Source organism: Anopheles arabiensis, chromosome X (genome assembly GCF_016920715.1).
Source record: "Anopheles arabiensis isolate DONGOLA chromosome X, AaraD3, whole genome shotgun sequence".
Taxonomy (NCBI): Eukaryota; Metazoa; Arthropoda; class Insecta; order Diptera; family Culicidae; genus Anopheles; species Anopheles arabiensis.
Window position 1 is genome coordinate 12,227,272 of NC_053519.1, and position 70,722 is coordinate 12,297,993.

The 70,722-nt window shown below is 46.1% G+C and overlaps 5 protein-coding genes across 22 annotated transcripts in view; 1 reads left to right on the forward strand and 4 right to left on the reverse strand.

Annotated features, from left to right (window-relative positions):
* Positions 1 to 425: 425 nt before the first annotated feature.
* LOC120906371 lies at positions 426 to 3,887 on the reverse strand. The gene is made up of 8 exons (XM_040317983.1): positions 3,591 to 3,887; positions 3,333 to 3,520; positions 2,340 to 2,433; positions 2,144 to 2,247; positions 1,653 to 1,751; positions 1,338 to 1,572; positions 1,134 to 1,254; positions 426 to 1,030 (listed from the first exon to the last, which is right to left on the reverse strand). The coding sequence occupies exons 2-8, from the start codon at positions 3,417 to 3,419 to the stop codon at positions 619 to 621; spliced, it is 1,152 nt and encodes a 383-aa protein (XP_040173917.1). The 5' UTR covers positions 3,420 to 3,520; positions 3,591 to 3,887; the 3' UTR covers positions 426 to 618.
* A 5,472-nt stretch (positions 3,888 to 9,359) lies between these two features.
* LOC120905960 (nuclear pore complex protein Nup153-like) lies at positions 9,360 to 18,594 on the reverse strand. Of its 2 annotated transcripts, XM_040317321.1 has the most exons (7): positions 17,503 to 18,594; positions 17,206 to 17,394; positions 15,204 to 17,087; positions 13,734 to 15,020; positions 13,284 to 13,388; positions 11,999 to 12,054; positions 9,360 to 10,796 (listed from the first exon to the last, which is right to left on the reverse strand). In XM_040317321.1, exons 1-7 carry the CDS (start codon positions 17,713 to 17,715, stop codon positions 10,718 to 10,720), a joined length of 3,813 nt encoding a protein of 1,270 aa, XP_040173255.1. In that variant the 5' UTR covers positions 17,716 to 18,594; the 3' UTR covers positions 9,360 to 10,717. The 2 variants fall into 2 exon arrangements, with proteins under 2 accessions (XP_040173255.1, XP_040173254.1); XM_040317320.1 differs by having other exon boundaries at positions 13,734 to 17,087; positions 17,503 to 18,593.
* Positions 18,595 to 22,011: 3,417 nt separating this feature from the next.
* LOC120906742 (calcium/calmodulin-dependent protein kinase type II alpha chain) lies at positions 22,012 to 57,367 on the forward strand. Of its 11 annotated transcripts, none has more exons than XM_040318641.1 (2): positions 22,012 to 22,584; positions 46,901 to 57,367. In XM_040318641.1, the coding sequence occupies exon 2, from the start codon at positions 47,796 to 47,798 to the stop codon at positions 49,266 to 49,268; it is 1,473 nt and encodes a 490-aa protein (XP_040174575.1). In that variant the 5' UTR covers positions 22,012 to 22,584; positions 46,901 to 47,795; the 3' UTR covers positions 49,269 to 57,367. The 11 variants fall into 11 exon arrangements, with proteins under 11 accessions (XP_040174575.1, XP_040174576.1, XP_040174580.1 ...); XM_040318642.1 differs by having other exon boundaries at positions 46,904 to 57,367; XM_040318646.1 differs by lacking the exon at positions 22,012 to 22,584 and adding an exon at positions 34,755 to 34,984.
* On the reverse strand, positions 23,482 to 26,158 carry LOC120906741 (tigger transposable element-derived protein 1-like). The gene has a single exon (XM_040318640.1). It carries the CDS (start codon positions 25,978 to 25,980, stop codon positions 24,319 to 24,321), a length of 1,662 nt encoding a protein of 553 aa, XP_040174574.1. The 5' UTR covers positions 25,981 to 26,158; the 3' UTR covers positions 23,482 to 24,318.
* Positions 57,368 to 66,480: 9,113 nt separating the features above from the next.
* Positions 66,481 to 70,722, reverse strand: part of LOC120905861 (histone lysine acetyltransferase CREBBP) — a 26,965-nt gene continuing 22,723 nt past the window's right edge. For all 7 annotated transcript variants that reach the window (XM_040317113.1, XM_040317115.1, XM_040317116.1 and 4 more), the window contains exon 17: positions 66,481 to 70,722. This exon is cut by the window's right edge and continues 1,170 nt beyond it. The gene's annotated coding sequence lies outside the window, so the exon portion shown is untranslated.

The following is a 70,722-nucleotide window of genomic DNA, read 5'->3' on the forward strand; positions in this document are numbered from 1 at the left end:
AGAGGACCTCATGAAATGCGTGTGTTGAGTGTGGACGTATTGTTTAACCAACTGCACAAACATCGTTATACTCTTTGGCTCATTATCATTTCTATGTTTATTCATATATGTACAATCGTTGAAGAAAACATGCAGTAAACGTTGAAATCAAACTTGATCGGCTGTATCCATACACGTACTAAATAAAACATTACAACATAGTTTCATATGGAACCCGTTGCGTTGCCGTCCACTGGGTTAGATCCCCTAGGCAATACGACACGCGGACGTGTCTGCCTGTTTGTTTTTATTTTGCAACAGTAATTAGAACGACACCATAAACGTGCGCTATCTAGAGCATCCGACTCGGGATTTAGATAAAACCGATAAAGTGTGGGGTGGCCGCAAATGGTCATCATTAATTAAAATGCTATAAAACTCTCGTGTACACAGGGTATCAAGCACGTAACAGGAAAATTAAGCTCTCAAAAGACATTTATTGGTTTAGTCTTACCCTGACACGTTGGGGGAGGGGCCATAAATAATGCCATCAAATCAATTAAAGGCGCGCGCGTATGTGTGTGTGTGTGTAAGTGTTTGAAGCTTGTGGAGTGACAATGCTCCTGGGTACGAATCCATCTAATCCTTCAGCACCAGCGGCAGCACGACCAGCGGCGGCACGTACGCGGGATTCTCCGCGTACAGCGTCCACGTGCGCTTGATGCAATCAATAATGCCGACGCAGATCGTTTTCACCTTCTGGTTCTTGCCGTGGTCCCGGAACACCTTGTGCTCGGACGCGGTCACGTCGCTCAGCATCCGCACCACGTCCGCGACCGTCTTCGGCGGCGCGTACTTGGCGAACGTTTTCATCCGCTCGATGCTCGACTCGATGATCAGGCCGGACACCTCCTGTACCGGCAACCGCTGGTAGCTGTTCACGTGGATGATGTGCTCGCCCGGGCTGGCGGTCAAGATGTTCAGCTGCGACTCGTCCCCGTTGGTGGCGGGACCCATCTCCGCGTTGTGGAACAACCGGTCGCCCTCCTGTCTGTTTGGGGGGAGGGGGAGGCGGATGGGAGTAAATTAGTGTGGGAGGGTAATGTACCGAAATGTAGGCTTCAATAGTAACGCATTTGCAATAAACTACTTACCTAAGGAACGTCATGTTGATGGAGCACCCATCAGCCGCGCCGACGCCGTGGTCTCGCAGTATCTCTTGCGCCTGCACGAAGTTTTCCGCCGCCAGCAGGGCTCGCGTAATAAAGTGGCGCGCTTTTAAACCAAAAAAAAAAAAACAGGAAAAGGCGATAATGGAATTGCGTAGGACGAATGCGCCACCGGATACCGGAACTTACGTGTTTTGCCGCCGACCAGCGTTTTAGCGCTGAGCGTGTTGATCGAGAAGACCAGCCCGTGATGGTTGGCGTTCATCGTGTAGCCAGGCAGGTGGCCGGCATAGCAGAGCGAGGTGAACCGTTCCTCCACCACCTTGTGCTTGCCTTCCGGCGACTCCGAGATGATGTGGGCCGACACGAAATAGAAGTGGTTCAGCACCTCGGACAGTGCGTCCTCCGTGTGGCCCAGCACAACCTGCAGAGGAAGACGCAGTACGGGGAAGATGAAACTCGCTGTAGATTGAAGAGTTTGCAGTTAGGGGAGAAGGTACGTACGCAGTCGGGTTCGTTGACACAGATGGTCGAGCAACCGATCGGTTGGTTGTTACCATCCTGGCCACCGGTTATGACATCGTCTATATGCAGCAAGAACAGCTGTAACGTGTAACGGGTAACGGGAAGCGGATTATTACTCGTATGGTTTAACGGAAGGAGAGAGGGACAGGGAGAGATAAGCTAATAAGAACATGCGGCAAGGTTTGACGCTGTACGACTCGCAGTCTTGTATGTAACTCCTGGAACTCCTGCAAATAGGCTTACGCCCGGGCTAACAGGATTAGTTGCACCATTTATGGCGACTAAGCGACTAATGTGATTAGCCGTTGCCGTATGGGGCTTGTTTCTGATCTTTTGGCGGTCTTGCAGTCGTCGTTGTTTTACATAACCCAAGCGAATTGCGCTTCTAGTAACCATTACTGGGCCCAAAATAGCACGATGTTCTCATATCGCTCCTCCGGTGCGGTCGCAACTTCCTGCCCGATGATTACCTTATGGAACTCCACCTTGGCCCCGTCCGCAATACCCTGCAGCTCGCGGATGTACTGCGGGAATGATTTATTGACGCTTTCGTACGTGTCAACGTAGATTTTACCTGATAAGAGAGATAGGTTTTACTTTTCAGCATAATGAGTGCGCCACCTGAATTGTCTTATCTTCCAACCTCTCAGCACTCAGATTACTTACGACCATTTTCGGTGTTGAACAGCGGAAGATAGGTTTCGTTCAGCGTTACCGACTTCTCCAGAAAGCTGTGAATGATGGATGCAAAGGTGCGGCCCTGTTTTGGAGAAAGAAGAACCATCAGATCCTTACTGCCTGCGGAACAGTCTCTTCAGAAGTTTAGCAATTCGGCTCAAAGTGTCTAGAAACTCAACAAACGCGGGCTTTAAATGTAATTCACCCAGAAAGATCGATCATATAGGTAGAGCTTCTTCACATCAGGATTTGCAACAGATAATCAGGTGGAATCTATTTCATTTCAGTTATTTCAGTTCATTTTTTCTATTCGAATCGTATAGTGATCAGAAAAAAGGCCAAGAATAACTGAAGTCTTCGAAGGTACTCCTTACAATACCTCGTGATCTCTTGAAGTACTCAAGCAGTTGGGAGCGTTCTATTTTGCCATTCGCCAAAACAGAAGGACCTATCAGAGATGTAGGGCTTCTTAATAAATGTATACGTATATGATAACTGAGGTTATTACACTTTATTATTTGCAATATCTCATGAAGTCTTTATGCTTCCAAGGAGTGGGTCCTATTTGGTAATTCAACCAGACAATTATCTTTTTATATATAAAAAAAATCAACTTAGGTTGGCAAAGGTACAGATCACTTGCAATATCTTGCAATATCTTGACGACTTAAGGCTTGGAATGTATCCTACATTGCAATTCAACCACACAGATGAAACTGCCTTGTTACAAAAAAAAACTGTTGATAGCTGAAGTTTGCACGCATCACTTGCAACATCTTGTACTGTCTAGATGCCGATAAAGCTTGTGTGCATCCTATTTTGCATACTAAAAGCTCTCTGTGCAGACAACCCCTCCGAGGCATTCCTTACTAACCACTAGTTGCAACATCATTTGGCCGCAAAAATCATATCGCAAGTGTCTCCAAATGGTCACCATTGGGTACCAGATACCAGTTCAAGCTAAACCCAACATCAACTTACCACATCAAACCCGACCGAGTAGTGGGTGCCACGCGTGTATAGCACCGGGATGGCATCCCGGCGTTCTAGATCGGCTGGCGCTACCATCGCAAGTGCAGGCTGATTGCTTGATGCACCACTTCGGTGTGTATTGATTGGGGCTGCGAAGAATAACCGTCCGTCCGTTGGCGTTGCTTGTTGGGCTCACACTGTTCAGTATGGGTTTTTGGAAATTAAAAACGCACTTCACCACGGTACGCGATAAGACGCACAACTCACACACACACGCTGACTGTCCCGTGACAGCCCAACCGACAAGACGTACTGGCGCCGCGTGGCCGTGTTTTCAAGCAACGATCTGGGGGGGGGAGATGACTGGAGCAAGGCAACTGATTATGCTTCCAGCGCGATGTCGTTAGAGCAGGCAACGTTAGAATGTTTCGGATTTCGATGAACCCGCTTGCGACTCTCACCGAACGGTAACTGGTGGTCTAGTTATGCTTCCGTCCTGTTTATAAATAATTCTACACCAACCGACTGCACGGGGTGCCGTACCCGTTGCGATTGCCCACCTGCGCGTGTCGCGGGCCGCTGGTGCTTTGACTAGTGCCACCCGCAAAACCCTCCAACGAAACACCGCTCCCTCTCGCTCCCGCTCGTCTGCGGGCTCCGTGTGCTCCACCATCGACAGCCCTATCGCTAAACACACACACACACACACACACACACAAACCGGCACACACCGACACACATTCACACACCGTTTTAGTACGTCTCGACCGTCGTCCCATCCCCATCATCCATCATTTTAACACCAACCACGACCAACCGCGTGGTGATGGTGGTGGTCTAACAGGGCACGACGACGACCACGACGACGACGACGACGACGGTACACGATTAGCTCTGCGAAAGAAGCGCCCGTCGTCTCCGTTGCCTTCCCTCCCTTCTGCTTTATTTTTGTTTTTGTTCTTAAAGCCACAGTTCCTTGAGCAAAAGAAACAGAAACACAAGAACTCTGCGTTCTTCTCGCCGGGCTCCATCTCCCAATGACTGGAGCGCAACGGTGTAGTATTCGCGGTGGTTGCGGGGAGAGGGGAGGAAGGGATGTTTTGTGGCAAAATTAGTCACCTGTCGCAAAACACTTTAGACCGTGGGGGAGGGAGGGTTGCGATTGAGGGTGATGTGGGAGGATTGGGGGGGGGGCTGACGTGTTCTCTTCTTGCTATAAGTAGTGTTCTCTCGGAGAGAACGAGAGCGAGAGAGTGTGTGAGAGAGAGAGAGAGAGAGAGAGAGAGACTAAGGGCAATAGCGGAAGCGGGGCAGCCCCATTTGATGCTGGTCTTCCTCTCACCTCACCACGTCCCTCCGAGGGGTGGAAATTACCCGAGGGGTAGGATGGGGTTAGGGGTGGGGGGGACGGTTCGATCGAAACCGAACGTGTCGGTGGCGAGCCTCGCAGAGCAGCAGGTCACTTGCAGGCATTGCGTGCGGCACAATCCGTTCGCTTCCCTGACCTTACATAATGAGGCACGATCGGGTCCGGGTCTCCGCCGTTCGAAAGCAGATTAAGAATGCCGCTTGAAATGTATGCTCCATGTGACGTCACGTACACTGCTCCGCACTGCACAGACATTTAAACATAGCTGTTGGTTGCATTGTGGAGCGACTCCATTCCGCCCGAAAATCCGGCTCGAAGGACCAGAAGCTTATCGATCTGGTTCGTCCACTCGGCAAACAAATGGATGCAGAGCGAGCGGAGCGTCATTCGCAGGCTTGAACCTTGGCCCCATCGACACTAAGCCGACACCTTTACGTGTCGCCGCCACCATCCGAGACCAACGCCACAAACTGGGTCACACCGGGCACTGATTGCGCATATCTTGAGGCGTAGATGCGGTGGACTTGTCGAGCCAGCATTCTAGCTCAAATCAGCGCGTCGCACTACACGCGGAAATTATCGGAAAAACCACAGCATGTGTACCGTACAGGCAACCTCTCTTTCCTTCCTGGTGTCTGTTTGTTTTGGTCTCCAAAATTCGCCTCGGGTCTTTGTTTTTTTTTTTTGTTGCGCCCCCTGGGTCCCAAAACAACAGAAACAAAACCGTTGATAAAGCTAGTACTGCTGCGGTTAGCCACCGAAACTTCCGGCGTGTGGAGAGATTTGTCCTCTATTAGAACAAATTATGCAGCCCACCCAGTTCTTTGCATGCCATTTTTTGATCGATACACGCCGGAAGTGTAGGTTTGCGTGCTTTAGCGTTCCAGGAAAGTGTGTATAGCATTAGCACACTTCTTTCTCCATTCGGGATGGAGGTGTTGCCTGAGCTCATTCCTAAAAGGGTGCACATTTTAATGGGTTCGTGTAGGGCGACATTAGCCACACGGTAACAGCAGAAAGGGACCTCCAGCGCACGCGAGAGACTTGGTGGCGGCGTCCCAGGCAATCCCTGGTGCGCTCGTTGCGCTAGGCCGTTAAAGTACGCAGGACGCTCGTGCAATATTTTCGCAATCGCGGTCACGCTGGACACGGTTTTTGGCGGGATAAGCCTTTACCTACGCCACCAGGCACCGGACGGGCGCAGGTCATGGTTTTCCAGTTCCGGGGCGTCCATTCTTTCTTTACGATTATTGCCGTGCCTTTGGTCACGGCATTGCCTTCACGTCCGAGTCTCACGACAACGTCAGCACCGCCACCACACACGTCAATGTCAAGACGAATCGGATCTCTTTCGGTTCGGGCCCCCGCACGCACCGGATTTGGCGTTTTAAAACGTTGAACGTTTCCTTCTTTTTTTTGTTGCTTTTTTGCTTTTGCTTTCGGCATAACCCCCCCCCCGAATCGCTTTCCTGTTCAACACGATCTACCCCCGCCGATTGGCTTCTAGGTTACGGCTGTGTCCGTGTATAAAATTTGACGAAATTTGATTATTCCGTGATCGCTCAGAGACGGGGGAAACGGGCGAAGAACAAAAAAAAACAAATGGCACGACCCATAAAATGCAGAGTATGATGATCTCATTAATTTAACTCGTAGTTTTTGGTTTTCGTCTGTTTTGAGCCCAGAGAAGTTAGTGCCATACGGGGCGCAAGCGGGCGGGCGATTGGGAGGTGGTGGACATGTTTGGATTTGGAGTCATAAGCTACGGATACGGGAAGTAAACTTGTTTTGGTCGTTTTAAAACACGTTAATGCGCGCGTTAGTTCGGTTGTTGGGCACACCAAGAGAGAGAGAGAGAGAGAGAGAGAGAGAGAGAGAGAGAGAGAGAGAGAGAGAGAGGGGTGGAGGCCGCGTGATGTATCTTTGTGTCAGTGTGGCGTGACACACAAACGGGCAATCGTTTAAGATGCCTCCAAAGACTTGTGGCGTAAGTCTGTGTCCAAGCTACCACCACGGCCTGCTAGGATCGCAGCAGATGGCGGTAGCGTCTAATCGCGGGAGGGTGATGAAGCAGAAGTGTTAATGAAACTGGCATCAAGGTCGCACGATAGCTTCACAGCTTCCAACTTTTGGGTAGGAAATGGGTCATATTAGCCCTCCCCAGTTTGAATTTTGACCACAAATTTATCATTCTTCTTTTGTCCTCCTTTTCTTTTTTTTTTACCATCCCACCAGGGGGATGTTGATGATGATACTGCTGAAAGGCACCGCACAACAGATGGGAAGAGCATATAACAACCACGAACAAAGCAAAAAACATATAACACAACACAAGCAAACATCTAAACAACAACAAGCAAACAGGAACAGCATGATAAGGGGTTGTGTGGTTGAGTGTGTCTTCGGTGTCGGGATGCAAACGGTTCACCTTGTTGGGGCGTTGTAGACGACGTACACGACGGCGTTCCTTTAGGGGACGCACTAGGGTCAGGGGGGTGAGAAATGGGAACAACGGTATTTTTTTAAATTAGTTTTTTTTTGCATTTCATTGCTTCCCGTGTGAATGGAGGTCGAGGGAAAGTTGGAAGGATTGTTTTTTTTTTTGTTGACATAATTTATAGGTAGACACAGTAGAATGGGGCGTCCTTGAACATATCTTTGAGATTCTTTTTCTCAATTTTGAAAGATTGAAAGTGTTAGAAATCCATTTCGATTGCATTTGTGTGTTTGAAATAACATTGAAAAGAACGGTAATACTGGAATGCTTGATCCTCGCAGTGGCATGTTTAAAATCGTATGGAGGAAAATTGCAACGATGTGCGTTGTGAGGGAGGTTGGCAAACATTTAGGGACATTTTGCGAATGGTTGCATAACCTCGTAGGTCCGTCACACTAAATAGAATAAGAAGAAATTTAAATTTCCACAGCGCTGCATGTAACCGTTCCATAGCTGTTTGGAGCAATTCTTCCGAGTGTTTGAACGATTCCTTTATACTCAGTGATTCCCAAACTGATCCCTACCGCTCATTAGTGGGCGATACGAATGAAACAGTCCACAGATGAGTGTTGCTGGTGGTGGCTGCTCAATTGTTGCAACTTGTACGACTTTTGTCCCAACGCCTATTGCTAGATTGTCACGTTTTATGAGTACTGAATTGATTACCGGATTACATTACTTGATGTCAGAATAACACCATCCGATTATCTACATCCGCATTCATTTAAAAATGGTTGATTTCAATAAATCGGTATGAAGATGAAGGACGAGAAGGACGAAGAACCAAGTGTTACAATGCTTTCTTTTGTCAGTTTGCCAGTTAGAATGGCCCAGATCTCAACCTAATTAGGTAAAGATAAGATATTTGGGATGGTAGGCTCTATGTGACGCCTACCATCCCAAATATGGAACTCTTGGAAATTAGTGATGGGAAATCCCGGACTGATTTCGCTTCTAAAACTTTTTTTTTAATTAAAGAACTAATTCACATTTTGGAGCAAATTATAATTCTGGAGTCAACTATGTTTCCGTTATCGGGGCAAATTGCGATTCCCAGGTCAATTCCGATTCCGATTTCGGAGCCGATTCTGATCGCAGAATCGATTCCAGAGCTGACTCGGGAATCGACTCCGGAGTGAACTCCGGAATTGGCTCCGGAATCAGAATCGGCTCCGGAATTGATTTCGAACATGGAATCGGGTAGGTCCGATTCCGAGCTCCCACCACTATTGGAAATCCCTTCAAGGGATTTAAATAGAACGTTTAGAGCTCCCGATATCCGATTATTGAGCACTATCATGATAATTCTATAAAGGTGTGGGAGCTGGCTGGACAAAAGTTTTGGAAGACAAACGAGTACCCCGCTTAACGAGTGTCTCGCATAACGAGCACAACCATATTAAAATGATCAAAACAATAGTTAATAACACACCATATGACAGATGGCCTTCACCTGTAACAGTTTGCACGTACGAAGTTCGTAGATTTCCTTTAATTTGTCCTTGACGAACTAGTTAGGGGACAATAGCTTGCAATTTGAATATCGATGACACACAAAAAATGCAACTCTCTACACAAGTCTGACGAAAGCCATGGTACCGTGACGAGATAATTGAACATCTTTTGCTACCCTTGCTACCTCGCCTTAGTTTGAACGTTGATTTTCTACGCGCAAAAAAGATGAAATATCTAATGCTACAACCTTAAAATCGTTGCTTCGATGACACGAAGGTGATTGTTATTTATGGTCCTCAATGCTGCGCACCGGAACATGCCACATGGTCGTGTTTAGCAGACCTCCAATTTGCTTGCTGCTGTCTTCAACTGTTTCTGTGTAAGAATCGGTGGAAATTTCTGGGCAAAAAGTTTGCCCGAGGCTGAAGTTTGTTCTTCGTCGTGAGTCCTAGCATTTGATGCCTAGGTGCAGTCTTTGATAGGCTGCAGTGATGCACATCCAGCAGCATTGACGCTCTTGGTTGGTTTGGTAAAGTGCTTTAGAGAAATGTATTGTAAAACCACAGATATACTAATCCTGAAATAACGTCGAGCGACCCGCTATTGTGAAAAGGAATTATTTCTTCTTCATTTCAACTTAGTTTAACATTCCTGCTACAGTTTGAAATAGTTGAAAATAATTGTTACAATAACAACAATCCTTGCATGCAATGTGTCGGTTCCTTTTTTCTTTTTTTTATTAACATGCGCAAATATAACAATACCGAAGCCTAGGGATAATAATTTGTAATTTCATTCCATTTAATTCATGGTTCAAATTATATTTCACTTTTTGTTGAACGAATCTCTTTTTTTTTAAACAAAAAATGTTTTGAAAATTACAAAAAAAAACCCAAACAATGAGCTAAAAGGAAAAATCTTTTATGAACATTTCAGACCTCAAATTCCGTTGCATGAAATGCAATATATACTATAAAATATAATTGAAAATGTTTCGGTAAGCTGTCCTGTTTCTATTTGTTGTGGCTCGCTCCTGCCGTTCTGCCCCTATCTACCTCCTCCTTACCTTTTTCTTCGCATCTTTTGCGCACTCTTCTCCTCTGTCTGTCTTTCTATACTTTAACCGGGTCCTTACATTTCTTACTAGTCTACATATTTTGATACAGCAACTTTACTAGCCCGTACTCGTTTTGTTAACAAACTCTCTTTCGCATTCAGTGTCCTGCACCACAGAACATTCACCATAGCACAGCTTCGCTTCCCTTCACTTGGCTCCTTTCAGCTTCCTTTCGTTTCGCTGCTTACCTATTGTTTCCCTTTTCGCTTGTTGGTTTCAGCCCTGATAATATAAAAGCGTCTTCCCATTCACCGGCTAACGTAAGCGCCAAATAATGACGTCTTGCTGATATTTGTATATATCGCTGGCTCACTTCAAAACTGCGCCAAACAAAAAGAGTTTGATATCTTTCGACAGATGCACCTGCTGTGGCCATAACATCGGACGCCAGAGCGTAACAGCTGATCCTTCCAGCACCCACGGTACTGTGATGACGACCAGTCGGCTATTGTAATCTATGCATCGTCCATACATTGGAACTTTTTTCCTTACCATGTTTGTTACCATCGCCCTACCCCATGTTCTACGTATTTCGTAGCCTTTCTGCGGAATGCGTTCACCTCACCGCGGTAGCTCGATCGCGCGAGAGAGGACCGACACACCTAGCCGCCGATATATGGGTGACTGGTACTAGTATTCCGTTACTGGCGGCCCTTCTTAAAAGATCTTAAATCAGCCGTTTCGCGCGATTGAGGCTGCCGGTGTCGGTGTCCTAGCAAATCGAACTAGCTGCAAAATCTATTCCGCCCGTTTGCTCTACGCCTCCCTGTCTGTCTGGTTTGCTTCTGATTTCTCTACGTACTTCCAAATTTCCTTATAATTATGTCCTAATCACTCAGATTCCCACCTATCCATCCAGCTCCATACCGCACGCCCACACACTCTCATCGTCGGTTGTCTCTTTCACTCGTAGATGCAGCCATCGAGTGCCGGTGTGTCTAGTGTCGCTTGCTGGCTTACCGTGGCTGCAAACGCCGCGAGGCCCGAATCATCTTCCGCCTGGCGATTTGATGCGATTGGCCCGCCGATATTTGCCTGAAAACGGTACAACATATATTTTAATTTACTATCAGGCTTAAATTGAAATAGGAAAAAAAAAGTTTTTCGTGGAAAAGGGGGGGGGGAGGGGATTTCAAAAGAAATCCCGTAAATGAAAGTAAATAGGAATATCAAATAGAGCCACAAAAATACAGCAAATACAACAGCAAACAACAGTTTTGTCACTATTTAATACAAAAAGACAAACAAGAAGTTAATGCGTGCGTGATTAATAATGCGTGAACATAAAACCACAATCGGCAGTACAATGGAAGCTACAAGCTAAGTTAGCGTTAATTTTAATAAAACCGATGAATTTCTTCGCTATGTTATAGAATAGAACGTACACGACGAAATCCAGAACTACAGCCGGTATTAGGATGCCCAATCGTATTCTACTTTTACCTGAATTTGATGATAATTTGGTAAGCCCTGTTGAACTATGTTTATGACAACATAATTACACGAATATTAGATTCGACAACAACGACTGCCTGCGATGTTTGATTCGAATTGTTTTTTCCTCTTATCTATCTGCTGCTTTATAGTGGCTTTCAAATTGCAGAAACTGTGATCTTAAATCTATCCATCTTCCCCAGGTGTGCAAATTATTATATAAATGTGTAAAATCGACTGAAAAGTAAAAAGTAGTAATAAGAATGTATTGTCCTTAAATGAGAAAATGTGACGCACAGGATGCAGCCGTGTTGAGCAGACAACATAGTGTAATGTGTTCGTGATTCGAATTTAATTTGCTCCATTTTTTTATTAGGGTAAATACAATCTTAACGATTCTTTCTCCCTTTCAAGTCCCATTGAACAAAGTAAGAACATTACGTAGCTCACAAACGAGTTATACGACATACAGCAAATATGGAAATGTAGTAGCTAGATACGTCAATGATTACAGTCATTTGAACAAGATTCAGCCTTGGCATAGTAGCTTCTTCGTACCCCAATAACTACGAATGCACAACATGCAAAGCAATATTAGCTAAAAAAATTAAAAAGCTAAACACGCGATTATTAGTTGATAATTGTGATGAAAAATCTAACCTCAACACTACTGGATACTGGATGCAGGGAACGAAGGATAGAATCATAAAATATATACACTGTGGCACAGAGATAGTGAACGGCTAGGATGTGTAATTGCGTAGAGAACGTCTCTAATTTCTTATCAAGAGCCAGCTACTTACGCGCTTGGGTTGGGTTGTGGTTTTCCGCCGAATTGGAATACTGGATTAGACTCAGCCTGCATATTTTTGAAGAAAAAAAAAAACAAAAAGAGAGTATTAAAACCATCATTAACGTTGTTACACGTGTCTACTTCTGATGAGCCTCTTGGTTATGTGTGGCTCTTGATGTGGGAAGAATTTTGAGGTGTAATGTAGATTTGTGTCTTCTAAATCTATTACGCAGCGCCTGATATTTCAATAGATTTAGGAGACTTATAACATAGCTTGGTCAGACATAATTGAAGCAAAACAAAATCAAGAAGAACTGAAAAAAGCAACGAAAGGGAGTATTATATACCCAATTTTTCCATGTATAGCCATCAACATTTCATCAAAAACTTAACCAGACAGTGTTTTTTACTATTTCTAAACAATAGAGCCCATGGACTTCTGGCATAGACTAGAAAGGTTGCTGAATCGTTAACGGAGCAACCACACCCAAAACTGAATTTTAGAATTCATTGCGAACTTATCACCCCTCCCACCGTCAGTGAAGTAGAAAAAATAAATCGACAATGACAAATGGATTGGATTGTGCAATAATGTCAAAATCTTGAATGATAATATCTATTCGGCTCTGTAAGATGTAGTGGTGGGAGCTCGGAATCGGACCTACCCGATTCCGAATTCGTGTTCGGAACCAATTCATGAGCCGATTCCGATGCTGGAATCGATTCCGGAGTTAAATCAGGAGCCGATTCCAGAGTTGGTTCCGGAGCCGATTCCGGAGTTGGTTCCGGAGTCGATTCCGGAATTGGTTCCGGAGATGAATCCGGAATCGATTCTGGGATCGGCCCCGGAATCGATTCCAAGATCGGAATCGGCTCCGGCATCAGAATCGCCTCCAGAATTGGAATCGACATGAGAATCGCAATTTGCTCCGGTAACGGAATCAGGCAGAAATGGAGTTAGCTCCAGAATGACTATTAGTTTTTGAATTGAAATAAGAAGTGTGAGACGCGAAATAAATCGGGGAATCTCCATGCGAATAGATCATTTGCAAGTAAATTTCGATTCTTTGTCTATATCAACACGTATCATTGGACCCAAACGCCTATTCCTATGAAGATGCCGGAACCGAATCCGTTTCGAAGCCAATTCTGACATTCGAAACTGATTCCGGACCTACTATCTGGAATCGATTCCAGAAAACTTTGAAGCTAGCCGGAATCGATTCCGACGAAATCTTCATTTTTCCCATCACTAGTAAAATGGACTTCTATTGCTCAGGAGTGGCACGCCATACCCAATTACTGGTTGTGGTGAAATTAAAGTTGACCGGTGTCGATGACGGCAATCCGAACAGGCTGGTAGGAGCGGCATTACTGTCTCCGGTAACGCTGGCCGCGAACTACAATTAGAAAAAAAGAAACATTGGCGTTGGCAAGAAGGTAACGCTATATAGTTAATTTTAAAATAATGTTCACATTCCAGTCAACTGTTAACAGTAGATCGACCAAGGATTGTAATAATCCTGGTTTTTGCCATCCAAACTAGGCACAAATACGGCCCGCGATGACCTTACATAATGAATCATTTATTTCGAGTATTTTAATCATCATGTTTTTTTTTCTTTTTAAGCAAAAAATCAAGCTTCTAAATAAAAATAATGTGATACATTAGTATGTTTTGTTATCACAATGAAATTAGCTAAAAATAACGTCAAATAGCCCTCAGCAATAAAAACGAAAATTACCTGTTGCTGTGGCGCCATTGAGCTGCCACTGTTCACCGACGGTTGGAAGCTGACGGCGGAAGGAACTTTAGGGCTAGCACCGAAAACGAACGGCTGGGCGGCACTGGTCACGGTGGTGCTAGTGTTCGTGAAGGAAAAGCTCGGCTTGCTGCTGCTCGCTTCCGGCACTACTGCCGCGGCCGGTGGGCAAGGGTGGGCGCTGTTCGCCGGCGCACCGAACGAAAACAGGCCCGCTGGGACTGGTGCTGTAGCGGGTGCCGGTGCTGGCGCTGGCGCTGGCGCCACACTGTTGGAAGTGCCACGATCCACCCCGTTGAAGGCACCGAACAGGAAGCCGCCCGTCCGCGAAGGGGTGGAGGTGATCGGGTCCGCTGCTTTCATCTCCTTCTGGGTGTCGATTGTCGTGGAGTTGGCGGCAGTGTTTGGTGTAAACGATGGCATGCCGAAAGTGAATTTAGGAACGAGCACGGCGGCTTCGCTTGCCTTGCCGGGGGCACTGCCGGCCCCACCACCGCCCGGTCGGTCCTGTTCGCAGCAGAGACATCGGCCGTGCTCTATCGGGTTCTGCGCAGTGCACGTGTCACACACCCACGTGCTTGCCTTCATCTTTTCGACGATCGACTGGAAGCCATCCTTCAGCTCCGGCACCTTGCTGAACGGTGAATCCGCCGCCAGCATTCTTTTCCATTCGATCGACGTGTGTGGCTCACTGTCTTGCGAGGATTTTTTCGCGGGAGGTTGCTGCTGTTGCTCTTCAGGTTTCTTCGCTGGTTTCGCACTTTCGCACGCCATGCACTTTTGCTGCTCGGGCTCATTCCGGATCATGCACATGTCACACACCCATTTGCCGGCGGATTCGGCCATCAGTTCCTGGAACGAGCGAACAGGCTGCGCGCTTATTGAAGGTTGCGGCTGCTGCTGTACTGGCTTCTTCATCGCAAGCCACTGCTTCAAATCGCTCGGCGTTTGCGGTTCGCTGTTGTGAGTCGAATTTTTCGCGGGAGGTTGCTGCTGCTGTTCTGGCTTCTTCGCTGGCTTCGCACTTTCGCACGCCATGCACTTTTGCTGCTCGGGCTCGTTCCGGATCATGCACATGTCACACACCCATTTGCCGGCGGATTCGGCCATCAGTTCCTGGAACGAGCGAACAGGCTGCGTGGTGCTTGTTGAAGGTTGCTGCTGCTGCTGCTGCTGCTGCTGTGCTGGCTTCTTCGCTGGCTTCGCACTTTCGCACGCCATGCACTTTTGCTGGTCGGGCTCATTCCGGATCATGCACATGTCACACACCCATTTGCCGGCGGATTCGGCCATCAGTTCCTGGAACGAGCGAACAGGCTGCGTGGTGCTTGTTGAAGGTTGCTGCTGCTGCTGCTGCTGCTGCTGTGCTGGCTTCTTCGCTGGCTTCGCACTTTCGCACGCCATGCACTTTTGCTGGTCGGGCTCATTCCGGATCATGCACATGTCACATACCCATTTGCCGGCGGATTCGGCCATCAGTTCCTGGAACGAGCGAGCCTTCGTTTCGAGATGTTGCTCTAAACAGCGTGCCGGCGATGCAAACGTGAACGTAATCGTAGGCGACGGGCTAAACTCCAGCTCCATCGGTTCACCCAGCGCAATGGGCGAAGCGAAGGTAAACTGCTGCACACCTTCAATCGGCGTGCTGGACCTGCACAGCTCCTTCCCTTCGTTTTCCTGCTCCATCAAATCCGTCTCGTCCCCATCCTCCTCCTCCTCCTCGCTCTCCCCGTGCTTTTCCTCTGCTTCTTTACACTGCTCTTGCTGCTCTGTCTCGCGCTCGTCCTCTGCACCCACCAGCTGCTCCTGCTCATTATGCGTTGGCGTGGTTTCATTTCCATTTACCGCCTTCCGCTTCCCCTCCGCTGTGACCGGCTGCGATGACAGCGGATTCCATCTAACCCGCGACAGACCGCGCAGATGCTCGGGGTTAGGTAACGGGGGGGCTAGTTGCTGCTTCGGCTCTTCCGGCGCCTTGGACGCTTCCACGCTCGGGCGGGTCTCGGTGGCCAGGCTTCGCCGCTCACTCGGACTTGCTGGCCGGTCGGCGGGCAGCAGCGGTACGCTGTACTCCATCAGGGGTACGGCCGGCGGCCGTGGCACATACTCCACCGGTTCGTTCAGGATGGACGCCGACTTCTGCTCGCGCATGATCTGCAACATCTCCGGTATGCGCGGGCTGTGCACGTCCGGGTACGGGTAGGCAATACGGTTCGTCTGCTTCGTGCGGCCGATCAGCTCGTCCAGTTCCCGCCTCAGGCTCGAATTGCTCAGGAATTGCTCCGGCACTGGCTGGCCATTTTTCTTGTTCGTCGAAAACGTGTCCAGGATGTGCCTCATGCGCTGCGAGGTCGACGAGATTTCGGGCGCTTTTGGAGGTTCCGGGCCCGCTTCTCGCCGTCTGCCCGAGCCGGAGGCCGCGTCTTGCCGTACGACCAGCGTCGAATTGGACGGCTGCGCCGACCGCTGCACCATCACGTTGGTGGCGAGGGTGCGCGCGGCCGACGCGCCACCGTACCGCGTCAGGCCGTCGTAGAACGGTGACCCACCGTACTCGGGCGGTATGCGGCCGCTGCTGAGGGAGGAGACGGACCCGAACAGGGTCTGGTTGAAGGAGGGCCATCGGGAGGAGACGCTCGATTCGGACCCGCTCGAGTAGAGGCTCTTGGCCGGCTCGTCGTGGGACGAGAAGAACGCCTTCGGGACCGCTCCGCGCTGCAGGCTCTCCATCCGCTGTCGATAGTGCGCGTTGCCCAGAAAGCTCGTCATGCGGCCGGACGCATCGGCCAGCCCCTGGCCAAACTTGTACGCAGCGAACGGTCTGGCTGGCTCGCCCGCCGCGCCGTCCTCCGGTTCCGCTCCCGACGTGACCGTTGCCGTCGGCTGGGTGGAATGGATTGAGTACGGGCGGAACACGCTGTCCGACGATGCCACCGACGCAGGCCGCCCGAACAGGGAGGTGCGCCCACTGGGCCGAGCATCATTGCGCGCACTTCGGTACTGCCCGACCGTGGACGTGGCACGGTCCATCCTGCCCGTTTGCGCGACAAATCGATCGAACCGATCGGTCTGGGTGTGTTTCGAGGAACGGACCGGTGCCCGGCTGGCCCGCATCCCGATCGTGCTGCGAGGCAATGGAGCGGCGGCCACCGACGGTTCGACCTCGTGCAGCCGGCGCCGTTTCGTAACTATCTCGTAAGTACGGGCGTTCCGGTGGGCCGCGGGTGCCTGCTCCTCGTCATTCTCGTCCGCATACTCCTCCTGCTCCATTACTGCCCGATCTGCCCTGTCCTGGTCCTCCTCATCCTCCCGCTCCTCCTCCTCTTCCTCCTTGTCCTGAGAGCAAAGAAACGGGGCAAATACAAACACACACACACACACATGCAGGGTTTATTAAACGTTCACCAAGCGTCAAAAGCGAAGCGCCAGACGGGCGCACGGGGAAATACGTTACCATGATGGAAGAGCGCGGTCGCTTCCGCGGTTCCGCTGCCAGCTGTTCGCGAGCCTGCCGGCCAGATAGGTCCGCCTCGAGGCTTCGCTTGTATCTGCCCTGCTTTGGCGACACTATCTTCTCCTTGGCATTGCGCACCAGCTTCGACAGGTTGGACAGGAAGTTCGAGGCAATTTTGCCGACGAGTGACTGGAACGAGGGTAAGAAAAGTAAGAAGTTTTGTTTTTCGCCAGAACATCCGTTCGTCTGAACTAATGCCACCACCCTTCTCTCCGTTTTTCTGCTCCCCGCACTTACCTGATCCTGTTCGCTCGCTGTGCTGCTGTTGATGGTGTTGGTGTGATTTCGAGAATTACTACGATCGCTGTCCTCTTCCTCCATGGTGGCGGCGAGCACCGGACGATCGCTCCGTCCCGTTGGCGTCACCTCGTCCTCCTCCTCGCAGTCGTCGTCCTCCTGCGAGCGCTGTTCCGTACGGCGGGGCGACGACACTTTGCCCATGTACGACATTTTCTAACCCACCACAGCCGCACCACACGCACGCAGACGCTTCCTTCTCACTCACTCAATCTCGCTCTCGATCTCGCTCTCCGCTTGTCCCTAGCTCTCCCGGTCTCTTTCTCGCCTTCCGGCACGAAGGGAAATGGATGCAGGCAGTTGCTAGTTGTGGCGGCCGTTTTCCAACGAATCCGTGACGCTTGTTGATTGCTGGTTGTGGGGGGGGGAGGGGGTGGGTTGTTGAATTGTGTGATATGACTGTCTCCCGCGTTTCGTTTCTCGCTCCGTCTTTTGTCTATCGTAGGCGAACTATCGCGTTACATCGAACACGGGACAGGGCCGAACATGTCAAGAGACATGTCAAATGGAACGCAACCAACTCACGATCCCGCACATGCACATGTACACCCAGGCACACACACACAAACGTACTCACGCACAAATCCCTACTGACAGTGGTGCTTGCTTCCGCTTTTTTCCGAGGAAGACGCACGCACTCAAATCAACGCTCTCAATGCCGGCAACCACCGTGCACGAGGAACCCGAATTAGAAGGAAAGATGGACAAAAAACGCGGGGCTTTGCTAGAGACACGCACGCACGCATACACACACACACACTGACAAACGCACACAGGCGCGCGCGCTCCCCTGCACGCACGCGTCACCGGCACACACAACTGGCACTGGGAAGTATCGGGAAAAGCGCTCACGCTTGCGAAACTTCGACAATTGTTGCTGCACTGAAACAATTTCAGGCAGTGCGCTCGCTCTTCGGCTCTCCTAGCTGGCTTGAAGCTAAAAATGGCGACAAAATTACTTGGGCTCTACCTGCGAACACGAGCGTTTACGAGGAAATGATGGTATCGGGCCGCTATGACAGGACTGGCCCAGGGAGCGGATCGAGAATGTCACTGACAGCTGTCAGCGGCGTTGAGCGGTGGGTGCTGGGACATTCTAATTAATTCGCTACAAAACTGTAGGTCAAGAAAGTAATACGCAATGGAGGGTAAGTTGTGGCTGTTATTTAAATTATTTATACTTATTTCTACATGATTCCTTCTGGACTAATCTGCCGTTAATGTGGTCCTATAAACGGATACAACCTTGCTGGCAACACTGGAAGTGTTCGAGCAGCACAAACTGCTCGATTTGCAAGGTTTCTACACGACTTGGGTGTTTAAAAATCGCACGTGAAACTGCATGAGCTAAAGAAATTCAATTTCACTGATCGGTTCTGAAACAGAAACTGAACAGGCTGATCGCTGTAGTGCCGCAAATCCACTAAATTACAATTAAAGGGGTCTAAACGGCTCAAGCTTTCAACCTAAAAGGAATCAAACAGAGCAACTAGACAAACAGATACAATTTCACACCGTGAAGAGTGAAAAAATAGCCTTTATCAACATGGCTGAAACATTTCACGTATCCAGCTATCATCTTGTATGGTGCGATGGCATTTGATGAAATGCCAAGCTTTCCACGCACACTCACATGGTGTGAAAGTATTCTCCGTGAATCAGATTGGTTTTGTATCGACCTGCCATTGAATACCCAAGTGCCACAAATCCACTAATCGACCACTAAACGGGCTCTAAACGACTCAAGCTCTCTGCTTAAACAGAATATAGAAAGACTTCGTTTAGCAGACGGTGAACGACTGATGCATTCTAAAAATATAAAAAAGCTGGTAACGCCATCTGTTGGGGGCACCCAACCAGGGGAACGCTTTCTTCGCTTTGAGAGCTTTCTCCTTCCTTCTGTACTGTTGTATGGTTTCGCATTGAAGTTATGCATCGCTAGTACTAGAACGGCAAGGTGAGAACGCTTTCGGTCCCTATCCAAGAAAGTGTGTTCCAAAAATCAAATCCTAATTTTTATGAGTTTTTTTTTTCTTTTTTGTGCTTATTTCTATTCTAATTAATATTTGCTGCCTATAATTTGTATAAAAATAATTTATTGAGTAGCAAAATTAAAATGATACCTTTTAAAAAAACTTTTTTTAATTTCACTATGTTTACCCTTCATTATTAGGATTAAATATGTATGTCATTTCTCCCTTTAAAGAGCTATCGATATATTTTTGTTACATTAACACCTTTCAACGGGTTGGTATTTAGCAACTGAGTTATGCAGACTATTTTCATCAAAGTGAAATAGCTCAGAGTTTAAAGCAAGAGATCATAACACGTAAATCGTGCTATCGAGTCTCACGCTCATATCTGGGAACACTGTAACAGGGCAGCGTTGAATACGCTTGTAAAGTTTTCTTTTGACAGTTGCAATTTCAAAATCAAAGCGAAATTTTTCATTGACATATTTTAAATTAATTACTGCATTTAATTACTGCTAAATGCACTGCTAATCGCCTTCAAATCGCCGGCGATTACAAGGCGATTAGAAGGCATTTAACGGAAATTTGGATTTACAATTTACAGCATTTACAATTTTACATTGGAAATTTTACAATTTACAGCAATAGTACAATTTGCTCAAAGAACTGTCAAATTTAGAAAACCGCGTATCTCCGAATCCGCGTATAAGAAGTACCGTGTATCTCGGGGACCGCCTGTACCCACTTTGATTTTTTCGTTCCGGTGGCCTCGTGCCAAACAGTATGTTTGAAAACAGTCAGTGTTGCCAGGGACAGGTAAGCATATGGCCGCGGGGCCATGGAGATTCTCAACGCTCATTTTCTCAAGCACTCATGAGTGCTTTTGAGAAATCCTCGTTCTCAGCGTTTGTCGAATCGGAACAAAATCGGTTTTGAGAACCTTTGAGAATCTATGAGAAAGTTGACGAGGCAGCGATCGGCTATCTGAAATATGAGCAATTGTGCGATTTGTTTTTCGGTAATCACTTTGGAAAATATATTCAATATTTATAATTGAAATAAAAAAATTAAAAAATATGCGATCAAAAACATATTTCTTATTTAAAGCTCCAACTAAAGCTTGAGTGGCAATATCAGTTTCTCAGAGTGAGAAAAACTGACGACGGCCACGGGCTCGCGTCTGAGAACAGGTTTTGAGTGCTTGAGAAACTTAAATGAGTGCTTGAGAACGTTTTCTCAGCTTGAGAAAGCCCCGTGGCCTCGCGGCCTATGAATTGACTCTTCAGGCCTTATTAGACGGAGGAAAATACTGGCAAATACTGGTCTCGATTGGGGTTTATCTGTCAAACTAAAATTTGGGCACAAAAATGCCTCTCGTATGTGTACAGTCATTATCCGATATACGCTATCGCACGGGACCGAGCGCAATAGCGTATCTCGAGTTTTCGCGTATAGCGGATTCCTATGGAAAAATAGTTTACACTCCCGGTTCGAGGGTTGAAATATAGCGTCACAGAGTTTTGCATTGAAGTTTTTTGTTATAAAACAGGTATCTTTTGCACAAATTTAATGCAAAATGCATTAAGAACACTAAGGAAATTCAAAAAGAGCATAAAATATCTCAAATAATTAAAATATTTGCAAAAAACAAATGGAGCTGTCAAATTTAGAGAAATCGCGTACTGCGAATTCGCGTATATCGAGTATCGAGTACTGCGGATAATTGCTGTAATAAGGCAAGATAATTGTTCTGTCACCCTGCACATTTATTATTTAATTAATTGATTTTCTTGGCTTTATCCGAAAGAATTATTCGTTGTTTCCCATTTTTGTTGTTTTTGTACATCATCATCATGAAATTCAATTCGCTCTATCGACGTTAACAGAAAAAACTACTGGGGAGCAAATCGGAAATTAGCATGCCGAATTCAGATTTTCCGACTGGCATCTAACTGTCAAACCCTGTTTGACGGATATATTCCAAAATCGAATGACAATATTTTCCAGCGTCTAATAAGGTCTTAATTGAGACTGACAGCGCTGCAGTGGCGACCTCTGGAAAAGTTTAGAGTTTGCGTGAAAGTGCTTATAAAAATAACTTTTTTTGCCTATTTTTTCTATATGAAGTTTCACGCACACGAGCTGTCAAACGACGGCGCTGGCATCCCCCATGCTCCGTCTCACATCTGGCACAAACTATGCATTTTGTTGCATTCAAATTACCATATCCTGGCGATACATTCAAAATCGTTCACCAGATGAATTCTCAGCGACCAATCTCGGCCAGTTTGTGAGCGGTCACACAAACGAGAAGCGAGATTATTTTCCCAAGCTATTATTTCAATCGTGTAAGGGCCACTTTACACACACATCGTGGCCCACCTTTTTATGCTAACTTTGGCTGGCAGCTCATAGCGCCACAGCAGCCAAACTGTCAGCGCGGTAGGAAAGGAAAAGTGGTGTGAGTGTGTGTGTGTGTGTGTGAAAGAGAGGGAGCATAAAAAAACATTGAAAAATAAAAAAATAAAAAAAAGGTGTTGGAGAACAAATCTGCCATGAACAATTGGTGCAACAGCTTTGGAAAAGGCGAAGGAACAATTGCAACACTGGACATGCCAATTGCGGGCCTGCCGCTTACTGTTCCGGAAAAATCGGCGCCAATTCTAGATACCCGCTAGAGCGTTCGATAGCCAGCCTCCGCCGCATGCAGTCTGCGAAATTCATTCCGCGAAAACTATTCCCGCACCAGGTAGTTGCTGCAGCTGCTGCAGGAACAGCAAAACGCGACCGTCCAGTGGTGCAGGTTGTTCACGTTCTGCTGACGGGAAGCATCGCGGAATTGATATCTCTAGTCAAGACCATCCCTCCCCCAGTTAGTGATAAGTGATAAGAGTTGTTAAGTTTTCTAATGTTATCTTAAAGGCGCGTAATCGTATGTGTGTGTGTGTTTCGCTGTGTGCGTGCGTGCATGTGTTTGAGAGCTGCTCGAAACGGATGTAAGCTTACAATCAACACGGTGCTTTCGGCTTCGATGGAACGACAATCGATTGTGAGTAATGTTCAATGCTTTAAGTTTATTAACCGATGGACTACAGAGTACTCTCGAGTCAAATTGTGTTGTATAATGTACAATAATTAACCAGCAGAGCATTCATACATCGATATGATTGCACGCATTTCGAACACTGAAATGCGGAGTCAGCTCTGCTGTGGTCATTCCAGAGAGATCGCCAACTGAATTTAGTAAACGGCACTGCGTAGAAGGGAATTGCGAGAAACAAATGTGGTTCGGGTTTCAGCGACCGCCAGCATTGGCCGATGACGGAGTGTTCTGGCAGGAACGTAGAGGTGTATCTACGAAAGCAGTACCGGCCAGTCGATGCTTCCAGTTAGCGCTCTTGTGCTGGCATGCTTTACATGTTCGTGCGAGGTGCGGGATTCCAAGCAGCAAACACCAAGCCTTGTAGTCGAGACCGCTGATAGCAATCACGGCGGGCGAAGCGCGTTGGAGTCTATTGCATGGACTCTAGCCATGCAAGGGCTAGATGGACTCTATTCCAGCAGCGGACTGACAAGTGCGCAGTGCACCGACACAGGATCACGAAGATCGCGCGTCATGTTTATAATCATTCCAGGTAGTTGACTGCATCTGGCAGTTACTTGGTGAAGCTATTCCTCGAAGGAGACTTTCTAGGAAGACGCCCAAATCCGCAACACAGTACATTCTTCACTAGCGCATCTGGCGGCGGCTGACTGAAGTATTTTGCCAAACAATTTGTAGCCGCTTCATAAAATATGTTATTTTCCATGTTTTTTACTTAAACTGGTCTGGAAAAGCTATGCAATTGATAGATAAATATGTTGTGCAAGTATTTTAGCCGTTCTCGCATCAAAAAACGATGAAAAAACAACTTAAATTTGAGATCCGGTATGACCATTCCCTCGACGACCAAAAAAAGCTTCCACCAGCTTCCGCTAGATGCGCTAGTGAATATCAAAATTACACTACGGAGTACGGTTAATGTAGCCCGGCCGTTAGAAAAACGAATTCATCAGCCGGAAAGGATACCTGGTAAAATTCCATTAATTACACTTATGCATTTACGATATTGTACAGTCGTTTAACGCTGCTCGAAGTATTCTCATTCTTTACATCTTCTGGATTATTATCGTTGTCCAAAAAAACTTTCTCTTGATCATGACCAAGAACCGAATTCACTTATTCAATTTTTCGTTGAGCTATTTGACTTGGAGATTAGATTTTTCGCAGTGCGAAAATACTTTTTCTTCATCTTGATTGTAATAGAACTACCATAATTCTCTAAAGATGTTATGGATAGGTTCATTGATAAGAATTTCTAACAATAGAAAGTTAAATAAGTTCCCTGCTGACGATATATTGGTTTATTGTTGGACCTATAAACCTATAGACAACGCATCTAGAGGACATATGTAGCCGTGAGGAGGTCTTTTCTGTGCCTCTCTTGCCTTGTCCTTGCCTTTAGATCCTGATGAGTAAAGCATGCATACCTTGCGGGTACGTTTGTGGTATAAGCCTATCCCTCTTGCGTTAATGGTGAACATATAACCGTGTGCTATCGGCTTTGCATTCGGGAATGGATAGGTCCGTGGGCATCGTGTGGATGCTCGCATTGGTCCAAACCAGATACTGCAAAAGATCGTCTAGAATTGTGTCCGCCATTAAAACAATTAAATGCCGGAAGGGGTTCAAGATTAAACTTATTCGTATTTATTATTTATTAGTGTATGTGCATTATTTTCTTTACTTTGCAGTACCAGTTCTTTTTGATTGCTTTTGTGGTTGTTTTACTATTGCCCGAAAGTGCGCAATAACATCCGACTCGTACGATGCGTTCGCGCGCGCAGCCAACGCCACGTCCGGATGATGTTTGCGTACGTACGGGGCAATACTATCCCATGCGTTTATCACCGCCCAAATGTCTTCGATTGACGGGGGGGCAGTGATCTGTGCCGCTGGTGCAGCAGCCATTTTTTTACTCGCTTCAGCTTTCAGCATTTTCTGCAGCTGCTCGGTTGATGGATCCGCCTCATCGTGTTCCGCGAGCAGCCCATCGATATCGATGCTTCCTATTTCCAGCCCCAGACAGCTTGCGAGCGTAGAGAGCTGATCCATCGTTGGTTCCCTGGTGGAGCCGGTATCGGGGGTGATCGTCTCACATTGCGTACTGGGTAGAAGCCGCTTCCATCCAGTACTTAACGTTCCCGCCGAAATGGCTGCCCAAGCCTTCCCGATCATTTTAGCGCACGTCCGGGTATGGAAGTGCAGGGCCCAGAATTCTTCCATCGATAGATGCGTGCCATGCGTAACGTCAAGGCAATGCACCAGTAGCTGCTTTAGGTAGTGCTTTTGAAACAGACGAATCACGCACTGGTCCATTGGCTGTAGCACTTTTGCCGTTTCGGGAGGAAGCACCTGTACCTTAAGGAGCAGACCATCTCGAGGCAGGATGTCGTCCAGCGTTTCGACGCACCGACCGTATGCACTGTCCACGACGAGTAGCGCCCGGAGGGGAAGTTTCTTTTCCTGGAAATAGTTGGTCACGCTGGGCATGAAGGCACCGCTAATCCATTCGTCAAACATATCGCCCGAAACCAACGCTTGCTTGTCCGCTCGCCACAATACGTCCAGTGGATTCAGCTGGCCGGAATTGGATTGAAATGCGCGCGGCGGTCCATTGCTGCTGGTGTGGGAAACGAGCAACGGTTTGATCTTCAAATCACCACATGCATTGGCACACAGTAGCAGCGTCTGCCGGCCTTGCACCGACGCGGAAGGTGTGCACTTTTGTTCAGCCGCTTGCTGTACCGTACCGCTGGCACCTTGGCGGCAAAACAGCTCCGTTTCGACGCAATGGAAAATCTGCTGCGGCAGGAACCCTTCCGTGCGCACCAGCTTGTTAAACGCAGCGACGAAATCGTTCGCCGCCCGAGAAGCTTCACCCTGCCGGAAAATGCTGTGAATTCCGGTACGCTTCTTGAAACGCTCGAGCCACCCGTTGCTCGCCTTGAACGTTTCGTTTGCTCTGCCGGTCGCTGTGGAAGCCTGCCCTGCTCCGCCCGCCACGATGTCGCCGTAGATACGCATCGCCTTCTCGCAGATGGTGTTCTGCGTTAACTGCTCGCCTTGTCGCTGCTTTCCATCGATCCAAATCAGCAGCAATCGTTCGACTTCGTCGATCAGTTTCGAGCGCGAATGTCGCGATACTCCCCTCGCCACGGTGCTGGCCTTCAGCTGCTCTCTGTTCTTAAGAATGCAGCAAATCGTTGACGTGTTGCGATTGTACTCGCGCGCTAGCTCCACCACGCTTACGCCTCTCTCACGCTTTTCGATAATCTCCTTTTTAACTTCAATCGGTATTTTAATCCGCTTGAACTTGGTGGCTTGGGTAGTTTTGTTCACCATGTTTTTGTTGTTGTTGTTGTCACAATAACACTCGACACGAAAACACACACCGTGCTCACAGCACGAAGGAATGTACTCGAATGCTGGAACGAGTTTTTGGCATCAGGAAAGGCTACAACACAAAAAGAGAGAAAATATATCCCTATTCTCAAATGCTCGCTATGCGATCCTTTGCTCGTTGAAAGAGGAGAGAGGTTGGTTTGAAGTGAAGTTTAGGCGGCGCTCTGGCACCAATCGGTGGTTTTAAAACTATCAGGTGGTGGAATCTCAAGGTGGATTTAAAACTATCAGGTGGTGGAATCTAGAACATTTTGACAATTCGTCACTTGATGTAAGATCCTCAGGGTTCAAACTTTGTTTACATTTATTTAATTGTTTCATATAATTTATCTACCCCATTTTTCGGTTAAATATTCTTTAAAGATATATTTTGGGCGTTGAGAGTTCGTATTTAACATTAAAACATAAATTTAAGTGTGTTATTGTGTGTTATTCCGTGAATTTATTCTATAAGTTATTGTGTTTTCGACATTTTTGAGGATGAAAACTAAGAAATTATTCATTTTTTTTTAATTTTCTCATTAATGCCTCATTATCTACGAGGCGCATGGACAATTTAAATGAGATTAGAACTCTTACTCACATGATTTTAAATTTCGTGCATAAACAAATCATCAAATATTTTGTTAATATACATCATTTTTTCGATAAAATCAAAAGACACACTAAAATGCACGTAGTAACAAATAAATATTTTCTATTTGCTATGCTTTGTGTGCGGAAACCATTAGCTAACGGTTTTAAAATGACGGTATTAAAAGTCCCTCAACTATGGCGACACTCCCAAGGCCGTTATCCAGCACCTGATAGTTTTAATCCACCTTACTGTGATGTTCGATATCCACTTGTGCTGTGAATACCTTGGCTGTCAAACGCTTCGTAGCTACAGTAGATAGAATTCTGTTCGGGACATTTGATAGTTTCTTTATGTATTTTGTCTCTTTTTTCAATAATTATCAATAATCAATAATTATTGTAATGCTTCACAATCAATTAAAACATCAAATATACAACTATTGCGTGTACATAATGCATGTGTATGTACTGTATAGGCCTTATTAGACGGTGGAAAATACTGTCATTCGATTTTGGAATCCACCCTTCAAACAGGGTTTGGCTGTTAGATGCCAGTGGGAAAATCAGAATTCGGCATGCTCATTTCTGATTTGCTCCCGAGTAGATATTTTTCGATAAAAGTCTATACAGCGTTTTGAATTTCTTGTTAATGGAGTATTCTCCAAAACAATAAAAATGGGAAACAACGAATGATTCTTACGGATAAAGCAAAAAAAAATCAATAAATTAAATACTATATGTGAAAAGTGATAGAACAATTCTCTCGTCTTATTACACGTACGAGAGGTATTTTTGTGCCAAAGACTAAGTTTGACAGATAAATGCCAATCGAGAAATGACAGTATTTTCCACCGTCTAATGAGGCCTTATGTGTTTTCGCATGGACGTTTGGTTACATTTTTCAATATTAAATTTGAATAATTTGTGTGTTATTATTGATATGAATAACTAGTAAACTATTTGTTGAATCTTCCCCCTGCAGATGGATATTCATTTAAACCATGAAAATGCTTCATTTTCGAGATGAAAAGATAGGCGTATTGCAGTGCATCATGACAGGACTATAAGACATCGAACAGCTGACAGAGCACCTATCGAACAGAGTCGTGTTTGTTTTTCTCGTTCGATTGGTCCCAGAGCGCCGCCTTAATGTGAGTTGGATCGGTTGGCTGCAGCCAACCCGAACGCTCGTCATACGAAACGAGCACACTTTGCTTCGTGCTGTGTGTGTTTTGCTCGTTTCGTTTCGTCGTTCAGCTCGTTAGGTGGAAAAAATAAGGGCATTAGTTGCACAGGGCCCACCGGGCACCAGCACTCAGAGATCGCTTGAATACGCGCTTGAAAAAGAACTTGAGTTGGCGAAATTATTCAAGTGATCCGTCGGGTCCCGAAGCCGAAGCAAAGCCGAAGCAAAACCCGAACGGGGGTCTGCACGAACCTTCGTTTAATTAGTCCCCTCCCCCTTTTTTGCCAGGATTTCTTTCCGAAATGATACAGTGCACACCATTATACTATCGTAATTCGATTTATTGAATATCGATCCAACATAGAATACAAAAAAACAGAACACTTGCACAACAATCACTGCACTTGATTCTAAATCAACGCACATAATTTAAAAAAAAACAATTTTTACACTCGCACAGTGAAAAAAAAACAAATTCAGCACAGCACTTTCTGCTCCTCATCGCTGTTGCTCCTGGTTTTTCTCGCTGCACTGTACGGGCCACTGCTCCAACACTACGACACAGCCACAGGTTTTTGATGTCTCCGTTCGCCGTGAAACACACATGAAATGGAAGAAAAATGATATTAATTAGAAGAGGGGATGTTGGTTGATGATTTTAATCACTTTTACTTACCTCAAATTAAACAAAACTCAATTTTTTACGGGGTTTATCCGCCAAGCGCTGAAACACCACACGAGCACCAACCTCACTGGACTGAAAGTAAAGCCTACTGCGTGAATGTGTGTATGCGCTTCTGCCAAGCCAACCGCGCCGTACTGCGTGTGTAGCCAAGTACGAGTGTGTGTGTATTTGCACCACTGGACACAGAACACAAATCTCACCGCACAGCAGAGCGTGTGTCGCCAAGTGTGTGCATGTGTGTATTTGCACCACTGAATTCTGAACGTCCACCACACAGCGTGTATCGCCAAGTGCGTGGCTGTGTGTAGTATCACCGTGGACTGCAGAAAACTACCTGCACTAGAACAGAGCGCTGGTATGGTCAAATGTGTGCATGTGTGTACTTGCTCCACTGAAAGCCGGTATCGCACCAGATTTCGGGTGTCGCCTTGTGCGTGCGTGTGTGTTATTCTCACAGCACACTCGTTCATCATTTTTTCGTTCTTTCGCTTGAGCCACTCGATTTCGTTCTTCGCTGATTTTGGCAGCGCACGAGGGGGTTTCGGCTTCAAATTCCAACAACAACAACCATACGAGGAGGCTCGGGGTCACTCATCAGGGGAAAATCGCTCAAATTAGAGCGAGAGACAGATAGAAAAAGTGAAAGGCCAATATAAAATCTTCGGCTTTTGACCGTTGGGGGGTTTCCTACGCATCTTCAATCGCAGCGAATCAATCCCACGACAGCTGCACGATGCTTTGGAAACGCTGGCGATACTCTGGGCACGAGTTACGGAACCTTGTAAACAGATGCTACGCCCGTTTTTGCGTTCTCAACTCACGTCGGCCTCTAAGTTTTTGATTAAGTGCTGTGGCGAGTGCAAGTGATTAATAACGAGAATACTGGTAACATTCTATATTGATAGAGCACTCCATTGATAGAGCTTATGTTGAGCCTTCCCAAGAAACATTTCCCATACCTTTTACACTTAAACATGTCTTAAAGCATTCTTTACTATAAGTGTACTGAGCCACATAGTTTTGACATGTCTTTTGAAGATGATTAACAGTCTTTATAGTTGTTAAACCTTTAAAACGTTCTGAAGTCGCTTATAAGACTGTCTGTTAAAACTAAAATTGGAGTTTTGATGGTTGGTTTTAATCAGCCTGTAGATGTATTCTTAAGCACGTTTCAAAACTTGTTATTTGAGACTAAGGCATCAATTGAACTTGTTAAATGCATATTAAGCCTTGAACGCAGGGAACTTGGAACATGCTACACAAGTTGTACCTGGAATACGCTATTGACGCAAAACGTCGATAAACTGAGTATTTCTAACTTATGTGTAAGTTGTATTTTGCGATTTTCAGCCAAACAATAATTAATTTTATTTTCCTTTTGCTTGCAGTGGGTGGTTTTATCCCCTGCAAAGATTATTCGATATATGTCTAATTCTATTAATAAATAAAAATAGATAAAATGAATAAAATCGCGAATATGTAAATATGCGTGTACCAGGTTCCACGTATCTGTGACACTGCCTGTACGAGAAGAGTCTTAAAACTTATTAGTCTGCACAAGCGCTTCCCAAAGCTATGAGCTTTTTAAAAAGATCTTAGCCACACATATTGCACTACAAATCAATTGAATTTGTGATCAGGAAAGTCCTTCTGCCTTCGGCCAATGGAATCTATTTTTTAATATGATTGTTCATTTGTGTGTGCAATATGCGTCAGCCATGTTGATATTTTGATAAACAAATTCATAGTTTACATGACGCATAGAAAAAATGGCAATTTCCAAAAAGACCTTCCCCTCATGTTTTTTACGACACTGGTACTTTGGGTGCAAATTGAGGACGTTTAAAATTAATATGTATTTTTTAATAATTTATTTTTTAACTGAAAAGGTGCATATTATTGAGGCGCTTTGATATTTTTCAAATTATTATAATGTATTTCAATAGTGATTTTTTCTTGGCATGAATTTCTGCTTATACGCCAGCGATATCATCAGAATAAAAAACATAGACATCGTAATAATTCTCAACTAATTCTCTACCATTAATATGACATCATATTCATTATTTCATTGCCGTCACAAGAACACTTCTATTGCAATAAGCTGTAATTTTGATAGCGCCTCACATCTTAAAGGTCTAGGAATAGTTTTAGCTAGTAGTCTTAACAGAGTTCTGTAGATGGGCCCTTTCAGTCTTAAATGAGTATTATTTTAGTCTTATGAGGGCATACACGACTTTCAAATGAAAAAGGCTAAATGAAATAATCGTAGCAACATCGTTAAAACTATGGTAAGATTAAACATGTTACTTGGGTTACCCTATCATTTTTATGTATTTTATAAATGTATTTTACACATTTATATTTATAACATCCATATTAGGTGCAGGAAAGTTGGTTGTATTTTAAATATCAGGTGGATACAACAGTCCATCTAAAAATTTGTGGTTAAAAATAGATACTAGTATACTTCACCCTGTTGTCTAAAGTTTTGAGAGTTACATTTAAATATACTTACAAAGTTTGCCTCGTGCCAAACGAAAAATCCTAATCACTATCCCTCACCTAAGCTAAGCTAGCAGTGCAATTTGGTATAAGGAGCTTAGGGAGTGGATAGTAGACGAGATCGAAAGGATGCGAAGAAGAGGCTATACTCAAAAAGGTTGAGGATCGACATTTTTGCTGGTAACAAGGGAGTGGAACTGACACCGAAGACTTTACAAGCAGCAATCTAAGCAAAATACCTCTGCACTTTCTCAAGTTCAATACCAAAAGCAGATATATTACATAATACGTGGTATTTGGTTTAACGTTAAGTAGTGCGTTTCATCTTATTTCCATATAGGCCACTTTTTCCGTCACCAAACAACACTTCACTTCAGCACCCTGGAAATTCGAAGTTCATTGAAGCTGGAAAACGGTCGTAGGAGTTCCCGTCCACCGTTTTACGAAATAGAATAGAGTATTTTTTCTGGTTAGGTTTAGCCGTCTGTAATTATTGCTATAATCATTGCTATAAGCTGCGTTCCTATAAGCATCTGATCGTTTCTATAAGCACCTGATCGTTCCTATAAGCTCTATTTCCAGCATGAGAATATTGAACATTATTGAATCATGGGCAATTTATCTGCGTTAATTTTAGCTCTTGAACTTCACTGTTCGTTCACATCAATACCAATTAGTGAATTAGTCCTCCACACAAAACCCAAGAGGAAGTGAAAGGGTAAAAGGCAGGCTCACTGTAACAATCTCATAATAGGATTTAAGTGCCAAAGACCTTTAATGCTCGATTGTAAAGGACGTTACTTCGTCTGAAATCTTCCTTCGTCGGATTGGAGTTAAAATGAACCTAGAAAACCACACGGCTGCCCCCTTTTAAGTTTGAAAGGAAAAATAAGCAGGGCGATTGAACAATTCAGAAGACATAGAAAGGCTACTTTGTCGCCGAAGAAAAGGCGTCGAAAAACTCTGCCACAGCCACAGCAGCGGCCAATTACCCGTTCGCCTTAACCCATGGCTATCTTTGTGGCCGTATACAGAGTTTTTCTGCACACAGTATTTTTAGTTTCAATATCTTAACCAATTACCTTTGTATGAGAATTTCTGTTATATTCATCCATATTCTCAACCGATCTGTGTCTTAATTGTGTTATTACTTAGCCTTCGTTCCCCGTCACCGATGTAGCTGTAACCCTGTAATGCAGCACAGCGCCATCTACTGTAACACGCGCCAACGCTACGAAGCAAGCGTTTTTGTGCAGACACTTGGCTTCTTAAGTAACTTGCGTGTGTACTAAGCGCAAACCCGTCGCCGATCCGATTAGACAAACGGTGTGACAATCCATTCCGAAAGGTAGTTGGATTTAGCTTTCCTGTTGCCGGTGTGCTCATCGGCGGCGATGGAAGTGGCATTTATATGTCGCTGTTGCACGAACCTTCGATTGCATCCCGATGCCTCCGAGGACCTTTGATTGGTATTAAGCGTAACACCAGGAGCAATCTTGCTGAGAAAGTTTCATGCAATCAACATTTTCCCGTATGGCCGGGAATGCTTTTACTTTCCATGTGTGCAACGAGTGGTCTTCTCTCCGCGTTATGCTTCTAACGCACGCGCACGCTCGAAATCCCGTCGGAAATGCACTCGAATTTCGAACCCTGTCCGCCAGCGGGACGTGAAAAGGGGTTGCTTTTTCTCGTGTGGCAAATGGCAGAGCAGAGCATCACCGGGCACAGCACCGCACGTCCCGCCCCGAAGTGTGCCGTTTGAAAAACGCAAATGTTGGTCAATTTCGTGGTATTTCAGTGGCGCTCGAGAAGGGAAGGTGCCCCACGAATGTTATCATTTTAGCTGAGTTTTTTGTTCTTGTTGCGTGGGTAATATTCAACTAAGAGAGGGAACAATCGAATGGAAGAGAGCGATAGGAGAGAGATACGTGAAGAGCGAGAGAAATATAAAGGGATAGTCCGCAAAAAAACCTTCATCCAAATAGTGTATTTTTGTCCGGGTTGGGAGACTACGGATCTCTCAACTGTTTGCTCGTCCACGCGCCATCTTTTTCTGGCGCGCGGTGTCATTATTAGCAGCGGGGGAAAAAAAGGTCAACATTACATGCAAACGCAAATTGCTCAACAAAGCGAGGGTTGAAAAGCGGGTTGCAATATGGAGACAGAGATGGTGGGGGGGCTATTTGGACTTGCGCCTTGTATGCGCCTGGTGTAAGATTGGAGAGGGATTTGAGCAAAACCGAAGACACACAAAAACCTTTCTAATCGAAGCGCCACCGACGGACGGTCACAACAAAAGCGAAAAACAAACAGTCGCCCCCCCACCCCCCCAACAAGGGGGTGGGATTATGAGGAGGGTGTTTAGGAGGGCTAAACTTCGGCTGTTGCCAGCCGCGCACAAAGGTCTGCCCAGAGGTGGCGAAATGTTTCATCGGAAAACTAATGATTGAAATCAATGCCCCGCCGTGTGTACGCATCCTCCCTCTAATCTATCATTCTATACCCTGCTACCCCTGCACACACACACACACACACACACATACACACGCGCACATCATCAAATTGTATTCTCCCTCTTCCCTCGTCGTGCATTTGTTTCACTAATTCACGTTATTAGAGCCAGTTGAGTTTTCCCATTCGTCGGAGCGTGAGCGAGCGAGCGAGAGAGCGCGAGAATAGATTATGCGGTGCGGAAAATGCACTGCAAAGATATGATCGCGAGAGGATGATTTCCCACTACGTTCTGTTCACATCTAGAGAGCGAGAGAGATAGAGAGAGAGAGATAAAGAGTAGTAAAGGAAAATGAAGCGCTGGACGAAGGGAATCCTCAAAAGATTCAGAGATAGAGAGAAAGAGGGACAGAGAGTGAGAGTGAGCTAAAAGGATCATTTGGAAGGGGGGGGGGGGTGTTGGTAACGCGAGGGTTGGCTATGGGGCCCATTATCGGGCCCAACACAGGGTGTACCAGTTTTTCCACACAGATGTCGCTCTTCTAGTTGTTGTCTCTTTCTCTATCTCTCTTTTCCTTTCTATCTCTTTCTTGCTCTCTCTCTCTCGTTCTTTCTCTCTCTTTCTCTCTGTCTTTTACTATCTCGCCCGAGAGTGGAAGTTCACCTGGGGTGTGTTTCGCGCTCAACAGTAAATCTCTCGTGTCACGCTTACTCTCTCTCTCTCTTTCTCTGTCGTGCACAAGGAGAAGTGGGTAAAACTGACGAGTGTTCCTTTCTGGGTCGCGGAAAAACTCGCTCTCCGCTTTTCGCCTCTATCTCTCTCTCTCTTTCTCTCTCTCTCTCTCGCTCGCTCTCTGTGAGAAACGGAATGGCCATTCCCCGTGACAATAGAAAGGAGAACCGGTGGCCGGTGTGGGCCATACGTGCGAGCGGGACAGCTGCCTCCGTGCCTGGGAAAGCGTGGAGAGATATGGAGCGTGGTGGCGCTCGGCTCGGGCTGCCTCATATCAGAGATACTCTCGGTCGGTTGGTCGGGCGATAATTTCCTGCGTGTGTGTGTGTGTGTGTGTGTGTTTGTGTGCGCTTGTCCGTGAACCAGGAGGAATCAATCGCACGGCGGCAACCCGTACCCGTACACGCGAAAAACCCAACTGGCGTTGTTTAGTGTTATCGGTAGCTGGGACGGCAAAACCATCAAGCGAGGGCACCAGTCAGCAAACAGCAAACCGAGCAACAAACGCTCCCAGCAGCAGCAGCAGCAACAGCAGTCAACAGTCAACTTGTGTGTTTGCGCGTGTATGTGATTACCTCTGTTTTTTTTTGTCCTGCCTCTTCTTCCTGCGGTCGGGGGGGCCCCAGCACACGAAGGACACGCGGAAAGCGCCAGGACGCACCCGCAACGGGCTGTGTCAACCCGTCCGCTCACACCTTCCCCTTCCGTGCCCCGCAGGTGTTCTCCAGGATCCTCACGCCCCCGCACAGGCCTGCCTGCAGCGAAAGGGTCCTGCGAAAGAAGTGCTTCGGGTTTCCACCGAGGAAAGGTGCGTTTCGTGTGCGTGTGTGATTTTATACTTCTTCGAAACGGGATTTGGGAGGGAGTGTGGAATGCGAGGGGTGGAAGGTTGAAAGAGGTCACTAGAGGAAAGTGGTTTTTTGTGTGTGTGCCTCATATCTTTATTCTTACTGTGTGTGTGTACGTGTGTGTGTGTGTCGGGGGAGGCGTTGGGGAGGGGGGGTTATGTGGTGCCAACTCCCAGGACTGTTTTGTGGATGTCATCTTCTCAAGGCTTTAGCGAAAAACGTATCCTTCTCTCTCTCTCTCTCTCTCTCTCTCTCTCTCTCTGTCTCTCTCTGTCTCTCTCTCGCACACACACACACGTACGCATGCACGCATGCAAGTAAAAAACGCAGTATTGGCTGGGCAGGAAGGAAGAGGTGCGTGTGCGTGTATCCTTCGTTTTACAGGGTTTTCCAGGAGTTCTCATAGCTGTGAGACACTTTACTGACTCTTTCTACAGTGAAATGAACTGTAATGTGAAATGTAATGGGAATTCGACTGTATTCCAACCTTGTTGGACACATCCAATAGGATGTTCCAAGCAGCCTGTCCAACTAGGATGCCATAGAGTCAAATTTCCTACATATGTAATGCACTTCCAATAAGAAAGAGTTAAGGAAGGGTCCCACAACTACGAGAACCCCTGGAAAACCTTATATTGCATGTGCAATTAGGGCTGAGTGAGAGAGAGAGGGATGGAAGGGGGGGGAGTGTCTCTGTCACGAGCTATGGCTGGCAGACATACAGAGACACACACACACACACACACACACACATCAGCGAGCTTTGTCCTTGTCTCCTTTTGGCCGTGTTCCAGTTACACACACACACACACACACATACAAACACACAGACAGATGAAGTGTAAATTTTCTGCTCCAAAAAGGAAGAGATCCTCACGATTGCTCTTCCACACAGCTCTGAAATCTATAAAGTATGGCCCTCGATAATTACGCTACTCAGACACACTTTAGCACACACACACACACACTCACATACACAAGTTCCACGGAGGGAAACAATGATCGATAGCGGTGGAGCTACCCTGTCCGTTTTCTATCCATTGCCCTGCCCTCTGCTTGTGATGTGTGCGTGTGTGTGCGTGTGTGGACAGTTCCATCCCTTTGTCCAGCTTTTCACTCGCGACAGTGTCGATTGTAACCCCCTGTACCAAGGGGTTTTGTGGCGTTGTCTCCGCTAGTGGCCGATGTGTCGGTGCAAAGGAGGTTAGTTTGGGAGGCAACCCCACAGGGGAGGAGTGGGGGCAAACCCTGCAGGAGCGGGGCGCTTTAACGGCAAAGAGCGTCGGAGAAGGCTCTCTGTGCGGTTGTTACAGTTCGAAGAGTTGCGGGAAAGCATAAGTTCACGCAGCAATCAAGCGAAAGCATATGAGAGGGGGGGAGTGGGGGGCGGGGGGGGTGTAAGGAGAATCTCCCACCGTTCAAGGGACACACACACACACACACACACACACACACACACACACACACACACACACACACACACACACACACACACACACACACACACATCCCTGAAGTGGAAAAACTCATGCAAAGAAAACCTTACCGTCGATGTTAGTGTCCCGAACTGCTGAAGTCATGGGGGAGGTGAAGGGGGGAAGGTTAGATTTTTTCGGAGTTCCCGGAGATTTTTCCGGAGGGCGCGTATTAGGGGCGAGCGCGTGTCTACACACATTTTGCTCTCTTTATGTCATCTCTCTCTCGCTCTCTCTCTCTCACTCTTTTTCTTTTTTTAATACACTTTAATACACTTTTCTCTCTTACTCCCTCTCTTTCGCATTTTCTTTGCACCCAACGAGAGTTTTCCACAAGAGAGAGAGACAGAGAGAGAGAGAGAGAGAGGAGAGAGAGAGAGAGAGAGAGTTAAGAGCTATCGCTGGGTGCGTAAGTGAGTGAGTGTGGCACTGTGCGGGGGAGACCCTCTCGAGAGAACGACGTGCCCGACGGGGGTACTCCGGTGCTCTCAGAACCGTCTTGAAGTCATTGCAGTTTCGCTTGCACAGAACGCAGCACACCGCGCTTGGTGGTTTTCTCGAAAACGGTTTGACACAACCAAACCAACCCGCAACCAAAGTCGCGAGGGTCGCTCAGTAAAAATAGCCCACCCAACGCACCCAACCTGTTCCCCGCCCCGACCTCCCACCCCTGAAATCAACAGCAGTCACAAAATCCCGGGCTAATAGCTGCCGAACTCACCACACGAATTCGCGTTTTCGGCATTTTCACAGCCGTGTGTGTGTGCGCGCGTTTGTGTGAGTGTGCGAGTGTGTGTGTGTGCGCGCGCGCCTGTCTCTGTGTGTGTGTGTGTGTGTGCCCGGATCCTTTTGGCGTGCGTCGTGTGGGTCGATCCACCAGCGGCGCCCCCTGTAGGGTTCGCCGCCTGCTCTCGGATTGCTGCTGTACGTGTGCGCGCGCTCGCGTGGTGTCCAGGGGGGCAGTACCTAGAGCAGAACCCCACCCCACCCCTACACCCGTTCAACCATCAACCTGATGCTGCCGCCGTACCGTGCGTGCGTGCGTGCGCCTGTCATCCGCCTGTCAATGGCCGCAAACAATTCGCGGTCGACGACCACCTGGTGAGCTGCGCGCGTGCAGAAAACAGGGAGTGGTGCAGCTGCGGGCGCCGTTGATTTGTTCGGGAAGCGGCACGGAAAACCACGAACGTGCTAACAAAGCAAAGCGAAACAGGAAGAAAACCCGTAAGTAGCTCTGTGCTCTGTCCCGACCCGCCAGGACCGCCTGACCTACTATTCCTTGCCCTCGTGGTCTCGACTCCATGTTCCGACACTTTTTCCTTTTCTTCACACACACAAACGCGTGCGCGTGCCTTCCTGGGGAGTCCCGCTTTACTGCGTTTGTGTGTGTGTGTGTGTGAGTGTGTGCATAAAATTTGGTCCTTGCAGCAGCAGGCAGCGACACCGGACCGGACCTCTGCTGCACCAGCTTTGACTGTGCGCGTTATAAATATCCAACAATATTCTTCGCCCCACCTACCGTCCCACCCCTTCTACCACGCTATCGTTGAGGAGCTGCCCCTCTCTCCCCCTCCACCAATTGGTCCCCTGCAAACGTTCGAAATATGGCTATTTATACAGTGAAACTGCGTGCATAAATGCGCGACCGACCGCCAACCCCCCCCCCCCCCCCTCAGGTGCACAGGGACGTTCCGAGATGTGTGCGTGTGTGTGTGCCGAATAGAGATAGTAGCACTGCAGCATGCAAAGCAGCAAGGCACGAAAAGCGTGAACAACATCTGTGTTGTGTGAGGAGACACACCAGCAAACGTGCAGGACGGGAGGGATCGCCAGGGGTCGTTCAGAGGGTTCCGGAATGTCCAGCCAGCCCCCATTGGCCCAACGCACGCTTTATCTCTCTCTCTCTCACACACACACATACACACACTCCCAATGGGCAATTTGTACTATCAAATGCGGGTGTGGGGGCTCTCTTTTTTTGCAGCGATTTCAGACTGTGGAAGCGATTTTTGCTGCTCTGGTTGTTGTTGTTGTTGCCTGGGACAGTGGCAATCCCTTTGCTAGCACAAAAACAGAGAGAGAGAGAGAGAGAGAGAAATACGGAGAGAGACGAGTGGCAAGGGCAAGGGGAGACGCAGACCCTAATTACGAACCTAATTTCTGGCCCACAAAAAGAAAAGAAACGACGCCCCGTGTGCTTTATTTTTGTACGTATGGCACAGAACGAACAGAACAACACCCTCCCCAACAACCCCTCTCGATTCGCCGAGTCGCAGCTCGCCTTCCATCATCCCCTCGCGGACGCGTGTGTGTGTGTGTGTGCGGTGTCCCGCGTATTACGGGGCAGTGCGCATCTTCCACGGGCATGCGCAACCGGAACCTTTGCAGCAGGCACGTCCCCGTCGCCTAGGTGAAAATCCACCACCACCCCACAAACGCTCCGCGTATCCGTTCTCCACTGCACTTTCGATGTGTGTGTGTGTGTTTTTTTTTTCACTCTCAACATTACGCCCGTGCGTGTACGCGTATTCCGTTGGACTCCGTCTTTTTTTCCTCTTTTATTTCCAAACCGATCCAAACTCCGGTCGGAGGAGATCCCCCAATGTCGTCGCCCTCGCATGTCTCGTCGCTGGCACTACGTTTCTCTGTTTCGAAAAGGGAGGGGGGGGGGGTAGGCAGCGCCGAGATGTACTAAACAACCCGCCTTGTCATCTTCAACTGGCTGCGCTTTTCTTGCTCTTGTAACAATTGGCCCAAACACACACCTCCCGCTTGTCAAACCGCGGAGTGTGCATTGTATTCCCTTCAGCTTCTCTCCCGGACAAGCGGGCCTACAATCACACATTCGCAATACTTTCGCACACCAATACTAGTGTGTGTTTTTCGAACATCAAGTACGCAGCTCTTTTGCACAGTGCGCGCGCCCCCTGACCCCTCGGATATGATGCATCGCAGGATTTCGGATTTCCACCGCGAGTCCTCCTTCGTCTTCTTGTTGAGCACACACACACACACACAGATAGGGTCCAGGTGGTACGCTCCAAAACCCACCAAAAACTATTGCGGTGGCTGTGGTCGATTGCCTGCGAACAGAGAGGTCAAACTTGGGGTCCTTCGGGGTGTCTTTCAGTGCGGGGCTTCAATCCTTTGAGCAACCAAACAGTTTATTTTATATCGCCAAGTGTTTGAAGAGCTCCCGTAGCCGATGTTCAGTTAGGTTGTATCACGAGCGAACAAATCACCATTGGCAAGCATCATCGCATCTCGCAAGTAAATAACTGCATGGTCCAATAAGTTTGACAGCGCTGTCCCAGGAAGGAAGATCCTCCCGTGGCTGCATTCAACGCTCCCCACCTTTCAGTTTTTGGTTTGTCCTTTGAACAAACACTCCATCCTCTATTTAGTTTCCAGTCATACATTTATTCCTAGCTAGAACTGTAGTCTCACTCTCACGCTGACGCTTTCCACCCGTTGGTCATGGAGGGTGCATGAGTTTGAGCTCCACAACACAAAAGTTGTAGCAAAATGTCCGATATGTACGACTCGCATGACTGTTGTGCATGTGCCTACTGTGCTTGGCTAGCTGGGACTTGTTTGGTGTAATTGGGGTAACGGTTTACACCCGGAAAACTGTCGTATTCCAGCATTCCAGGCCCGGATATCTTGCCGGAATGTCCTGTGCCGGATGTATCAGTAGTCGTGCTAACACAACCATAAAAAGCACCAGATCACATGCCAATGCAGTGCAACGAAATTAAAAACAAAAAACAAAAAAACAAACGAGAGCATCATTTCAAGCATCAATCATCGGTGTGCAGTATAGGAACGTTTGCAGACCCAGTGGTGTAGGAGTCGGTCGTCGGTTGGAAAATGTGCTCAGGAAGACATTACAGCGTTAGTCGCGGTTGAAGGATTCATCTGAAGCAGCTTCGTGCCATTGTTACTATCCCGCTCGCTAAGTGTTTCCTCGACCACATTCACATACCGCTGTATTAGCCCCCCCCCGCCCTCCCCTCCTCCCCACTTCTGTAAGTGTCACTGTCACAAAACGAGAATAGTAATGGTGCTTCTTTCTTTTTTTTTGTTTTTTTTTTGCACAAAAAAGAGCATAAAAGTAGTACATCGTCCGACGGAACCACTTGCCGCGGGTGTGTACATCCTCTAACCCCTTTCGGTGGCTGAGGTGAGCAGGGGAGGCGGGGGAGAATCCATCGTATCGCGGGCACAACCACTAATCGCACCCGTTGTGCAATGGAAGCCCTAGCGTCATAAGAGGGCAGAGGAGGAGGGAGTAATGTGCCGTAACTACTTATATATTATACCCCAGACGCGCGAGGAGCATTCGAATTGCGGGCGCCCGGTGTCCTGGTGTGGCACTACACTGGCCCCGGGTACTTAACGGCAAAGTGTATGTGTGTGTGTGTGTGTGTGTGTGGAGAGGCCCTCGCTCAGGCTTTCAGGTCGTCGTGTCGTCATGTACCTTCTGCTGCTCCTCGGAGGGGGTGGTGGCGTTCTGTATCGCATCCAGTGCCTTACTTTACGCGCAGTTTCGACGGAAGCAACCATCGTTGGTCTGGTGGTTTGTTGCGAGGCACACAAGACCTTCGGGACAAAAAGCCAGTCGACCCGAAGCGTGCTGAGTGTGTGTTTCAATCGATATATGGTGGGGGAAGGCGTTGGAGAACAGCGAGTCCCCCATGTCGAGTCAACGACGAGTACCGGTGGATCCTTTCGAGGGGCTTTTCGGTTTTGATGGCCCATAATGCACTTTAGTATATGTTCGTGTTGTTGTACGTGTGTGTGTGTGTGTGCGCTCGAGAAAAGGCTGTAAAAGCTGCTCTATACGGATAACCTTCGAAGAGCAAACCCCCCGTACACACAGAGACACAGCAGAGGGGTACCGCATAGAGCCGGACATAGCGAAGGTAGAAGGCGCTACCCCGGGAAGCTCCAGAGTGGTTTAATCTAAAATGATGATTGTATAATTAATGATGCATGCGGTTAGAAGAAGGTAAGCCAATCAATGGCAGAGGGGCGAACCGTGTGCGCATACAGAGCTAGTTTCGTTACTACTTGGCTCTGCTTTTCTGCTCTTGTTTTTTTTTTTTTTGCACTTGGTTGGTCCGAAATGTCATGCCAAATTCGTTACTTATGCATGGCGGTCTAGGAGGAGATCGATGAAAAGGGCGAAAAAGGACGAAGCAACTTCGCTTTGAAAGTTTATTTTCTGTGTATATGTGCGCGCGTGTGTGTGTGTGTGTGTGTGTCGACTTTCGGGACACACCTCCAAGAGAGATTGGCGCTTGCTTGGGGAGAAGTCGGTCAGACGAATGTTGGTTCAAAACCCTCCACATTATAAATACTCATCCACTCATCTGGGAGTTTCGCCGAAGGTATTTGATACACAATAGATAGATGAAGCATCACAATAGCTGGAAATGAAGCCAATGCTACACACGTACCAATTGGATCCATTTTCCATGAAGACTGTGTCGGACAGGTCGGACATCTCTGACGAGTGGCGGTGTTCCGTGCCTCCCCCTACATTCCTGACAAGAAATTGGGTGTAATGCTATATTCGCTCTCTTGTGCTTCATGTAAATCTCTCTCGCTCGCTCGCTCTTCTTCTCTCGCTCTCTCTCTCTCTCTCTCTCTCTCTCTTGCTCTCTCTCTCTTATACACACAATTTTTCTCTGCTCTTCCGATGAACAAAGATGCAGGAGAAGATTTACAGAAAAAGACACCTGTGTGATTTGCGTCGCGCGTGTTCCGGGCAAATAGAGCAGCGCCATTCTCGAGCGCACGGTCCCGGGCGGTACGATTTGCGGGGCCCTAGCAGCAGTTGTGCAATCGACGCTCTGCCGGGTGAACTGGGGATTGGCTGCAGGCCGACTCGCTGAGCTAGGCCTATCGTTCCAGCGCCTATTGTTGTAAGTAATCGAAAATCGCCCGGTCACGGAACGGAGGGGGGCCATTTTTCAATTTCCGCCCAAGTGTCCGGTCCGGGGACTTCGTTGTAGCTTTCGCTGACAAAAGGACTCAGGGGGATTGGGGAGGGATATGCAGTGAAGTGGAGATATGTTGTATCCCATGTACTAAAAGTGCCAGAAATACATCTGCCCGGAAAGAAGATGGTGACGGGTGTCCTGGAGCTCTTGTAGCCTCGGTATGGATAACGCCACCAAGGCATGGAGAAGCGAATCGTTATTTCCTTAGTTATAACTTCAGCAGGTTTTCAAGTTGTGTGTTCGATGCTTCTGATTTTTCAAGCTCGCGAGCAGTACTAGTGCCTGGAAGGGAAGGGGGCAGAGTGGCTTTCGGAGACCGAAACAAAGAAGGGATTCTCCCAAAAGTTTGTCGGTCGAGCAAATTTGCATGATACACTATATAGATGTGCGTGCGTGTGTGTGTGTGTGTGTGTGTGTGTGTGTGTGTGTGTGTGTGTGTGTGTGTGTGTGTGTGTGTGTGTGTGTGTGTGTGTGTGTGTGTGTGTGTGTGTGTGTGTGTGTGTGTGTGTGTGTGTGTGTGTGTGTGTATGTGTGTGTATGTGTTTGTATATGTGTGTGTGTGTGTGTGTGGATCTGCAAAGCTGAGACAAAATCATTCGAGAGCGAGAGACAGGTGCAGTCACAGAAAATCGATCCGAATCCGGAAAAAAGGTACTACGACCACACCATATCCGTCGGGCCACAGAGAAGTCGTCGGGGTGCGTGCCGGATATCCATACGAGCCCGAAGTAACATTCGAGCACCGCGACAACACGCTCTAATGGTGGTGGCGCGCCATCGCACAGCAGTACCTCACCATTTCCGCCCTTTTTTTTTGCGATTCTAATCTTCGGAATCGATCATGGACAAATTTCGATCCAATTGCAAATGGTGCCGCGCGCGTGATGGAAAGGGAAGCTTCATATATGTTCATGTACTCTCTGTATCATTTAGTACTCGGTGGCTGATAGTGTTTTGCGCGCTACTCGCTTATGCGACATTCTTTACTTCGCGTGGAAGATCTCTTAATAAAAACCAATGTACCTTGGGAACTATGTAACAAACTACCTTGGGATTTTCGGGGATCTCCGTCACCGGGTATCAGGAGTACTGCTGCTGTTGCTGGTGAATGTACCCGGGGAACACAGAGAGAGTAGGTATCTACGCTCGAAAATATATTAGCCCCAATGTTGATGATGATGATAATGATGAATGATGATTTGACTATCAGTAACTGGTTATCCCTTTGAATCTATTGTTACATCTCAGCAGTTCGATCGTCTCCACCTCTCGCTCTCGCTCTCTCTCTCTCTCTCTCTCTCTCTCTCTCTCTCTCTTTCTATCCCTCTATTCTTCTCTCTCTCTCTCTATCTCTATTTCTCGCGTGCATATTAACAGACATGGCTGAAGAATATGGATATCTGCGATCGAAGAAGGTGTAATCCCCGTGTGTTGCACCACCAACTTCCGATGCAGGGGAGGAGACCCGTGTAGTAGGGACACAGCACGAAGCGTACAATACGCATGAGCAATACAGTTGTACAAGTACGAGGGTTAGTTGCTTGGGTACGTGTAGATAGCTATATACGTGTGTGCAAGTGGTGCCCTTTTTTTGGTGTGTGTGTGTGTGTGTGTGTGTGTGTGTGTGTGTGTGTGTGTTTTGTGTGTGTGTGTGTGTGTGTGTGTGTGTGTGTGTGTGTGTGTGTGTGTGTGTGTGTGTGTTTTGTGTGCATGGTTCCACTCAAAATACCAGCCAACAAAAAGAAAAGTTCTTACGAGCTTGAGTTTTTCAAACGCTCGCGCTCTCGCTCTCTATCCTCCCAGCGGCTCAATACGCGGTTCTCCTTTCGGGCGAACTGGTCGGTTGCTGTGTCGGTGCCTCTGCCTGTCTCGGTGTGTTCGGTCGGGCGGTTTTGATGCTAAAAAGGTTTGTGTGGCGGCCTGAGCAAAAGTATAAAAATACATCCAGAGTGCGCTTCTCCGCTAAATTTACGGTGTCAAAATCGGGTTTTTGCAGAGAAGAACCGTGTTTTGTTGCTTTCCGTGCGCTGCTTCTTCTTTCGCCTTCCCCCCTTTTGCTCCCAAACCACCGATTGCTGTTGTGTGTGGTGTGTTCTGTGGTCGTCCTCGCCGTTGAGAAAATGAAGGGGGCGGGGGGAGGAGGGTTCCTCGCACGCGCTCCCACTCAGATACTTCCCGCCGTTGTAACCACCGTTCGCATATTTATGGCTTGTGCTCACGACTCAACAACACTCTCTCACCCTTCCACGCAGCCGCATCACTGCGCACAGGAAGATTACCCATCAACAAAACCCATCAGATTGCGCTGCTCAGGCCTCGATGGGCCTCGACTCTCGGCTGGTGTGAATGTGTTACTGTGTGTGTGTGTGTAGACTGGCCGTGTTTGTGACACAACTGTCAATGTGCTCCGCGCGTCACCTTCGCTGACACATCCTTTACTCTAGCGCCTGCTATCCATCTCTTAGTGTATGGCTGGGTTTTCCCCGTAGTGTACGAAAATCATCTCATTCTTCTCTCTCTCTCTCTCTCTCTCTCTCTCTCTCTCTCTCTCTCTCTCTCTCTCTGTCTCTCGCTCGCTCCGCTCTTTCGCTTTGTTGCGCCGTGCTTGCGTGTCTGCATCGGATTGGTATTGATTGATTGCCGAACATCGCTGATTGCCCCTCGACGACGTCGGCATTTGTTTTGTACCGAGCAGCTCCCGCTCTGTTGCCGCTACCACCACCACCTGTCGCTCGTGCACGCGAATGTCAGGTAATCGAATTTCGTATCCCGCAAAGCACAGGATCCGGAGGCACACGCGCTCTCCTGCAGGTGTAGAGGTGTGTATTGCTGCTGCTGCTGCTGCCGTGCGAGTGGGTGTATTGGTATTGGGTGAATAATTTAATAAAGCGAAACCACCTACTACTACCCTACCGCAGGTGGTTCGCTATTGGTCGTCCTCTGCTGCGATGGAAGAAACGGATATATAGATGTACTGCTAGGTTTGTGTCTGTGCTAGTGTATGTGTGTGTGTGTGTGTGTGTGCCCTGAGCTTTTCCAGGCGCTTAGAGGCTTACCATATGGTCGCTGTTGGAATCTCTCGTCCTCTACATCCCCGCAGATTATCCTCAACGCACGTACATGTCCCGTTGCTGTGATGCACTTCTGCGGTTGACGTTGACGACTGCCCGAACCATTCCCAACCCAGCAGGTCCTTCCCGAAAAGCATAAAACATGGAACCTCTTCGCTACTTGGGGAATCGAGAGAGTAGAGCGAGAGATGAGGATGAAATGGGGAAGCAATCATTGATTCGTATAACAAAAAAATGTTGAGCGAAAAGTTCAGACTGCCGCCCCTGCTGTGTGTTCACAGACGAATCGAATTCTTTGCGATTAGGATGAGATTTGGTTTACCACTCTGTATTGCTTTTTCCTTGGACCAGGGGGGGGGGGGGGGGGGCGGGAGGGAGAGCGATCTGACGGAGTAAAATTGCGGGGATCAAATTATATGGCCTGTCATTTATACTTTGCTCAAAGTGTGCTGTTACCTTTTGATATCGAATCGATTGGCTCTGGAGTAGTAGAGGGTTTGGCGGACTTGACTGCTGGGCGAATGGGCCATCCACAAATCAATAAACCTAACTATCTCTTCTTGTTCGCTGGCGGACAACGATAACCTCTTTGTTTGTGGGTGTGTAGGATAAAAACATTGAAGAAGTATGCACCCTGGACCATTATTTTGCGTCCGACTGTGTGGTGTTTTACAGCCACCAAGTCCCCCCCTTAGATTTGATGACGATTCACGTCTTCTCGTGTAAAAAAGTGGCTCCAGCACGATCAGCTATTCGCTTTATAAGTAAGTTATATTATATACTTGACGCAAGCAAGCGAATCACAATTGCCTCCATAGTGAACATCTTATCTGTGGCAGATAACCCTTGAGGTAAATGAAAAGTTGCTACAGTCCAGCAACCAGTTTGTCATTAGAATCCTTTTGAGTTGAACGATTAGCTACTAAAACCGCTGGTGAATGGTTTACAACAAAGATAAAGAATCGCAAGTCTGACGGCCCCCGAGGCCCTTTGGATGCGGCTCGCAATTTGTTGAGAAATAAATTAAGCACAGTTTGATTTCTTATATGTTTCTTATATATTTGCAAGCGTGCGTAGCGCCCAACTCGATGGTAAATGTGATTGTATCGGTAAATATTTCATCCCCATTGAATGTAGGTCATTCTAACAACATGAATAACTATTTACTAGTCACTATTTTATGCAGCGTTTTGGCTCTGCGTAGTCAAACAAGCTTGGCATCGCTGGTTTACCAATTATATGTCCGCCAATGCGTCCCATACACTTCTCGTTGCATCATTTCTAATACAACTCGCCATTTTTCGTTTGCTTGTCCATTTCAGCAGCGTTCAGTGTGATTTAGATTCGGCAGTGGAAGTAAAACCGACCCACCGGCAACTAGCAGCCCCCATTCTCGAGGCCAATTGAGGTGCGCGAACGTGGCAATAGGTGTGCTAGCAGAGCGACGCCAGGTTGACAGCTATAACAGTATCATGTTTGGCAAGGTGCTACAGCAGCAGGAACGCTCAGCATCCAAGACCGGACAACTCACGATTCAGCAATCACGCCGCAGCGCGCGACTCATGCGTCAGTGAGGAGTCACCGTCACAACAGCGCCACACGATCCAATCAATCAACAGCTCAGTATCAAACTGCGCGAATTCAAGCGACCACCCCACAAGGCAGGGGAGGAAAGCAATAGAGCAAAAAAGGGGTGGGTAGTTAAGGGAACGAGTGAGGCTAGATTTGTTAAGGTTGCCCGAAGGCAACAATAAGAGGTGCTACGGTGTGCGGGTGAAGCCCTACACGTTCACGCAGGTCAACAGTCTGTGCTCTGGACGGTGTTAGAGATATCCCAGTAAACGGGTGTTACGTACGGTGTGTGTACGGTTAAGCGTATTGTAAAAGGAACTCTGCCTGCTGCGTAGTGTGTCGTCCATTTGCCGGGGAATTACCCACTGGGCTATTTCGCTTCCCACTCGCTACAGTGCGGTGGTACAGTGCGTGTTTGTTTGTATGTGTACGAGATAAAAAGGGAGAAGGAGAGAAAGAGAGAGAGAGAGAGAGATAGAAAGAGAAAAAAAGGAAAGAGAGCGAGAGAGAGAGAGAGAAAGCGAGAAGATAACGAGATAACGAGAGTAAAACAGTGAGTGAGAGCAATCGATCGTACGGTTGATATCGTCCAATCCGCACCACCACTCGTCTCCCCCCACCATCACCTACAACCCAGTGATCAACATGGCGGCCCAGCCAGCGTGCACACGCTTCTCCGACAACTACGAGCTGAAGGAGGAGCTCGGCAAGGGCGCCTTCTCGATCGTGAAGCGGTGCGTGCAGAAGTCGACCGGGTTCGAGTTTGCGGCGAAGATCATCAACACGAAGAAGCTGACGTCGCGCGACTTCCAGAAGCTCGAGCGGGAGGCCCGGATATGCAGGAAGCTACAGCATCCGAACATCGTGCGCTTGCACGACAGCATCCAGGAGGAGAACTTCCACTACCTAGTGTTCGATCTCGTGACCGGGGGCGAGCTGTTCGAGGACATCGTCGCGCGCGAGTTCTACTCGGAGGCGGACGCGTCCCACTGCATACAGCAGATCCTAGAGTCGGTGAACCACTGCCATCAGAACGGTGTCGTCCATCGGGACCTGAAGCCGGAGAACCTGTTGCTGGCGAGCAAGGCGAAGGGTGCGGCAGTGAAGCTGGCCGACTTCGGGCTGGCGATCGAGGTGCAGGGCGACCAGCAGGCGTGGTTCGGGTTCGCCGGCACGCCCGGCTACCTCTCGCCGGAGGTGCTGAAAAAGGAGCCGTACGGGAAGGCGGTCGACATCTGGGCGTGTGGCGTCATCCTGTACATCCTGCTCGTCGGCTACCCGCCGTTCTGGGACGAGGATCAGCACCGGCTATACGTGCAGATTAAGGCGGGCACGTACGACTACCCGTCGCCGGAATGGGACACGGTGACGCCCGAGGCGAAAAGCCTGATCAACCAGATGTTAACAGTGAACCCGTACAAGCGCATCTCGGCCGCCGATGCCCTGAAGCACCCGTGGATCTGCCAGCGCGAGCGCGTCGCCTCGGTCGTCCACCGACAGGAGACGGTCGACTGCTTGAAGAAGTTCAACGCACGCCGCAAGCTGAAGGGTGCGATCCTCACCACCATGCTGGCGACCCGCAACTTCTCCAGCAAGAGCATGATCGCAAAGAAGGGCGACGGCTCGCAGGTGAAGGAGTCGACCGACTCCTCCAGCACCACGGTCGAGGACGATGACTGTAAGGCGCGCCGGCAGGAGATCATCAAGATTACCGAACAGCTGATCGAAGCAATAAACAACGGCGACTACGAGACGTACACGAAGATCTGCGACCCGCACCTGACCTCGTTCGAGCCGGAAGCGCTCGGCAACCTGATCGAGGGCATGGACTTCCACAAGTTCAACTTCGAGAACGTGCTCGGCAAGAGCAACAAGGCGATCAACACCACCATCCTGAATCCGCACGTGCACATCTTCGGCGAGGACACCGCCTGCATCGCGTACGTCCGGCTGACGCAGTACATCGACAAGCAGGGCCACCCGCACACGGTCCAGACGGAGGAGACGAGGGTGTGGCATAAAAAGGACAACAAGTGGCAGAACGTCCACTTTCACGGCAGCCGCAACGGCAGCTTTAGCAACACCGCGACGCAATACGACTTTGTCAACCACAAGTAGAGCGGCCATCGACGGTGGTAGTTCGAGCCGGTGGTACTCTGCGGCAAGGGGGTGTGGTACGGCAGCGGCAGCGTACAGCAGTTACTGCAACCATTACTATTACTACTACTACTGATACTACTGCTACTACTACTGCTACTACTATTACTTACAACTACTACAAACCAAACACTTTTTCGCTTGTAAGATTGAAGCAATCCACGACGTCGACGACGAAGGAGGTGGATAGAGGGGAGGGCGAGGGAGAGGGAGAGAATGGAGAGGAATCACAGCAAATGTCACGGAGCGAGGAAGAAGGGAAGGGAACGCAAACGGAGGGCGAAGGCGAACCAAATCACGAGTTGGCAGTATCGCCACGGTGAAAAATGAAGTAATCAGATGAAATCGCAAAATCGTATATTTATTGAGGAACTTCAAATTTTCTGCCTCATACCTTTTCTCTTTTTGATGCACCACAAAACAACCAACACACGTGAAAACAAAAAAATGATGGCAAGGCAAACACAAAAAAAAAAACAAATAAACAAGTTAAAAATGCTCCAAAAAAAAAAAAAACAAAGAAACAAACACAGAAAACACCATCACACGTACACACTCCTTTTTCCATTTGCACTTTGCTCTTCTTAAATACTTCTTTCCCTCCAACGACCAATGCAACTCCTTTCGCTCCTCCGCCCCATCTCCCCAATCCACCCGCCCACTACTGCTCTCCAGCTCTACTACACTCATCTCGCTTTCTTCCATCGTCCTTTTGCACCATTTGAACATTTTAAAAACATATACAAACACACACACACACACATACACACATGTACGCACATTTACATTCTTCTTAAGGTTAAGAGATGGGCAACCTAATGGAGCCGCGCGCCAAATTTGAAATTGAACTGTATTTCGCGATCGCACGATTATCGCTAAAGAGCTTTGGGGGAGTGCCGAAGGAGAATGCTGGGCTAGCAAGGGGTTGCTAACCTTGATGATGTTCCGATGCAACACGGTTTTTTGGAAAGTATGGCCATTGATTGTTGTTTCTTTGACTGAATGTTTAAATATGATGCTTGCCAAACATAAACATGAAACTATCTTGCCATTCAACTAAAGAAGAGTTTGTTTGTTTTTTTTTTTTAATGTTTAATTTCAACGTTATTTAATATGTTAAATGGAATGAAATGGGCAGTATATCCGACTCTGATGCGCTGGTGCGAGATGGTTCACGCATCCAGTGTGTAGGGCATTGTATTTTTTTTTTTTTTTTTACAAAACCGCCGGTTTTACAGCCCACCTTGTATTTAGCTAGCAGCAAAGAAACCGACAGCTTCGTCATTTTCAAATTTGTTTCCGCGGGCCAGAGGTTGTTTGCGTTCTTCGAAAATGTGTACTAGAAACATACATGCAAGCCATTGAAGAGGCACAGCGGCAAGATAAATCATTATCTTACAATTCTAACAGGCAGCCATAAGCAGATTGTGGTGCAACTTCATTATGCAACGATACAGGGTTTTCCAGTGGTTCTCATAGCTTTGGGACACTTCCAAGACTCTTTCCCATTGGAAGTGAACTTCATACGTTGGAAATTGAACTCTATGGCACCCTTTTGGAAATTCCTATTGGATTTGTCTAACAAGTGTGGAATAGAATCCAATTATCGTTACAATAAGTTCATTTCATGTAAGAAAGAGTCAGTAAAGTGTCTCACAGCTATGAGAACTCCTGGAAAATCATGTAAAAACAAGCTGCAAGCGTGCAACAGCGGAAAACCAGAGCAAACGGGAGTGTGGATGGGGACGGATTCAATGCACAGGCAAAACAACTTTTACTGTAGTGCACACGAACATAACGTCTCTTCAAACTGCCGTTTTTAACGTGAACCAGGCAAACGTTACTTACACGTTTACTCCCGCCTCGAGAACGGCCACACAGTGGACGAGATGAACAAGTGCGATGTTGTTGGTGGTTTTTTTGTTCTCGTCCAGTTTATTATTATTGTTGTTATTCAATGTTGTGCGATTCATGCGTGAGATAGGCACAGGGACAAGCGAGCAAGGGCAGTGGAAGATTGGAAGGATGTAGACGAGAAGCGCGTTCACTCTTGCGTCGGCATGGATCCTCCGTAGCTCTGTCCGTATATTCATAGCTGCTCAATTTTAGTGCACTCCAGCCTAGCAATCAACACCCATACACACATGTCTGCGGGTGAAAAAAAGAACGGAAAACCCAACACAAACTTGAGGAACAGAACAGAACCATAGTGCAAAAAAAAAAAAAAACAGAAATAGTAGTAGTACGAACCGAAAGTAACAACATACACGAACACACACACAGACACATGCTCGCGCGTATCCGTACGAGGAGCAAGCGTAACGAGAACAAACAACACAAACTCTGGTAACGGTTAGGACCATTTCTTGCCGACCATTTAGCATTTTAATCGTGTGTCCCACTTTTACACCGTTAGCATTTTCCGGGACAAAAACAAAAAAAAATGAGGAGGGAAATGTTTGCGTTGTGCATTTACGTGTTTGTGAGTGCATGTGTTGCACGAGTTTTTCGAAAGGGAAAGGGAGTGTTTGGATTTTTCCTACAGGATTGCGTCCCACTCGGACGGGAAGGAATACAAATATAAGCTCATCCAATATGCGACGGTAAAGTAGTATGCAACAAAGCACGCTGATAGTGAAAAACAAAGAACAAAACAAAACAAAATCTCCTACACCCTCATTTCACACACACAGACATACGCTCCATAGACATTTATAATTGATGTCTCTTTTGGTATCGTTTCAATGTGCAGAAACACGAGAAGACCTAGACAAATGGAGAAAAAAAAACCAGATTGACAATGTTTAACGCTCTCTCCGGCCCTTTTATCGAAGGATAGCTTTAAAGTAGGCTATACGTGTGATGAAAGGTGAAATTGCAATTTGGTACTATTCATACCGAGATTCAGTCCACATCCACGAAGCTATACACATGCGCCCCAAATGAAGTGTGAGTGTTTATGGATGTATGTGTGTGTGTGAGTGTGTGTGAGTGTGTGTGTGTGTATGAGCGTGTGTGTATGTGTTGGTGAATGGTTTGTATAGGTGCAAGCATTTAAAACCAATCCGCTCCTTTGCTAATTTGTATCCTTAGAAGAAAAGGAAAAAAAATCACATCCAAGATGGTGAAAGGAAGTGCTCACTTAGAAAAAAAAAAATAAAAGAAGGAAAAAAAACATCAACAAAACCACAATACCTAATTCGCTTCACAACACACTCACCACGATTGAAAGGAACTCATCCCGCTAGTAACGTACGATTAAAATTTCCAGTTCACAACCGCGACGCTGTAAACGAGCTAGTTAGTAGTAACGAAGTGTATGCGCGTATTTCTACACATACGCAAACACACACACACACACATACATACACACAGTTACAGATACACCAAGAAGAAGAACAAAACGAATATTACTGTACTGTACACATCTACAGTATCGCGGATAGGAAAAGTAGCCGCTCCATCACATACCCCATCACACACGCTTGCTAAAAGGTGTAGCAAGCAAGTGAAAGTTGCACAGAGCGAACGGGCAAAGCAAAGGGCAGCGCAGGGTATGGCAGCAAGGAGGAGAAATATAAACACAAAACAACCAACATATTATAAATCGATGCGGGAGACAACTTTGGGGAACACGAAAAGATCGTAGCTATCTAACATAAATATTTAACAGAAAAGCAAAAAAAAAAAAATAGAACCAGCAGCATGAGAGAGAAAAAGAAAGAGAAAGAGAGAGAGGAGAGAGAGAGAAAGAGAGAGAGAATATAAATAAAATAAAAGTGAACCGATGAATCTATGACCAGGGGCGCAGTGAAAACCAAACGAAACGGAATAAAAACAAGAGTAGAAACACACACACACACACACACACACACACACACACACACACACACACACACACACACACACACACACACACACACACACAACCAAACAGAAGAAGTGACGTTTTAAATGATTTTGCAGTCCTTGCACAGGTGTTGCATCGCTTAGCCAGCGCAGCGCAGAGAAAGACAGAAGGGCAAACGAAAAAAAAAAAAACCAAAACAAATAGAACTAAAAAAAAACTATCGAAATAACCAAACAAAAACATAATTTCAACAGAACCACAGAACATTCAGTGCACGACGGCACGATTACCAAACAGGTGACACACTCCATACCCCATAGAAAACCGTGGATGTGGAAAAGTGTGGCGTTTGGGGGGATGGGAGGGGGCGAGAGGTGGAACTGGATGGCGAAACCGGGACCGATTTAGCGTGCCCCCCCCCTCCCCATTTCGGCAAGATATGGTTTTCTATAGTTTCCAGTTTCGAATGACAATCAGCCCGACGAAGCTAGGTTCAGTTTCATGATATGCTTTGCTATTTGTTTTATGTGTATGTGTGTATGTGTGCGTGTATATATATATACAATCTATCTTTTGAATTGCGCGCCTTTTTCGCCTGTTACGATTTTTTTTTTACCCGTCTTATTTGATTCGAAATCTTTCCGCTGGCTTTTTTTTTCTTACAGGATTATTTTGTTTGCTGTTCGCGGTTGTTGGGTATTGTTTGTTTCCTCTTTTTCCCCTGTTTTATTGGCTTACATGCAGGCTGTTTTGTTCGCTCATCGTTACAGGGTGGAGGAGTCTCGTACGTGTTTGTGTGTTTTTGTTTTAATTTTTATAATTGCGTCCAAAACTTAAGTCATCGGTGGCATGGTTGGCATGCATTACTGTGGAGGTTCCGTTTTTTGTTTTGTTTTCCCTTTCCTTGTTTACTGTGATTCTGCGGCGGCTTGTGTTGCACGGATAAGCTGTTCAAATGGATTTGATCCATCCTCGAAACCCAAGTGTTCGATCGTGTGTCTACGTGGGCGAGTGTGTACGAGTATGGATGTGAGAGAAGAAAAAAACAAATGGACGAAACTGTTTTCATTTACTCTAACTTTGTATCAACTTATTTAATGCTAAACGTTACGTCAGGTTCTTTGCGCTGTGGTATTACTAAAACGTTAAAATTATACCCGAAAACAATAGATTAAACGCGGGGGGTGCAAGAAGTGAGAATAACATACCAACTATAAATGGCAGCCGAAATTATAATGTGAAAGACAACTAAATGCATACGCTCAGCAATACGGATTAAGTGTAACAACTAATTAACACCACCTTCTTGTCGTTGTTGTATTCTAATGCAGTAAAAACGTGTGAGAGGATTGAAGAGATTGAGTGACACAACAACAAAAAAAAAACGATTAAATAAGCAAAGGAACAAACGAAAACTAAACAACAAACTCAATAAAAGGTAACAACAAACATCAATACAGCAAGAGTGAACGCTCTCCTGTCATATAAACACACGCGCCCGCACCACAGTGCACCAAGCTATAGGAGTAAACAAATCTGTTAGGTTGCTTGGAAAAGGAAACACAAAAATAGACACTTATGGATATATATATATATAGGCTGTACACAGGTACACACAAAATCAAGAAAATACAAAACCTATCTACTATTCAAACAAACCAAATCCTTGAAAGAGAATCTCAACGCAGTACCGGATGAAACAGAACACTAACGAAAGGTAGGAAGAGATTAGTAGGAAAAAAGATTTAACAAAAAAACAAAAGAAAAGAAAAGAAAACAGATCAAATGACATGTAAATCTTGCAAATTTGTAGTTTAAAACAATGGCAATGCCAAACCAGCAAACCAAAAGGCGGGAAACGAATACTTATTCCCGGTGTTTTCCCCCCCCTGTTTACGTTTCTCATCCTTTCTCCTTACATTTTAGTTCCTTTTCTCTCTTTCTTTTTTAAACAATAACATATTATAATCTCCCCGTTTTTATTCCTTACTCCTGTCAAAACGGACAAACACATATATCAACTTATTGAACGTGTGTTTACAGGAGTGAACGGACGTTCAAGCGAAAAGAGACCGGAATGGGGGAGCCGCATGGGAGTAAGGAACGGTGGATTTTTGTGCAAAAAATTGGTGCATTTTGCAAACCCACAATGTACGTTTTAATTTTCTCCCGAATGGAGGAATATACGTGCGTGTGGGGCAGTATTTGTTAGCAACAAAGGACGTATGAACAACTAACTTAAACTGAATTTAAATAACATATATCTGACCTAAAAAGAGGAATGATAGCAAACAACAACAAAAAAAAGAAAAGAAAAAAAGAAAGAGAGAGAGAACATACATAAAAGAAAGTAGCAACACACAAACAAGGAGAATAACACACAAGCAAATTTAAGAATTGGTAAGGGCACGGAACACAAGAACACGAATGTAGGTACAAACATATGTATGTACGGCCTTGCATGCATGTATATATGTATGTATGTATGTATAATATCGCGTCACTGTGCTGTATTTAAATTAATGTAACTTATTTCACCGGTTTGTTTCCAAACTTTCTCATTTTCTTTTGAGAGCTATTGCAAAGCGAGCAAAAGAAAAGCGGAAGAAGATAACGCAAGGAAACACATTAGAAGCAAACAAACCGAGCAAAAAAAGGATGGGAGAAGGAGGAGAGGAAGTAACATGCTAAACAAAGCAAGCATATTTAGAAACATTAGATAGAAACATAGAATTATTTGTATCTCATCCCCTCTCCCTTTCCCCATTGTGAAATTGTGCAACATTTCTCTCTCTCTCTCTCTCCTTCTTGATGGCACACTAGCAGGGCGCCTCCTTCGGTGCAGGAAATCGATTATAGTGTGTGTGTGTGTGCTCTCACTCCCACATTCAGTAAGTGATGTAACGAGACGAAATAAAAAAAAAACAGAAAACAAAATAAACTGCAGAGCAAACGTAAACGCAAAGCAAACGAACATGTATTCACGAAAAACTTCGTTTTTCATTCGTCTCTTCTTTCTTGTGACGTTGCAAATCCAGATTAAAGAAACACGGAAAAAATAGTAATGGAAAATAAGTAACAAATAGATGGAGCAACATAACGATAGACAAGTCTTGAACGATTGATCAGCAGCAATAGGGACAGTTACACAGCTACACAACAGTAACAGAAAACATAAACCCGGACACGGACGGCTCTGACACACTCAGCTGCATCCTGTGACTCGTAATTACGAACAGAAATGGTCAAAAATAAGGCGTTTCCAAACGGGATGCGATAAAGAGGGGGTACACATAAAGGATAAAGAGGGTACACAAACATACAAATAAATGAGATGTAACGTGCAAGAAGATAAGATTACCAAAAAATAATTTTAAGTATTTAAGGGATAAAGGAGATAACAAAAAAAAGGAAGAAAAAACACATACACGAGTAAAACAAAACAAAAAAAGAAACTAACAAACGAAACAGATAGTTCGCAAGCCATAATTACCGCATAATAAATGCATAATAGCGCAAAAGAAACACAAACACAGAAACAGCTAGAGCGAAAGCGAAAATGCAAAATGAGTAAAACAGATGAAGAAAGAGTGAAAGGGAGGGAGATAGCGAGAGAGAATGAGCAGCATTATGACACACACGTAAAATAACCATCGTTTACGCAGAACAACAAAAGGTATGCGTGTATGCTTAACACGAAGAGTGAACCATTGGAACAGAAAACGAAATAAATAGTGAGGAGGAAGAGAAAGAGAGGGATAAAGAGAGAAAAAGCGAGAGCGAGAGTGAGAGAGGAGAGAGAGAGAGAGACAGTGGTAGAAAGACAGTGCGAAAGAGAGAGAGAGAGAGAGAGGCCGAGATAGAGAGACAAAAGAAGAAGAAGTGTAACGAAGAGCACGAAAGAGAAGCATACATTAAATGACTTCGAATAATTGCAATGATAGTTACGAGAGACAAAAAGAAAGAAGAAAGCAAACAACAAAAAAGGAAAGATAAAACAAAAAAAAACAAAAGTACGCCTATCGTAGATTTGTGCTAACTACAAGTATATAAATCACTAAAACATTAGGCAGCGAAACTAATATTTCCAAGAGGTAAATCTAAAAAATTAATTTAACTAAGGCAACACGTCATAACAGATTATGCCACTAATCGTTTGTTATTATGTTTGTTACTGGGGTAAAATATAATCAATCACATCCTTCGACTAGCCCCGGGCTGTGTGCTTTGCTGCTTTTTTTTTCTCTGCCTTGTCCTGCCGAAACACAAATAATCATCAACTTCCCGCGTTCATCGTGCCGCCGCATACGGCTCAGTCATCGGTCAAAATGATCCACAAACACCAATCACATATTATCATTCCAATATTTATTTTTTTTAATACTCCGAATACATTGCATATTTTAACCATTTCGGTGACGACCGATGCACGTATGTCTAAAATTGTAAAAATCTATGTAAAAATCTCGAAGTTATGCTACTTATACGACAATATTTGCTATCCAATATGACTCATATGTTTTGCACAAAGCAGCAAGTAAGACTGTGGGACTGCACGTTGATCTTGAAACCCTGTTGCCTGTTGATTTATTGTGGATTTTCATGTGAATACTAAACATGCTCACTGGTTTTCTTTCTACGCTATTATGATCTTACCTACATTCACTTGCCTGAGGTGTCCTTTTCATTATAAATTATAAGAAAAATGAGTACGGAAAACGTATGGGTCGTCTTTTGCGGTAAGATTAGCTGATTTCAATACGAAAACACACACACACCAGATGACAGAGTTTTGCATACAAGACGAAAGAAAAAATTAACGAAAGATTTTAACATTTAATCCGCTGGGGGTACAAGCAGAGTAAACATGGAAGATTTACGTATAAAGCAATACATAAAAAAATATTTATTAATTTAAGTGTTTTTCGCTCGCTCAGCCGCCTGATTCCAAGGGAGCACGATCTCCGGCTCGATGAGGTGCTCAGCCAGTGCGAGCCGACTTATCGCCCCAGGTTGGCTCAGCTACGCGGATTTTAGTGCAGTAATAGACAATCGCATAACAACATTTTCATAAATTGTTCAAAAGCGTGCTGGCACTTTGAGATTTATGATTTTGCGAAAGATCTCACTCCTGGACACGGCATTTATAAGACCGAATTTTAAAACTAAGGTCCTGAAATCCTACCAAGACTGCTTGCAATTTCTGAGATTTTTTTTCGTTATCTTTCGCTCCGACCACAATGTTAAAATACGCGTTAAACTCCTACAAGTCCTACCAAATGCTCCTGGTGCATCTTTGATACCTGCAAGTATACTGGTATAGGTCTCAATGTGTGTTCTCCGTCAGCAATTCACACATTTTTTCATGGACCTCTGCTGGCAGGAAAGTGTTGAACAAGTCGTTCTGAACCCGGAACAACCTCTCCCAGGTTAGCAAAAATATCATCAGAAAGAGGGAATGGGTAATTTGTAGCAACCGATATATACTGGTTGAACACCCGAGATGATTCCCGACGTAAGTCTGTGGAAAGGGTGCAAAATCCGAAGGCAAAACAATGTTTGAATCTATTATTACAATTTTGTTGTAAGTATTAAAACTCATTTCAAACAGAAATAAGAAATCAAAGCGATTTTAAATGGAACACAACTGGTGAAATGCAATATGCCGGACCGTAGTTGTCAAACGGATACAACCTGAATGATGAATTTTGTATTTGTGTTTTTTGGCTAAAACTGTAAGCTTTATTTCTTTATTTTTATAGAGAGTTTGAGCCAATTGGCCTCATTCGCCTCTTTCAATCGTTTGATTAATTATATACTTAAAATCTAACATTCTTCTTTGCAAGCCATGTGTAGCTTGCAGTTACCTTATACCGGGTAGTCTCGGTTTACTTACAGCTATCCGTTGATTTTATTGTCTGTTACAATTGTGGTTTTGGTTAAAGTTGTTTATAAAGATTAGTGATACGGAGGAATTTTAAAAGTTTACGCTGGCAATCGCAGTCTGGTGAGAGGATGGTATCGATGCTGTGGTCCAATTTACAGGTGATGCGTTCCCCAGAATATCCATGGCATTCGGTTAAGATGCGACGGACGGTGATGTCGACGCCACAGAAACTGTGATAGTGGGCTTGATTTTTGAAATAAAAAGGTGTGGGTGAGCCGGGTGTGTCCTATCCGAAGTCGTGATAGGATTCTCTGGTCTTGGTGTGATGGATGGTCTTTCCATTGTGGTGTTGTGGCCTTGATGGTTTTCAGGAAAGAGCGCTGCTAACCCAATAACCATTCTAGCTATTGGCGATGATGGTTTTGCTAAGACGATTAAATCACGGCGTGGAGGAGTGTAATGGCAGCAGGCCGGGTTATTACGTCCTGCGTTGGCTACTCGGTCTGCTATTCCGTTTCCCAGGATTCCCTGCGATTTCGATTCCATGTGTGACCAGGAATACAGCAGAATGTGACTTGGGGTGAATATTGCAGATTTGTTGGATGTTCGGATCGCAGGTGGTTCCAGATTCAAGTGCTTGAAGGACATTTGCCCTGTCGGTAAAAATTACGTTGGATTTGTCTCTGTGTAGACCTTCATCAGCAGCAATAACAATAATTGCTTCTGCGGTGAAGATTGAGGTATGGTCTGGTAGTCGAATGGCGCTATTGTCGATGCTGGAGTAGATTCCACAGCCAGAGGAACCGTTTTGTACTGATCCGTCTGTGAATATGAGATGGCGGTTATGGTATTTTTACTGAACGAGTTCGGCAAAATGACGGTTAGCAATGACACTATTGCAACCAGTCCAGTCTATTTGTGGCGGGTGGCAGTACCAAGGGCGACTACCGATTTGCATGAGTTTGGTGACTGAGGGGAGTGTTTGTCCTGTTAGTGCGGTGAATTCGGCGTTTGCCCTTTGAATAAGCCTTGATGTTTTTCTCCATCATTCGTCCAGCAGCTGCTACTATCTTGTCTGTCCATGATGTGGTGATGTGGTCCAAGGGTTGAAGTCCGCTTTCACACAGAAGTGATGAAATGGGTTATATGGGGCTCGTGATGAAAGCCCCAGTAGCACAGCGGATGGCGGTATGGTAGAGTGGTGCGATCTTTTTTGGAAGTTTCCTCGTTGCCTGGACACTATTTCAATGCCGTAGAGTAGTTTTGGTAGTAGCCAGCTATTGATGATTTGAAGTTGTGTATGACGGGCAGCTGTTGGCTTCAAACTGAAAACGGCCCTTTGCTCTATATTGAGGTACGTAATCAACAAGTAGACAACGGCTTATGCGCCTCACTGTATGCAATCTGCCTAACACCATGTGTGGATCAATAGAGCTACCTCCTGATTTTCATGATCTCCTGTTACGATGCCTGGTGTTTTGATCCGCGCTAGTAGCGTTTCGATTGGTCGCAGCATCCCGCAAAGGTAGCGGAAGGAGAGAGAGAAAGAATACTCACTCTCCTCGTCATCTTTCCTCTCGTATGATAAGAGCATGTGATAAGCGCCCAATAAGAGAGAGTTGCATTAGATCTTCTCACACTAGCGAGAGCGAGACATGGTGAGAGTGTGGATCGATAGAGCTACCTCCTGATTTTCATGATCTCCTGTTACGATGCCTGGTATTTTGGTCTGCGTTTCCATTGGTCGCAGCATCCCGCAAAGGTAGCAGAAGGAGAGAGAGAAAGGATACACACTCCGTCCGTCATCTTTCCTCTCCTACGATAAGAGCATGTGATAAGCGTCCAATAAGAGAGAGGAGCATTAGATCTTCTCACACTAGCGAGAGCGAGACATGGTGAGAGTGTGGATCGATAAAGCTACCTCCTGATTTTCATGATCTCCTGTTACGATGCCTGGTATTTTGGTCCGCGTTTCCATTGGTCGCAGCATCCCGCAAAGGTAGCAGAAGGAGAGAGAGAAAGGATACACACTCCGTCCGTCATCTTTCCTTTCGTATGATAAGAGCATGTGATAAGCGCCCAATAAGAGAGAGGAGCATTAGATCTTCTCACACTAGCGAGTGCGAGACATGGTGAGAGTGTGGATCGATAGAGCTACCTCCTGATTTTCATGATCTCCTGTTACGATGCCTGGTATTTTGGTCCGCGTTTCCATTGGTCGCAGCATCCCGCAAAGGTAGCGGAAGCAGAGAGAGAAAGGATACACCGTCCGTCATCTTTCCTCTCCTATGATGAGAGCATGTGATAAGCGCCCAATAAGAGAGAGGAGCATTAGATCTTCTCACACTAGCGAGTGCGAGACATGGTGAGAGTGTGGATCGATAGAGCTACCTCCTGATTTTCATGATCTCCTGTTACGTTGCCTGGTATTTTGGTCCGCGTTTCCATTGGTCGCAGCATCCCGCAAAGGTAGCAGAAGGAGAGAGAGAAAGGATACACACTCCGTCCGTCATCTTTCCTTTCGTATGATAAGAGCATGTGATAAGCGCCCAATAAGAGAGAGGAGCATTAGATCTTCTCACACTAGCGAGAGCGAGACATGGTGAGAGTGTGGATCGATAGAGCTACCTCCTGATTTTCATGATCTCCTGTTACGATGCCTGGTATTTTGGTCCGCGTTTCCATTGGTCGCAGCATCCCGCAAAGGTAGCGGAAGCAGAGAGAGAAAGGATACACCGTCCGTCATCTTTCCTCTCCTATGATGAGAGCATGTGATAAGCGCCCAATAAGAGAGAGGAGCATTAGATCTTCTCACACTAGCGAGTGCGAGACATGGTGAGAGTGTGGATCGATAGAGCTACCTCCTGATTTTCATGATCTCCTGTTACGATGCCTGGTATTTTTGGTCCGCGTTTCCATTGGTCGCAGCATCCCGCAAAGGTAGCAGAAGGAGAGAGAGAAAGGATACACACTCCGTCCGTCATCTTTCCTTTCGTATGATAAGAGCATGTGATAAGCGCCCAATAAGAGAGAGGAGCATTAGATCTTCTCACACTAGCGAGAGCGAGACATGGTGAGAGTGTGGATCGATAGAGCTACCTCCTGATTTTCATGATCTCCTGTTACGATGCCTGGTATTTTGGTCCGCGTTTCCATTGGTCGCAGCATCCCGCAAAGGTAGCGGAAGGAGAGAGAGAAAGGATACTCACTCTCTTCGTCATCTTTCCTCTCCTACGATAAGAGCATGTGATAAGCGTCCAATAAGAGAGAGGAGCATTAGATCTTCTCACACTAGCGAGAGCGAGACATGGTGAGAGTGTGGATCGATAGAGCTACCTCCTGATTTTCATGATCTCCTGTTACGATGCCTGGTATTTTGGTCCGCGTTTCCATTGGTCGCAGCATCCCGCAAAGGTAGCGGAAGCAGAGAGAAAGGATACACCGTCCGTCATCTTTCCTCTCCTATGATGAGAGCATGTGATAAGCGCCCAATAAGAGAGAGGAGCATTAGATCTTCTCACACTAGCGAGAGCGAGACATGGTGAGAGTGTGGATCGATAGAGCTACCTCCTGATTTTCATGATCTCCTGTTACAATGCCTGGTATTTTTGGTCCGCGTTTCCATTGGTCGCAGCATCCCGCAAAGGTAGCAGAAGGAGAGAGAAAGGATACACACTCTGTCCGTCATCTTTCCTTTCGTATGATAAGAGCATGTGATAAGCGCCCAATAAGAGAGAGGAGCATTAGATCTTCTCACACTAGCGAGAGCGAGACATGGTGAGAGTGTGGATCGATAGAGCTACCTCCTGATTTTCATGATCTCCTGTTACGATGCCTGGTATTTTTGGTCCGCGTTTCCATTGGTCGCAGCATCCCGCAAAGGTAGCGGAAGGAGAGAGAGAAAGGATACACACTCCGTCCGTCATCTTTCCTTTCGTATGATAAGAGCATGTGATAAGCGCCCAATAAGAGAGAGGAGCATTAGATCTTCTCACACTAGCGAGAGCGAGACATGGTGAGAGTGTGGATCGATAGAGCTACCTCCTGATTTTCATGATCTCCTGTTACGATGCCTGGTATTTTGGTCCGCGTTTCCATTGGTCGCAGCATCCCGCAAAGGTAGCGGAAGGAGAGAGAGAAAGGATACTCACTCTCTTCGTCATCTTTCCTCTCCTACGATAAGAGCATGTGATAAGCGTCCAATAAGAGAGAGGAGCATTAGATCTTCTCACACTAGCGAGAGCGAGACATGGTGAGAGTGTGGATCGATAGAGCTACCTCCTGATTTTCATGATCTCCTGTTACGATGCCTGGTATTTTGGTCCGCGTTTCCATTGGTCGCAGCATCCCGCAAAGGTAGCGGAAGGAGAGAGAGAAAGGATACTCACTCTCTTCGTCATCTTTCCTCTCCTACGATAAGAGCATGTGATAAGCGTCCAATAAGAGAGAGGAGCATTAGATCTTCTCACACTAGCGAGAGCGAGACATGGTGAGAGTGTGGATCGATAGAGCTACCTCCTGATTTTCATGATCTCCTGTTACGATGCCTGGTATTTTGGTCCGCGTTTCCATTGGTCGCAGCATCCCGCAAAGGTAGCAGAAGGAGAGAGAGAAAGGATACACACTCCGTCCGTCATCTTTCCTTTCGTATGATAAGAGCATGTGATAAGCGCCCAATAAGAGAGAGGAGCATTAGATCTTCTCACACTAGCGAGAGCGAGACATGGTGAGAGTGTGGATCGATAGAGCTACCTCCTGATTTTCATGATCTCCTGTTACGATGCCTGGTATTTTTGGTCCGCGTTTCCATTGGTCGCAGCATCCCGCAAAGGTAGCGGAAGGAGAGAGAGAAAGGATACACACTCCGTCCGTCATCTTTCCTTTCGTATGATAAGAGCATGTGATAAGCGCCCAATAAGAGAGAGGAGCATTAGATCTTCTCACACTAGCGAGAGCGAGACATGGTGAGAGTGTGGATCGATAGAGCTACCTCCTGATTTTCATGATCTCCTGTTACGATGCCTGGTATTTTGGTCCGCGTTTCCATTGGTCGCAGCATCCCGCAAAGGTAGCGGAAGGAGAGAGAAAGGATACTCACTCTCTTCGTCATCTTTCCTCTCCTACGATAAGAGCATGTGATAAGCGTCCAATAAGAGAGAGGAGCATTAGATCTTCTCACACTAGCGAGAGCGAGACATGGTGAGAGTGTGGATCGATAGAGCTACCTCCTGATTTTCATGATCTCCTGTTACGATGCCTGGTATTTTGGTCCGCGTTTCCATTGGTCGCAGCATCCCGCAAAGGTAGCGGAAGCAGAGAGAGAAAGGATACACCGTCCGTCATCTTTCCTCTCCTATGATGAGAGCATGTGATAAGCGCCCAATAAGAGAGAGGAGCATTAGATCTTCTCACACTAGCGAGAGCGAGACATGGTGAGAGTGTGGATCGATAGAGCTACCTCCTGATTTTCATGATCTCCTGTTACAATGCCTGGTATTTTGGTCCGCGTTTCCATTGGTCGCAGCATCCCGCAAAGGTAGCAGAAGGAGAGAGAGAAAGGATACACACTCCGTCCGTCATCTTTCCTTTCGTATGATAAGAGCATGTGATAAGCGCCCAATAAGAGAGAGGAGCATTAGATCTTCTCACACTAGCGAGAGCGAGACATGGTGAGAGTGTGGATCGATAGAGCTACCTCCTGATTTTCATGATCTCCTGTTACGATGCCTGGTATTTTGGTCCGCGTTTCCATTGGTCGCAGCATCCCGCAAAGGTAGCGGAAGGAGAGAGAGAAAGGATACTCACTCTCTTCGTCATCTTTCCTCTCCTACGATAAGAGCATGTGATAAGCGTCCAATAAGAGAGAGGAGCATTAGATCTTCTCACACTAGCGAGAGCGAGACATGGTGAGAGTGTGGATCGATAGAACTACCTCCTGATTTTCATGATCTCCTGTTACGATGCCTGGTATTTTGGTCCGCGTTTCCATTGGTCGCAGCATCCCGCAAAGGTAGCGGAAGGAGAGAGAGAAAGGATACACACTCCGTCCGTCTTCTTTCCTCTCCTATGATAAGAGCATACAGCAAGCACAAGCATGCACGGGCATACATTTGCAACATAGCAATATCATATCCCTTAAGTCAATAACATAAGATAATACAGAATTAAATATAACATAAAAATTCATTTCAAAAATCGTGATATGGTAAACCTTACACATCGCCTGTATCCTGTGCTTCGGTATGCGGAAACATTCCAACGGCAGGATGTATCTTCGTGTTCGCGAGAGGTTGTTTTGTAGGTTGTAATTTACTGACGAGGAAAAAGTAGGGACAGATATTATTGTTTTCTCCATTTATTACTTTACGCATGAGGTTTTGTACATCATTACTTAGAAGTAGGCTTATCTCTCTCAGAATACTTGTTACACCATTGCGTTTACCCTATGCGCCCTACATGTAACTCTATAATATGTCTACTGCAATCGTCTGCGACCACTGTTTGTCCAACCACTATGTCTCGCCTTTTACATATTACTTTCCGGTTTGTAAAATTGCAAAATTAAAATTCGGATCCGTGTTATAGCAACGTATCATCGCCATTAATTTTTCTTACCTTCCACTTCAATTACTAGCTTTGATGATGTCCCACTCAAGAGGCAGGCTTTTGGTTTTGCTCCAGTACACCGAACACTATTGCCGACTGATCTTCTTGAGTTTTTAGAGTTAGTACTACGCAGCGTTGAAACGGGGAATTGATTGGGACAGGAAGAGGACTCAAAAATCAAACATCATCGTTTCTGAAGGCTTTGTGGTATTTAAAAATTGCTTATCGCTTTCTCGCTTGCTCCCTTTTAACTACTGTGTGTCCCTAAACGGTAGTAGAAGTTCTTATGTACATCCTCCCACCATCAGGTTTACTTACTCATTCCGATCGATCTTCGCTCAAGCAGTTCTCAAGACCAGACGGGTTACCGGTTAAATGCAAACAATAAATTTAAAATTTAACCTGCTCCTTTTTATAGACACGACTCACTCACTGTCTTTTCGGCATCGCTTATCGCATCCCGTCGCGTCCTGTACTAATCAAAATAGTCGTTTTTCAGTTGAATGTTTTGTTGTTCGAAGGCAGCCGAGGCGCGCTGTGGGAGCTGGGCGCCGCCAGTATCTGTTTGCTTCCCTACCATTCCAGTGCCGTTAGACCAGCCAAACATGCAACATGCGGGAGAGGAGATGTGGGTGTGCGGTTACTGGTGACTCGTGTAGGACACACGTTTTACTTAGTTTTGTAACAAAAACAACAACAAGAAACGCACCTTTTCGTCCATGCCGGCGACTTTCCCGTTCCGGATGTAAATCACTCACCCTCAACCCCCAATCCCTGTTCTTTCATAGGAACCCCCTCTAAGCTAAAAAAAAAAAAAAAACATGACATAATACATTCTTGATTTTGTATACATTTTATGTTCGTTTGTTTCTTTGTTTCCGATTTTTCTCTTTTTACCCTTCCTCGCTCTACCGTGCTTATTGTATACTTCTCCCTTCTCCGTCCCCGTACATCGTTTTCACGATCCTCTCTCCTCCTTTACATTTAGCAGTAATAGTACATCGTTTCAACATAATTGTTTCTTTCGTTTTTTTTCTATTTAATTATTATAGAGCTTGTAAGTATGAAGGATGTTTTGCTTTTGTTTTGCTTTTGCTTCAATTACTGGTAGGACTATTAAATTAAACCACGCGCAATTGCAGTTCGGAGAGAAAACGAAGTGGGTGAGCTTTTTGTTGTTGTTGTGTGTATGATGATTTCGTTGCAACAGCGGATACATGCAAACACACACACACACACACACACACAAACACACACGCTTCGTTTTATCTGTCATCCCGTTTTTTTTTTGCTTTTTGCTTCTGTTTGCTGCTGCTGCTGCTGCTAAACCCTTTTTTGCTCAGTACATTTTGCTTATAAACCCCGCATGCGTTTTCTATTCAATTTACAGTATTCATCGACACCTGCTGCCTCCTTTTGTTTATGTTCTAGTGTTAAATTTCCGTTCTTACGCTTCTGCGTATTTTTTTTTCTTACCCTCCCCCTCTCCCTTTCTCGCATTCTATCGCTTACATCTTCAAATTAGTTTGAACAGCGATCTTCGAGTGGTGTGGGACACGAACTATCCCTCCTATATATGCTACATTTATGTATAGAATATATTTATATTAAATGTGGCATTTTGTGTTATTTAAATTATTTCCAATTGTAATCCTAGCTTTATGTATAAAGGATACAGATTACATTTTGCTTTTACCGCCTAACGTGGAACTGCGGACTGGGATGATATTGTTCGCGTTTGAGCATTTGGGATATGGAAGAATGAGAGGTAGGGGGTGGTCAAGGAAAGTAGAAAGGGAGGTACGGAGGGGGGGAGGGGGAGGGGGAGAGGTAATGGGCAATGATATTGTACGTACGTACGTGGGTGTGTGTGTTGTTGTACCAGTTGGAATTTCCACTGGTGGTCGTGTTTCTTCGAATCTCTCTAAGCGCTCGACAGCAACAGGAGGGGAAAATGATGGAAGGGGTGGGTTGGGTGCTAGGTGTGTAGGGTATGTGTATATTATACTTAAATATTATTCTTTAGAACATTTGTTTTGTTACGTATATATATATATATACACCTGTGCACACAATTACAAGAATCGAAAGCGATCGCGGATAGATAAATTATTAAACAAGCGTGAAAAAGTGTGTGTGTGTGTGTGAACGTTTAATGTATGCATATATACATATATAAATACATATATGTATACACATTATAATAACTAAACACGTCTGTATGCTTCCTTACGTACTAACCGCTTACGCTATAATTAAAGAGGAAGTGAAAATCAAGTCAGATCGTGTGATGTATGTGTGTTCGTTTGCTGTCCTACTCTCTCTCTTGTTTTCCTTTCTTTTCTTTTCTTTTTGTAGTACGGCTTTAGCTTGCACGCCGGTAAGGATTGCTTGTTATAACTACGATAACTAAAACGAGTAAGGTAAGGGAAACTAATCACAAATGGTCTGTCCCCTCGCCCCCGCCAACGTTGGGCGTATGTGCGCAGCAAGACAGTAGAAAAACGGGACGCGAACCGCGCATAAACCATTTTCCATCAGGCGGTTAACCGCCCTCTGATGATGCGTATAATAACGACGACACAGCCACATAACAATTTCTCTTCAATTGCCCTACCTTTCGTTTTGTCTTTGTCGGGAAAGATCATCCTACATCTTGCCTCTCTTTGTATCTTTCTCTTTTTCTCTATTCTTTCCCTCTCTCTCTTTCTATTCCACTCGTTATTTTTTTTTACAGATAAAAAGGATCAGATGAAATAGGAAATTAATAAAAGAAAACACAATGCACATTCACGCTGGAAAAGGCGTACTCACCCAAATATTGTGAACGTGAATGTGGTAATATTGTGTGCACTCATCCTGAGTTATGGGTGGTGGTTTTTGAAAATGAAAGATGGGAGAAAGTGCTAGTACTACCCTGTTCTCTATTCTCTCAAATTCTCCCTCCCTCCTTCGCGTCCTCTTTACCTTTGCCAGTTATAGGATTATTGCTAGAATACACTTTTTAATACAAAGCCAGCAAAGAGTTTGTCAACAGGCCCTGACCACGTTTATAGCCGGATAAAATCAAATCTATATGTACAGAACGTAGTAAAAGCGCACGTTTCCACTTATCGAAGAAGTAAGTCTTGTTCGTAGTACAAACTCACCACCCTCCCCACAGCCCCCGGCTTCTGTCACACAAGGCGACAGAGCACACAACGGGGCGCCGGGAAGGGCGGGAATCGGTTACACAGGACGCCATTGCTTTGCTTTTAAATGTAATTTGTGTCACTTTTTACTGCCTAACTTAAATCTTGCTTGCTCTTCCGTTTTAAAGCTTACGGGGTAGTCTCGTTACACACACACACACACGCGCGCGCGCACTCGCACCAGAGTCTCCAGATCTAATGTATCGCACTGCTTTGTCCAGCTTATTTTAAGTGACTTTGTCCCAACTAGCCATACCCACATTTTCACAAGCACACGCGCACACTCGCCAGAGCCCAAAAGGTGCGGTCCGTTCGGGACAAAAACGAACGGGCAAATCTTCTTTCTTGGTGCAACACCCGTAGCAGGGCGCATAAAACAGAATGGATAGAGTCAGCTCTGCGTATGAAAAGAAAAAGAACCATTCAAGTTCGAGAAACAACACCCTTGGCTTGTTAAGTCGTACATAATGACTACTGCAACCCATACGACCGAATAAGCGATGTTAGGATAATAAAAAAGGAAGCAAATAAATACAAACAAGGGAAAATACGCAACCCAATGCCAGTAAAGGAGATTGTGGTTAACGAGTACTTAAATTTTCTTTGCAGGATTTTAAAAATACTTTAGTGATTGCGCAGTTAGTGTAGTGAAAAATGGAAAACATTCTACTTTGAAGATTGCGCGTATACGTGCATTGAGGACCATCTTACTGTAGAACCTGTTTAGTGTAAGATGTACGAAAAATCACACAAAAAAAAAAGAATTCAAAACTCCCGTACGAAAGCTTGGGTGGTTAAGCTGGTAGTGTGGTGTGTGCGAGCGAGTGGATGTGCGACTGCGAATGCATTATAATAATGCACTCGCGCGCTAACTCCCTTTCGAAGAATACACTAAATTCAAAAGTCTAATGTTTGTTTGTTTTGTATGTTTTGTTTTACCTATACAAATTGCATTTCTTTTACACGTTTTACTTCACCACTTCGCTAAGCAAGGCCTTTTGTGTCGTTCTTCTGGTTTGTTCTGCTCTCTTGGTTGTGTTGTGTTTGTTTTCTGATTTTTCTTACCAATTTTCCTATTCACCGCGCATGTTTCTATCTCGCCCCTGCATCCCGCGCCCCCATCCGTAATCTACATGTCCCTAGGTCCCTCTCTCCGATCTTCATCTTTCAAAAAGGGAGTTAAATATGTACAGCTTTATAAAACAGACGTAACACGCACTAGAGCTTTCGTGTTAACTGAAAACGCACTGGAACAAAGTATTATTTGAAGGTAAATCACGCAGAGTTAAATTTGCGCTAGTCGTTTCTCGGTTTGGCCTACTACATATGCTTTACGGGGCCCGCGCTTATTGAACCTGTCACAATCATTATGCACATGTTAAAGGACGAAGACGTTTCGGAGACTTGCATATTTACACCATGAACATGGAGAAAATATATGTATATATGTATGTATATATCTATACATGATAATAAACTAATATAGTTATGACGTATGCAGGTGAGTTTTTTTCTTTTTTTTATAGCGCGAGCGCGTGTGCAAGTGTTTCGAAGGTAATTAATGAAACCTGAGAAAAATGGCTTCAAATCGAGCAATTCATTACTTAAACCGTATGATTTTTCGCGTGATTTACGTGTGAGTGCTACACAATCGCTCTCCACCCTATGCTTGTACATACAATAACGAAATAGAAAGAAAAAAAAAACTCTTCGTCCTAAGCCTAGAATACGAGCCCTTAAAAAACAAACAAAAATTGTGTTCAGGGTATTGGTTGGAATAGAACTAATGAACATTTAACTATTGACAGCGAATAGGACCGACTTTCGCCCTGTTGAACGAAAATCGAACAATATCTATGTACACTTATACAGCCTTCGCTC

Excerpts from the sequence above, each read along its gene's own strand:
- LOC120906371 (XM_040317983.1), bottom strand. The coding sequence starts at position 3,419 with ATGGTAGCGCCAGCCGATCTAGAACGCCGGGATGCCATCCCGGTGCTA. Across the intron at positions 1,573-1,652 it reads GTGTCAACGAACCCGACTGC|GTTGTGCTGGGCCACACGGA; the intron begins GTACGTACCTTC and ends CTTCCTCTGCAG. Across the intron at positions 1,255-1,337 it reads GCTGGTCGGCGGCAAAACAC|CGCGCCACTTTATTACGCGA; the intron begins GTAAGTTCCGGT and ends TTGGTTTAAAAG.
- LOC120905960 (XM_040317320.1), bottom strand. The coding sequence starts at position 17,715 with ATGTCGTACATGGGCAAAGTGTCGTCGCCCCGCCGTACGGAACAGCGC. Across the intron at positions 13,389-13,733 it reads CAATGGCGCCACAGCAACAG|TTCGCGGCCAGCGTTACCGG; the intron begins GTAATTTTCGTT and ends TTCTAATTGTAG. Across the intron at positions 12,055-13,283 it reads TCACCACAACCAGTAATTGG|GCTGAGTCTAATCCAGTATT; the intron begins GTATGGCGTGCC and ends AAAAATATGCAG.
- LOC120906741 (XM_040318640.1), bottom strand. The coding sequence starts at position 25,980 with ATGGTGAACAAAACTACCCAAGCCACCAAGTTCAAGCGGATTAAAATA.
- LOC120906742 (XM_040318641.1), top strand. The coding sequence starts at position 47,796 with ATGGCGGCCCAGCCAGCGTGCACACGCTTCTCCGACAACTACGAGCTG.